Source organism: Arvicanthis niloticus, chromosome 1, assembly GCF_011762505.2.
Source record: "Arvicanthis niloticus isolate mArvNil1 chromosome 1, mArvNil1.pat.X, whole genome shotgun sequence".
NCBI classification, from domain to species: Eukaryota; Metazoa; Chordata; class Mammalia; order Rodentia; family Muridae; genus Arvicanthis; species Arvicanthis niloticus.
In genome coordinates, this window is record NC_047658.1 from 144,835,002 (window position 1) to 144,891,640 (window position 56,639).

The window sequence follows — 56,639 nt, forward strand, 5'->3', positions numbered from 1 at the left end:
TAACAAAACTTAGTAGCTCTGTGTCCTCTGCTCGCTTGCAGCCCCTGAGACGGCAAGGATCCTAGCAACAGGAGACACAGCTCATGGCCTGTAGAATTAATAAGCTGCCTCAGAGGGGGAAAAAAGCATGATGCCCAGCTACTATTACTGAAAACAAATCCGTCCTAATATGCTTAGTGGTAGAAAAGCCAGTTAGGGACAACATGGGTCACTTCTGTAGTCATGTCCTTGACAGGCAATCAAAATCTGTGGTTACTCTGCACTTAGACTACAGCCATATGTTATTTTTAAAACTATATATCTTTAACTCTCTTAGTAATAAACCTCAGTTTTGTTCCTTGAAAGGGGTTCCAGGAACAAACTTTTAACACGAAGGCCATCGAGAAGGATTTTTTTAGAGAAAGAGTAGACAGAGCAGCCCAGGGGATCAAAGGGCTTTTGAGAAGCAGGAAGAGTTAGTATTGTGGATTTTTGTTGTTGTTGTTTGTTTTGGTTGTTGTTGTTGCATGGAAACTAAAACCTGTCTCCCTGGCCCATGCTCACTGAAATGGTTAAAGCTGCGACATGCACAGAAACAAAACCCTAAGCACTTCTGAGGTCTGTATACCAACCATCTTGCTAGCTGTCACACAAGAACAATTTAAAGGGCCTGTCTATGCAATTGTAAGGTAACCAGTGAAGAGGTGGTGATTCTTCTTGGCTGTGGACAACAGCAGTTGAGTTATTCTTCTGGGATAGACATTGTCACCTGACTCTTGCCCGGCTGTTCAAAGATTCTCTGAGGACTTAGAGGCTAATAAAGCTGAGGATTTTGTGACTTAAAGCACTCCTTAATCCACTGCTTCGTTTCTACCATAAGCCAAGGTCTTGTGTTACATACAGGCAGCTTGAAAGAACTGCTAAGCGAGACTTCCTGCTTCCCTTTTGGGAGTTTAATTGAGCGACCACCTGAGGCTTCTTTGGTGATTTTGACCAGGATGTATTTCTTTGCTATGCTGCTCAGGGTATCACTCTGAGGAACCCTCTGCTCTGGATAACAGCATCAACACAAGCCACAACATGGGTGAGATTAGCCAAGATGCCGTGGAGCGCTACCTGGAGGGGAACCCTTGTTTTGCCAAGGAGTACTTTGACAAGAAGCTGCGAGTGGAGACACTGGGGGTGATCTTCAAAAATAGCCATCCGGGGGTCCAGGCAGCCATGTCTCTCCCTGAGATGACACAGGTGGAGGAGTCTGGCGTGTGCCTGGAGCTACTGCAGTATATGCAGGATGAGGCAGGAAGTGCTGAGCAGGTGGCTCACAGGGCCCTGCAGAGGCTGGCTCAGCTTCTACAGGCTGATTGCTGCAGTATGTTCACGTGCCGAGCAAGAAACGGCGTACCGGAGGTGGCCTCCAGGCTGCTGAATGTCACCCCAACTTCTAAGTTTGAGGACAACCTCGTGGCCCCTGACAAAGAAATTGTTTTTCCGTTGGACATTGGGATAGTTGGCTGGGTCGCTCATTCGAAGAAAGCCCTTAATGTCTCAGATGTCAAAAAGGTAGGTGGCCCTTCCTGTAGTGGGGCAGACGTCTTGTCAGGGACAAGGGAACTGAAGAGAAGGAGATGGCAGACCTAGCCAGGCTGGAGTTAAATCAAAGTATAAGGTGCCCAGTGGAGCTGGGATTTCAGAGGAGAGGTGAATACACCTTTTTTGGTGCAAGTGAGTCTTGATGTGAAATTTTAAGTCAGGCTTTCCTAGCTATGCCTAGTGTGTTCCTCCATTGCTTTGGGGAGTACTATTCAGACAAGCCCACCAGTAGAGTAGTCAGCACACTGAAGGCTAGCCTAGCATAGGGACCCTTTCCCATGCCTCTCGCCCCTGGAGGTTTCTCTGGAGCAAACTGGCTCACAAACTGATTCTTTCATCCACAGGTCCATATTGGGGGGGGGGGGGGGGAGCATTTCTACTATTCAAATGTTAGAATATTTTATTTGAATCATCACAAATGCGTATTTAAGTGATTCCGTGTAATTGGCCCCTCCCCCACAACTGGGACCATCAATCACAAATTCCAGTTGTCACAGATTCCAATCGTATAAGGAGGCATTTGCACTCTGCTAAAGACCAAGACTGCACAGTGCTAACACAAGGCATTGGTAACTGTGCTCCTTGTGAAAACAGAAAATCAACTCTTTCTTCTGGCCGCTGCCTCACATGGTTCTTTTAGAAGAACATTTTGAAATCTAACCGTTCACAGTCCCTCCTTGGGCAGCACTCAGCGCACAAGCCTCAGTTTCTGCCTGCACTGCCCTCCTACCCACGCCCCCGTACTGTGATTTACTATTAACACAAGAGGACAGCATCGTATGGATGGAGATGAGTCAGACGGCAGCCCCTGAAGTGCTGTCTGTGCAGAGTCCATAACCTGACTCGTGACTAAGGGCAGCTGAGAGGTCGGAGCTAATCTCCAAATACCTCCGGAAGCTGATTACAGAAGGCTTGCACAGACAGGGGGGATCAGTGTGTCAAACATTAGCAGCACCGTTCCGCAAACAACTGCAGGGCGCTCCTCAGGTACAAGGGTTGATGTGTGCTCTGAAGACAGCTTCTCTTGACCCTAGCTAACAGGCTATGTCTCAACACCTGGAATTTTCTAATGAGAACATACTTTCCCCCATCTTCACAGTTGCAAAGACATCAAACTTCAGAATTTGACATGCACATTTTTTAAAAGACTTTTTCCCCCCTAAGGAGAATTGGGTAAAATCATTTCAGGTAGGGAAGATGATGGTGTGCTCCTGGGCTGTCTTGTCTGTCCCTGGAGCTTTTCTATAAGGATGATGAGCGCAAGGGCATAGCATCCCCCCCGCCCTTCCCTCGGCACTCCTGATGTTCAGAACAGGGAGGGTGGAGAGGCATGAATGTTGAGGCCAGACATGCTGAGCTCAGTGGGAGACAGAAGTCTCATTTGCTGTTCTTGTAGATTATAAGCTCTTTGTCCATTGCTGCTTTTCAACTCCAGCTACACATTAAATCCAATTAATAATACTGATACTTGCAACTCCCAACACAACAGCCATAGCAGACTCTGTTTGGAAAGGGGTCTCCCCAGAGTGGTATAAATATGCAACCGATGCTGAGAACCACAGGTCTATTGGGTGAGCAGATGCAGGAGGTATGGGATGGCAAGGCCTGGTGAATCTGTAGCCCAACCCTCTCCTGTGTCACACTGAAAGTCCGAGGTCACAGAACAGTGTCTTCCCCCAGATTGCATGACAGATGGCTGTGATAGAGACAAGTCAGGACAGAACCAAAGCCTCCTAGCTCTGACCAGTGCCCTTCCTCCACTCAGTATTGCTGCAGCTTTTCACCACTTTTGGCCACTGCAGTAAAATCTGCAGCAGCCAAAGGTTAGAGCCAAAGTTTAAAGTGGTGTTGGGAAACATTCTTTATCTTTCCATCTCATTTGCCAACTAATAAAGGATTTTCACATCTTAGCCAGATGCCATGGCCCATGACTGACATCTGCACCTCTATAGTAAGAGTCTGTTCCGGGTCAGAAAGATAGCACATCAGGTCTGGACTATGGGATGGGAAGACTTGGTGAATCTGTACCCCCACCCTCTTCTGTGTCAGATGGGAAGTTTGAGGTCATAGAATGGTGTCTCGCCCAGACCAAGGTTCCCAAGGCCTTCCCTTTTCAACATATCACTGTCCACGCACATCTGTGTCTACCCTGCTACCCAGAGAAGAGGTGTGTGTGGTCATAAATACAGAGTTGGCTGCTCCTGACCATGAAGACCCTGAAAGTAGGTAACAGGGAAGCCATGACAGTGCTCTGATAGGCCTGGGTGCAGATCCACATCTGAGGTCCCTGTAATGGACTGAGTTCCCACCCCAGAGAACGGAGACCACCAAATAAAATGATTGACTCATAGTTGCTCAGTTAACCACAGAGAACATATGATTATCTTGACATAAGCAGGGGTTTGGAGACCCGGTATACAAGGTCGAATAAAAGGATCAATGATTATTGATGGTTGGAACGAGGTTGAAAGGAGGAAACCTTTAAATAACAGGAAGCTGAGAGATTCCCTTACATTGCTTCTTTTCCTGCTGGGGAAGCTGGTTAACTGCTTGGGTGCTGCTCCATCACACTGGTCGGAAAGAAGGCCGCATGAGGCTGCTGTTTTCAATAATTAACTGGATGTTTATAGATCCATTTCCTCCCTTCTCTCTTCTCCTTCCTATCTCCCCTCTCCTGCCTCCCGACCTCTAGAGTTAGCAGTGTTTAAGTAGGTTTTAGCTTTTAGACCCACTGAGTTAGCAGAAATGCTGTCTTACTGCTCCTGAGTCCTCCAGTTGCTTCCGGGATCTCCTTGGAAAAACACCTTTGGAAGAATTTGGAAGTCCACAGAACAAAATATACTTAAAAAAATATATATATAGAAAGCGTCTTCTCCCTACATCGATGAACGGTTTAACCTGGGGTTTTCAGATGTGCTAACAAGTCAGCACTGACTTTAGAAAGCTAAAAGTCATCTTCTCAAATGGCCCAAGAGCACGTAAGAGTACATGCTTGACTTCCTAACCTAGATTAGAGTGACGTCAAGCACGAAATGTGTCTGAAAGACACACCATCTACTTCCAATTGCTGGGACACGTTTCTGGGATTCCTTTCAGTGTGTGCACGTGACAGCCCAGGTAATAGGAAGCTGGCACAGGTGGTCATGGGTAGCAGGGTTGAAGGAAATAGCATCCGAGCAGCGAGTCAAGGGAAAGAACTTACAGGAGCATAGAGATGCTCTCACCAAGGTTGAGCGTGGTACAGGAAGCAGAGGTAATAGATAGAGGGGCCAGCAGAGGAACTGTGGCACCCGGCAAAGCACTGGCCCCCGAAGGAAGGGCATCTGGGACACAGGACGCCTCTACCCTGCTGAGCACCCAACTCCTTCTGTGACTAGAACTGGTGAGAAGAGTGAGGACTAGAAACAAAAAAGTGGACACTGCAGAGAGAAAACTGTTTTTCCTCCAGGTGAAGGGGCGGGGCGTGGGCAGGCTTCTCTTTCCAGTGTTTAGCCAGTGTATGCTGGGAGGCGGGGCATTCTTTTCTTTTCTGTATTTATCTGGTGTCTGCTGTGCACAAGAGCTTTCTGCCCATTGTGTGTCTCTCCATTTTTACGCTGTGAACTCTGGCCTTTATGTGGCACCACTTTTCTGCATTAGATTAGAGAACACGGAACCAGGCAACAGTGGTGTGCACGCCTTTAATTCCAGCTCTTGGAGGCAGAGGCAGGTGGATCTCTGAGTTCAAGGCCTGCCTAGTCTACAGAGTGAGTTCCAGGACAGCCAGGGTTGCACAGAGAAACCCTGTCTTTAAAAGAAAAACAAAACAAAACAAAACAAAAACAAAAGATAAGAAAGGAAAGGAAAAGAAAGACAAGACATAACAGACACAGAGGGTAGAGGAGGATAACAGTTAGGAAATCAGGGGAGTCCAAAAGCTCACTCCAGAACCTTCTCTCTTATGCCTGCATCCTGCAAAAGAAATGATGTTCCCTCTTAGGGAAAGAATACACCATATATTGGTGAGGAGAGGCACCCAGTTGCCCAGAACCCCCATTTTTTTTTTGCTAGTAGGCCCATTTAAAGCATCACCGGAAGCAGTCCTGTACCCCACTAGGTTGAGCATCAGAATTACACAGCACCCCTAAAAGCCTAGATCAGGTGCAGAACATAGATATTTGGGTTTTACAGGTTACAGCAATCTGATTTACCTGATGGGGTCCCTGTGGCACAGCTGGGAACTGATTCTCTGACTTAAGCTGTGATACACAGCTTATTGATCATTGGTCAAGTGGTCTTTGTTTGGGTGTGAATTCTGGCCTGTAAATCACACTCCAAGTGGACTCTCACATTTTCACTTTAGGAAACTAGACAGATTCCAGCCTCCATGGTCTGTGCTGCTTTCAGAAGTAGAATTAACAAAAAGAAAATGGAAATAATTCCATTTAAAAAAAAAAAAAAAAAAAAAAAACATTAACAACAACAACAAAACCCCACATATTTTGGGCCATTGAGTCCCATCCCTCTAGAGAGAGTGTTCTCTGAAATGACAGAGCACACAAATGCCTCCACAACCCATTTCTTTTGACTTTGGGCACTTACATTCCCCACATTGACCAATCAACTCTTGCCATGTGAGGCACCAACATTATCTTTGCAGCTGCTATAAGAGTTATATCCAAGAAGATCCGTTTTTTCCCCTTCTCTGACAAAAATGAATAAATAAATTAATAAAAAGTTATGAAAGGAAAGACTTTAGCTTGAGAGAGCCTTTGAGGAACCTATACATACTGACAGTGGCAAGGTGACCTTTTCACACAATTGAAGGGGGCAAGAATTATTAATGTGCAAGACAAGATATGCCTGTAATCCCAGTATTCAAGAGGCCAAGGCAAGTGGATCTCAGAGTTCAAGGCCAGCGTGGGCTTTATAGCAAGTTCCACCAGCCAGGGCTACATAGTGAGATCCTGTCTTAAAAAAATCAATCACTGGGTGGTGATGGGGCCAGCCTGTAATTCTAGCACTCAGGGAGGTAGAGGCAGGCATATCTCCGTGAGTTCAAGGCCATCCTGGCCTATAGAGCTTCCTTCCAGGACAGCCAGGGCTACACAGAGAAACCCTGTCTCAAACAAACGAACAAACAAACACACACACACACACACACACAACATACCCAAACTTTTGGGACACAAGTTGACTCTAAGAGGCAAGTTCATAGCACTAAGTGCCTACATTTAAAAAAAATTATAGTAATTTAACAGCACACCTGGAAGCTCTAGATTCTAGCTTCCAGATCAATGGTTCTCAACCTTCCTAATGCTCAGACTCTTTAATACAGGTCCTTGTGTTACTGTGACACCCCCCCCCCCACCATAAAATCACTTCATTACTACTTTGTAACTATAATTTTGCTACTGTTATAAATCTGTTATAAATACTGTTATATATAATGTAAATATCTGATATACAGGATATCTGATCTGTGACTCCAAAGGGGTGGAAACTCATAGGTTGAGAACCGTTGCTCTAGAACAAAAGAAATATATCGAAAAAGGAAGTATATAGAAAAAAGAATATATATACACCCAAAAGGAATAGATGACAAGAAATAATAGAACTATTCATTGAAATCAAAACAAAATAGAAACAAACAAAAATAGAGATGACAATGAAAGAGTTGGTTCTTTGGGAAAAATCAATAAGATCAAAACCTTATCCAAATTAGTTAAAAGGCAGAGAGAGAAGATCCAACCTAACAAATCTAGAAATGAAAATGAGGAGACAACAGACACCAGGGAATCATAAGGACATACTTTTAAAAACCTGTACTCCACCAAATTGGAAAACCTGTTTTAAAAAATCAAAGTTAATCAAGGTCAGATGAGTAATTTAAACAGACCTATAACCCCCACCTCCTCATCCCAGTGAAATAGAAGTTTCTAGTGAATTAAAAGTCTCCCAACCAAAAAAACACTCAGGGCCAGATGGTTATAGTGAAGAATTCTACCAGACTTTCACAGAAGAGCTAATGCCAATACTCCTCACATTATTTCACAAAACAGAAACAGAAGGAACACTGCCCAGTTAATTTTCTGGCCACAACTACCCTGACACCGAACTGCATAAAAACCCAGCAAAGAGAGAGAATTACAGAACAATCTCAAAGTAGCAGGCTACAAAAGGAGAAAAGACTTTCACCAACTATACATCTAATAGAGGGCTAGTATTCAACATATAAAAAAAAAGAACCTAGAAAAGAGCTAGAAATCAAGAAAACTCAATTTTAAAAAATGTGTCAAACTGATTTTTTAAAAGAGGAAATGCCAGTGGCTGATCAGCACATCAAGAAATGTTGAACATCCTTAGTTATCAGAGAAAATGGAAACCAATAAGATTTTTTTTTATTCTAGTTAGAATGATCAACAAAGCAAGTGACAGCTCCTGCTGGTGAGGAGGTAGAGTAAGGTGAGCACTCCTCCATTGCTGGTGGGAGTACAAACTTGTGTGGCCACTATGGAAATCAGTGTGGTAGTTCCTAAAGAAGATGGGACTAGATCTACCTCAAGGTCCAGCTATTCCTCTCTTGGATATATAACCCAAAGATGCTTCATCCTACCATAAATACACATGCTCAACCATGTCCATTGCTGCCCTATTCATAATAGCCAGAAACTGAAAACAACCTACATATCCCGCAGCAGATGAGTGGATAAAGAAAACGTGGTACATTTATACATTAGAAGATTACTCAGCCAGTTTAAAAAAAAAAAACCTGAAATCATGAAATTCCCAGTTAAATGGATTTAACTAGAAAATAAATTATTCAGAATGAGGAATCTCAGACCAGAAAAACAAATATGCTATATATTCACTTATATGTAGATATTAGTTGTTAATTCAATGATAACCAAGCTACAGTAACAGAAACATGGAGGCTAGAGATAAAGGACTGGGAAGTGGACAGATAGATCATAGGAAATGAAAATAGGATAGTAGTCTGGGTGTATTGAGGGTAGGGGCTGGAACAGGAGGATCAAATGGAGAGAGGAAGAGAAAAGGGGGAGAAGGGAGGGAATCTGGGGAGGGACAGCTAAAATTAAGGGCCATTTGAGGGGCAGTATGGAAACCTAATACAATAAAAACTTCTTAAAATATATACACATATTAAGGTGATCTAAATGAAATAGCCTAATAATGGTGAGGACAGAGCCCCAAATGGCCATTTCTTGTCACCAAATGAAGCTTCTAGTACTGGAACTGGGTTATCTCTAATTGAGTTCTTGGCTACAGAGATTCCCATGGGAAATCCCAAAACAATCAGGCTGTTGCCAAGTCTGTAAGTTGCTCTCCACAAACTGACTCCAAGGTCCTGTTGTTTAAGACAACACCCACACACCTTATTGAACATGGAGGTGTCAAGCTGGTGTCTACGTAAAGCCTTCACTCCTATGTTCTAGTATCTTTGACACAGGAAGGTACTCTGCATGCTACCAAAGGAGAAATGTAAACACCAACCCAGCCACAAATCTATTGATCTACAATGGTGTTCTCCCTGCAAAATATACTAGGGCAATGATGGCACAAAACTTGTGGGCGTAACCAACCAATGGCTGATTTGACTTAAGACCCACTCCATGAGATGAAACCCATACTCAACACTGATTGGGCAACCAAGAACCTGCAAGTAGATGTCTCAGGGGCCTGAGATAAAACCAAATACTACCATACTAAAAACAAAACAAAATCCTAGGACTAAAATGACTCCCAGTGACATTCTGCTATACTCATAGATCAGTGCCTTGCTCAGCCTTCATCAGAGAAGTATCCTCTTGTAGCAGATGAGAACCAATACAGAGATCCATAGCCAGACATTATCCAGAAAATGAGAGACCCTGGAACATTCAGTCCTAAAAAATGAATGTCTCTATCAAATCCCTCCTCTCAGAGCTCAAGGGTGGCAGCAGAAGAGGAGACAGAAAAAGTGCAAGAGCCAGAGGGGATAGAGGACACTAAGAAAGCAAGGCCCTCTAAATTAACAGGATGAACATATATGAACTCACAGACTGGGGCAGCATGCACAGGGCCTGCATGGGTCTGCGCCAAATGGAGTTCTAGAGCTGAGAGGAGAAATGGACACAGGCCCCTACCCCTCAGAAGCTATCTCCTATTGATAGCCACTTGCAAATGAAAGGTTATTTTCCTTCAAAAGAATCTCACTGGGGAAACGAGCTACTGTAAACGGTAGGCTGCATGCCCAGCAGGGGATGGCCAGTGAAATGAACTCGGTGGTGGTCCTTTGTGTATACATTTTGGTTTCCAGTTTAATGTTTTTATATGATTCGTGAGTATATGAACAAGTGGTCTCTGTTTCTTACACTTTCTGGATTTTTTGTTTGTTTTGTCCTATTCCAATGTGTTAGATTTTGTTGTATCTCATTATATTATATTTTATTATTCTCCCTTAGTCTCCTGTTTGTTTTCTAATGAGAGACAGAAAGGGGGTGGATCTGGACTGGAGACGAGGTGGGGGGGACTGAAGCAATAGAGAAAGAGGATCCATATTCAGGAAGTATTATATGAGGGGAAAAATCTATTTTCAATAAAAAATAAAAACAGATTGTCTTTAAAAATAAAAAGAAATTTTTAACATTTCAAAAACAAATGTGCATAAATAAAAATTTCATGAGACTTGTTCCTCCAGCCAAAGGGGCCTTCACTCTGAAAAATCTCATGAAAACAAAAGCCTGCATGCTTGGGGCAGCATTGTTCGCAGAGAGGAGAACTCTAGATGGACTTCATTAGAGGACAGCTGCTCAGCCACACAGATACAAGGATGGTGTGTCACTGAGCATCCAGAAGTGCAGTCCACAGCTGACATGCCTCTCTGTGGAGGGAAGTGCCTAAGACAACGTTAAGTGATAAAAATGTCACTTAGAGCTATACAAAATAGACATCTTTGTCTAACTACGGAAAAAAGTCTGGAAGAAGATCATCAAGCAGTTACCACGAGATTCTTCAAGTGGGGGAGGCTGGAACACTCTTGAGCAGTGGTTCGCAGCTGAGACCCTTTAATAAAGTTTCTCATGTTGGGGTGACTCCCCCAAATCATAAAATTATTTTTGTTGCTATTTTGTTGCTTCATAGCTGGACTTTGACTAACATTATGAATCATAATGTAAATAGTTTTGGAAACAGAGGTTTGTCACAGGTTGAGAACCAGTCCTCTTGAAAGACTATTGATTTTGTGGTTCCAACTGTACATTTTGCATCTGCAGTTAATGATGTCCCCGTGTCCAGTGAGCTTTCCTTCCCTGCTCCACTGTAGCCCTGCTCTCCCGTTACATCTTCTTAGCACCCCACTTTCCACCAGGCTGTGATTATACCTCTTTCCTCCTGCTCCAACCTTCTTCTGATCTAGATAAGCTTCTTCCTGAGTGGGAGATGAGCATTCTGGAATGGTGGAACCACTGAACTGGAGCCATTTGTGGGTAGGATTTTAATTAGAGAGTGTCTTAGACTGTATGATTCCATTCTATTTTGCAAACACATGAACTTTTTTTTTCTTCAGAACAGTCATTTTTCTGACTTTATGGACAAGCAAACTGGATATGTCACCAGGAACCTACTGGCAGTCCCAATCATGACGGGCAAGGAGGTTCTTGCTGTCATCATGGCAGTGAACAAAATCAACGCTCCCGAGTTTTCCACACAGGATGAGGAGGTACTGCTAACCCAGTGTCTGGCCAGACACACAGGAAGTGATTTGTACAACCAAAGGAAGGGATCCCAGCGGTAACTTGTTCCTCTCTGTGGCCTGTAGGTCTTTTCCAAGTACCTCAGCTTTGTTGCTGTCGCCCTAAGGCAGCAGCATACCAGTTACCTGTACAATGTGGAGTCCCGGAGAAGCCAGGTAATGGGATAGTAACAGTAGTCATTCCTTGCTCATGTACTCTGACAGAGGGACAAAACAGCAGCAAGCCAGAACCCTCTTATCCCTCACTGGGGCTTAAACCATCTGGAGCAGATCCTCAAACCTTAGACCCAGGTATCCTCACACAGTCATCCCCATCCGGGGGTCCTCCCAACCTTCGGTCTTCCATCTGTATGTACAACCTGCTGGGTTTGTTCAGTCTGTGTTCTGGGTGCCTGTGGGCTCTTCACCTATGATATGATGATTATAGTACCCACCTCATATGGTTGGCATAATTATTATTAAATGGTCATTAGTTCTCACTTAAAGCTCCTAGTTTCTGGGTCACCATCGGAAAAGAATCACTCATCTGTGGCTTATTGTTTCCATGGGATAGAGGGGGAAAAGAGGCATATTGGCAGCCATGATCCTCAGGTCCCTCATTCATATAGTACAGGAGTGGGCCTTGGGATGAATGCATCTAGGTCCCTCCCCATTCCAACCTTCCAGGTTAGGTTAACTCGACTATCTAAGGATGCATGGATGAATCATGTGACTTTTTCCCCACGAGGTCCAGTGACAGCCCTCTGATTCTGGAGCCTTTGAAAAGAGACTTTGTTTGCACTGGATCAATCATGTATCCTCCCCTTTCATAAACACATGATTTGGGAAAGGTCTATCCACCATCCCACTTAGAGAACCCATGATGCTTGTTGATGGTTCAAACTACAACTGCAGTTTCTTGTGAGTTGTGTTCATGTTTTGATACACCTCATGTTTTCTTTGAACTAATATTTACTTTCTGTCTTTATCTCTCTTCCTCTCATTTTTGTTGTTCTCCTCTCTCCGTTTCTTCCTCTCCCTCTCCCTCCTCCTCCCCCTCCTCCCCTTCTTCTTCCTCTCATTTTCCTCCCCTCCTCCTCTTCCTCTTCCTCCTCCTCTTCCTCCCCCCTCCTCCTCCCCCTCATCTTCCTCCCTTCCTCCTCCTCCCCTTCTCCTCCTCCCCCTCCTCCTTCACTTTCTCCTCCTCCTCTTTCTATGTCTTCCAGATCCTTATGTGGTCAGCCAATAAAGTATTTGAAGAGCTCACTGATGTTGAGCGACAGTTTCACAAGGCCTTGTACACCATCAGGACATACCTGAACTGCGAGCGCTATTCCGTTGGTCTTCTGGACATGACCAAGGAGAAGGTTTTCGTGTTCCATATGCCTCATCTCCCCTCCGTCACCTAGAAAATACATACCCAAATGAAACATGGTCCATTGACAAACAGATATGCTATGTAAATAACCAGGTAGCAAGAACTAGCTCTGTGAAGGCACAGAGCTGATGGGATCAGTAAGGAGCAAAGTGACACAGGCTTGAAGTTTGGCTTTTCTATTCTATACCTGTATCCATCACCAGCAAGTCTCCTGTTTTGATTAGTTAATACCTTTAATTTTAGACTAGCTTTATGGTTATAACAAATGGAACAGAAAGTATAGAATGCCAATATCATCCACCACTCTCGCCTCCAGTTTTCCTATTGCTAAAATGTTGGGTTGGTGTGGTATGCATAGAGTAGCTCGGCTCTAAGAACCATTGGGATAAAGGAAGGCTACTGGTATCTTTGTGGCCTGACACTTTGATGAACATCCTGTCAGCTCTAAGGGTTTCCTGGTGGTCTTTGGGGTCATTCATGTATAGGGTTACGTCATCTGTAAAGTCATGTATGCTGACTTCTCCCTTTCCATTTGTGTTCCCTTTTGTTCATTCTTTTGTCTGAGTGTCTTTCAAATATCATATTGAATGGGAGTAGAAAGAGTGGACATTCTTGTCTTGTTCTTGAGCTTAGAGGAAATGCTTCTAGATTTTTTTTTTCCCCGTTTAACACAATGTTAGCTGTAGCTTATCCTACATGTCCCTTGTTATGTTGAGATATGTTTTTTTATTCCTAGTTCTGTCAGGGTTTTTATTATGAAAGGATGTTACATGTTGTCAAAGGCATTTTCTGCTTCTATTAAATGGCTATGCGATTTCTGTACTTCAGCCCATGTACGAGATAGATGCATTACAATTACTGATCAGCATGCTGTGAGCCGTCTCTACCCCTCAAGCTGACTCAATCACGGTGATTGATCATCTGGATGTGCTCTTGAATTCAGCTTGCAAACATTTCATTGAGAATTTTTGCACCCATGTTTATCAGGAAAACTGACCAGTAATATGAGACACAGAGACACAGAGACACAGAATACCTTATTAGGAGATCAGGGTAATACGGTAATATTGATTTTGTAAAATGAGTTCAGAAGCATTCCTTCCCTTTCTGTTTTATGGAATTATTTGAAAGGATTGGTGTTAGTTCTTTGCAGAGGTCTGCTAGAGGGCTGCAGTGAATCCTCCTGGACCCTTACCTTTTTATTTTTTAAGTTGAGAGTTTTTTTTTTTTTTTTCTTTACTACTGCTTGAATCTTGTTGCTTGCTATAGAACTGTTTAAATTACTGGTCTCTCTTGGTTTAACTTTGATAGGTAGATCATACTTATCTAGAAAGTCACCTGTTTCTTTAGGGCTTTTTATTGTTTTTTGTTTTTGTGGGGTTTTTGTTAGTTTTTGCAGTTTAGTGGAATATAAGTTGTTAAAGTATGTTCTTATAATTCTCTGAATTTCCTTGGTATCTGTTTTATCTTTCTCCATTTCTTTTCTAGTTTTATTAACATGCTCTCCTCTCTCTCTCTCTCTCTCTCTCTCTCTCTCTCTCTCTCTCACACACACACACACACACACACACACACATCTGGTTGGATTACCTAGCAGTTTGTCACTTTTATCTTTTGAAAGAACCAACTCTTTGTTTCATTGACTATTTGTATTTTAAATTATTTCTTTCACTAATTTCTTTCATGATCTTTATTATTTCTTTTTGTGTGCCGCTTTTGGATTTGTCTTGTTCTTGTTTTCTCAAGGCCCTAAGGTGAATCCTTAAGTCTTCTGTACAAGAAATCTCTGACTTACAACTGTGATTTTCCTCTTAGAACTGCTTCCCCCACCCCCCATAGGTCTGAATGTGTCTTATCTTCATTTTCTTTCAATTCTAGGAAGTTTCTAATTTACTCCTTGATTTCTTTAGTGACCTGTCTGCCATTCAGTTGTAATCTCCGTAAGTCTGTGAGTTTTCTGTGTTTTCTCTGGCTGTTGATTTCCAGCTGTACTCCATATGGTCAGATATGACACAGAAGCCATTTCTATTTCCATGTATTTGTTGAGACTTATTGTGGTGGTTTGAATGAAAAATGTCCCTTATAGGATCATGTATTTTAACACTTGGTTTCTGATTTGTAGTAATGAACCTTTAGGAGGTGGAGCCTTCCTGGAGGAAGTACATCACTGGTGGTGTGGGGACGGTCGAGGTTTGTAGTCTGGTCCACCTCCTCTTCTCTCCTTTTGCTTCCTGTTTGTGATTGCATCTTAGTTAGGGTTTCTATTGCTGTGAGGAGACATGGCAGCTCCTATAAAGGCAACATTTAATTCGGGCTGGCTTATAGTTCAGAGGTTCAGTTCATTATCATCACGAGGAGGCATGGGGGAGGGCACACAGGTAGCCGTGGTGCTGGAGAGGTACCTGGAAGTTCTACATCTGTATCTGCAGGCAGTGGGAAGAGAGAGTGAGACACTGGGCCTGGCTTGAGCATCTATGCTCTCATGCTTTTAAATAAATTTATTACTGTTTTCAACTGAATGTACCAATTCCTATATTTTGTCTTCAAGGCCTAATTAATTTTCTGCCCTTCCTGCGAGCCACTCTATTAATGAGGCTGTCTGTTGAGCTTTTTATTTGAGATAGTGAAATTTTTATTTGCAGTATCGTTTCAGCTTGTCTTTTCTTCAGTACATGTGTCTCTTTATCAACCTTATTTTTACATCTGACCTTGGCTTCCTTCCTTTTTTATGCAGCCATTTAAATGTCCTCGTGGATTTCATTCAGGCATTTATTTTTTGTCTTCTTTCATTTCTTTAAACATTTTTATCTTTACTCCTGGAAATTTCTTGTCTGCAATTTCATCTAAGTCACTGTCGTTGGGGGCATTTACTGTGAGATTTGTTAGATTTAGGAAAGGGACCTGTGGTCTTGGGTTTTCATGCTGTGTTTTTGTATTGAGTTTCTGTGTATCAGGAGTTAGATTGTTGATGGCATTTGAAAAAACTACTTTGAATTTAAGTCACCTTTTCCCCTTCAGATGAAGGCATGTGCAGTGTTCAGAAGAGAACTGGTCATAGTAGGTAGAGGCATTGCTTTCATTTGTAAAACCCTTGGACACCAGACTGGATTCCCAGCCCTGCCTGTGCCAGTAATCAATACCCAGAGGAAATATTGAGGGAATATCTAGGGAAATAAAGTGAAACTTGATTGTGCAACAATTGCCCCTTAACTACTAATTATTTTAGGGAGTAAAGGGGTATTGATAACACTGTATGTGTAACGGATCAGTTATCATGGGTGTAAATGGTGGCAGGGAGAATAAAAAAAATCCCAGTAAGACAGTAATATTGAGATAATAGAGGAAAGCAGAAGAGAAAATACATCAGGCTTGGAAGACAAGATAAAGGAAAGGTACATTCAGTTTGAAACAATAATAAATTTATTATTTATAATAAATTAAATTAATTTTTATAAAATATAAAATGTTTATATTTTCTAAAATATAAATTTAAAAATAAAATATAAATGTTTATATTTTATGAAATATATATTTTACATTTTTATAAAATATATTTAAGATATTTTTATAGAATAAATTTTTATATTTTATAAAGTTTTTATATAAAAAGTTATTTTTAATAAATTTATTTTAAAATCCCTCATGGCGATGAGGGAATTTAGGCGAGAGGTAGACTGAAAAGAGAGAGACATGCTCTAAGACAGTGGAGAGTAGCCTTGTCTCTCCGATGATGGTTGAGGCACACGGACCCTATGAGCTATGCAGATAATGTTCTTTGGGAAGAGAAAAAAGCAAAAGAATCAGAAGAGGCAAATTTAAAAGGAGAAGGAAAACCGGCAAACAACAAGCAAGCAATATAAGGCAAGGACAGAGCCAAGATGGCCTGATAAGATGGTCTTGGGTACTAAGAAGGAGGGACAGATGAAGAGGGAGAGGCACAGGTTACAAGACTATTGTCTGAGGCCAGCTCTCCCTCATGCTTCTTCTGTACTGCGCCTTTTGTCATCTTTCTGAGACAGCTTCTTAATATGAATCCCCAACTGGCCTAGCACTCACTATATTTCGCCCAGGGTAGCCTCAAACTCAAGCAATGCTCCTGCCTCAGTTTTCTGAGTTCTAGAATTACAAGTATGTGCCACCATGTTTAAGTTTTTGATAACTCATTTACAATTTTTATTTCTTAATTAAGAAAGTGACAGATGTACATATTTATGGGATACAACGTGATTTCATATATGCATATGCATACATTATGAAATGGTTACAGTAAAGTAATTAACATGTTGATCGCTTTACATAGCGATACCATTTTCATCTAGTCTCATAACAGCTTTGAAATATATTGTACATATTCACTTTAGTTGCATGTTTCTGTAATAAGTCCTGTGAATTTACTGCCTGGCTGGAACACTGTGGTATTTGGACAGCTCCTCCCTGTCCTGTTGAAGGTTCAACCCATAGCCCCTGGTAACATTTTGCCCTCTGCTCCAGTGTTGGACGTTTTCAGATTCCACACTACATTGAATCATATGTTTGTCTTTTAGTGCCTAGACCATTTCTCTTACCACAGTCTCAGGTTTGCTAACACTGTCACAGTGACACATGGCTGCATCTTCTTTCTTTCCTTCTTTCTTTCTCTTTCATTCTTTCTTTCCATCTGTCCTTCTTTCTTTCCTTCTTTCTGTCCATTTGTATTTCTTGCCTTCTTTTCTTCCTTTCTTCTTCCTTTCTTCTTTCTTTTCTTCCTTTCTTCTTTCTTTCCTTCCTTCTGTGCATTCATATTTCTTTCCTTCCTTCATTTTTTCTTTCTTTCTTTCTTTCTTTCTTTCTTTCTTTTTCTCTTTCTTTCCTTCTCTCATTCTTTCCTTCCTTCTGTCCATCTGTATTTCTTTCCTTCTTTCATTTCTTTTTTTTTTTTTGAGGCTAGATATTTTATTGATAGCCTTTACATTGTCTTTGTCTAGTCACTCATTGATAGGTCAATTCCATATCTTTGCTAAAGCTCATATATTTTCATTAGAGAATAATAATCTACCCTAAGGCATTCTGTTTCTCAGCCAGTGAAGGACATTGTGGTTGCTTCTAGTTTGGGATGATTATGAATAAGACTGCTGTAGACACCATGCACAGGTTTTTGTGCACACATACTTTCAACTTACTTGAGTAAAAAGCAAAAAAGACCAGTTATTGCATCATCCAGGGAGACTGTGTCTATAAAGCACTGTCAACCCATCTTCCCAAGCGACTATCATTTTTGCATATCTGCATTCTCACCATGAGTTAGTGATCCCTCTGTTTGGGGTTCATCCATTTCAAGATATGTGGTAGTGCATCATCATTTGAATTTGCAGTCCCCAGACACAGATGGTGTTGAACAGTTTTTATGTGCTTAGTTGCCATGGTGTTTCTTGTCTGGTGAAATGTCTGCTCAGATCTACTGCTGGTTTTTAGGTGGAGGTCTCTGCTTTCTGATGGCTAGATTTCAAAAGATCTTTGCAACCAGAAGTGATAGCACGTATTTACAATCCCAGCACTCTGAAGGCTGAGGCAGGAGGGTAACTTGAACTTAAGACCAGCTTGAGCAAATTGGAGACTTTAAGTACTCTGGATACTGGTGCTGCAATCGCAAATATTTTTCTCCCAGTCTCTTCATTCTTTTCTGAGAAAGATTTCTAGAGCAGATATAAGTTGTAACAATCTCCAATACTTTTCTCTTTATACATTATGCCCTTGTGCTGTGTCTAAAACACCAAACAAACAAAAACGAACAACAACAAATAACAAACTCAAGCTCATCTAGATTTTCTCCTGTATCATCTTCCAGAAATCTTATAGCTCTATGCTTCTTATTTAAGCCTATAAGTCATTCTGAGTTTTTTTTTTTTTTTTTAATGAAAGAAATAAGATTTCTTTTCTTACTGGATGTTGTGGTTCCAATACAATTTGTTGAATAGACTAGTTTGTCTCTGTGGCTATCTGCCAAAGATCAGTCGTGTGTGTGTGTGTGTGTGTGTGTGTGTGTGTGTGTGTGTGCGAGCGCACACGGGTGCTCACTTCTCTCCAGTCTCTTCCTCTTGCTGATTTCTCTCCCCACTAACACCACACTGCCATGGTTGCTACAGCTCTGACGTAAGGATTGAAGTCAGGCACTGTCAGTTCTCTGTCTCAATTTCAGCAAGGTTTTCTATCTCCCTTGTTCTTGGCTCTCTTGTCAGCAAAGTAGAGACATCTCTTTTATCAGCTTTGAAAATCTGAGATACATAAGGTATTGAGTACATTGTAGGTGTATAATATTAGTAATTATTTAATATTTTGTATCTGAAAAATAAGATCTTAAGTAGAAAGGAAAAAAATATTATTATTTATAGTATGATGTCCACTCCCACCTTTAATTCTGTTGGAAAGTTGGGATTTCAATACAACTGATACAAACCATTTATATTTCTTGCTATGCATGTGATTGGCTGTTGTTTTTCACAGTCACTGTTCCAAGTGGGAACCATAGGATGACGCAGCAGAAGAGCAGGGTTCTAACACCCACTGTGGGACTGCAGGTGCTGCTTAGGATGCTTGTGGCTACACGGGAAACATCACGTTTATCATTTTTCATCTGAGAGACAGCTTTATCCAGGAGCCCCTCAGCCAACTCCCCCAACCCCATTCACTGGTCTAAACAGAACCACATACCTGCCCTTAAATTAGCAGGGTGCTTCATGTAGACTTCCTATGGGCTGGGCGGGACCCATCTTTCCTGAACAAATTACCACCTAATAATGAGGTTCAATTTGCAAGAAGGGCGAGAGAAGGTGTTAATCAAGGTGGCTGACACTGTTGGCTGCTGTGAGCGACCTTAACCCACCTGTCTTTAGTGCAGTTGTCTACAAAACAGATGCTGCACACTGCAGACATTCTACATGGAGTACTTTGAACCATGCAAGTGTGAGGCATATATTGTTCATTTAATATTCACAACACGCTGAAGTTGTGCTGTTCCCATTTAACGGATGAATAAAAGATAAGCAACTTGTATATAGTCACAGGTTCATAAGCAATATTGCTGAGAATTACAGAGAATTTTTCTTAAGTCTAAAATTGCAAAACTATGTAGATTAACATAAAGTATGTGAGTGTCTATAATTCAGATAAGGCCTGGTGACTTGTGAGACAGTTTGTTTAATAATGTTTAAATATAATTGCCTCCAGGAATTTTACGATGAGTGGCCAATCAAGCTTGGAGAAGTCGAGCCTTATAAAGGACCAAAGACTCCAGATGGAAGGGTAAAGGCAAACATGTTCTATGCTGTCTGTGTATGATGTCAAGAGACTGATGTGCCCAGAGGAGAGACATTTAAGAGGGACCCTGCCTGTCCCTCTCTGTCCTGTACAGCTGGATGGGTCTGTAGTTCTCTGCATGGATGGCTGCATCGGAGCCACTGGGACAACACTGTGAGATGTGCTTGGGTCCCTTTCAGCTGTGCAGGATGACCTCCTGGGGGCTGGGTTATTTACAGCCCCACTCAACTGCAAGCTTCATGGGGTATCAGAGCGGGGAGGGAATGTGTTTGTTTCTGTTCCACCATATTCTTGGATCATAAAAACCAGAAGTTGGCAAGTTTGTCGGAGTCCTGGATTCTTCATCTGTCCCATTGCCTTCCACCGACAAGGGGTCCATTAATCTCTATTGTGGAGGTGCCTGCTGAGATTAGCCAGTGAGGAAAGACCTGTGTGCTTACCACATGATAAATGTCTGTTTGCAGTTGATAAAGTATGTGGTTTCTTTTTCCCTAATGAAGTCATTAATGTCAGCTCCATCTGGACAACACAAAGCAATCAGTTAAAAGTAAAGACAGATTTCCTGGTGGTTTGGTAATCAGACTCCCCCAAAAGCTATTTGGGTAAATTCATCTTTTTAAAAATGACAGTGAACCCACTCTTTGTCTGTGTGTGTAAGTGTGGGCAGTCAATAATGTCTCTTATCTGATTACAAGCCTGTAACAAATATATGAAGAGTTTAGTAATTTACATTATACAGAAAGCCGTGGCTAGGAAACTAAGTGCTATTTATAAGAATTGTAAAGTGCATGTTCCTCAGTGAAGATTATTTTCTTTGGGAAATAATGTTGTGCCCACAATCTCCTTTTTCTCTCCTAGGAAATCATCTTTTATAAAATCATCGATTACATTTTACATGGAAAAGAAGAGATCAACGTGATTCCGTGCGTGTTTCCCTGAAGTAGCCATGGGAGTTGCCACTGGGGTTTGGTACCCAATAATTTCTATATGTGCCAATGACTTTTCTAATCTTCTCCAAGGTCACCTCCAGTAGACCACTGGACCCTTGTTAGTGGATTGCCAACATACGTCGCTGAAAATGGATTTGTAAGTCACCAGACAAACTTACATGCTAAATAACAGTGTGTGAAAAACCCTTACTGGTTACAAGATAAATACAACCGTTGAACCAAGAATAAATGAGACAAGGGCAAACAGCCACTTTCTTGGCATAGGAGAAAGGAAAGAGGGATCTAGGGAGGGGAATGTGAGTTAATCGGGATGCTGAAATTATAATGAAATATTCAGTTAACTTGAGAAAGATTCATCCATTTCTCCACTTTTTATTCTAAAGCCACACACTCTTCAAACATCTGCTTTAAAGCCAGGGATGTTTAAAGTCAGTGTCTGTGACTTGTGATGGGTTCAATTCCATTTCAAATGTTCAGTGGTCTTAATACAATCATGAATGTTTTCTTGAGGCCTCAAAATTAAGGCTGGAAAACAAGTCCATGATGGAAAGGCTAAGGGGAAAAAAAAAAAGAATCAATTGGTTTGCAGCTTTAAACCACATTTGGGAGCTCCACAGTCCAAGAAATAATGTCAGACACTCAAGTTAGATAATGAAATTAAGGATGGCACCAAAGAGTCCTCAAGCTCTTAAATTATGAATACTCATAGAAACACCGAGATTCTATAATCCCAACAGTGCCAATCTGAGCAAGAAGCTTGCTAATGCTATGTCGTGCAAAACTAGATAGGGAAACCCAGAATCAAAGAAAGAGAGAAGCAAGCAAGCAAGCAAGCAAGCAAGCAAGCAAGCAAGCAAAAAACAAAACAAAACAAAACAAAACAAAACAAAAAAACAAAACAAAAAAACCAAACAAGTAAACATAAGCAAAAGCTTCAGAAGAAGAGTTTCACATTTTCTTTGTAAGGCTAGTGGGGAAAGAGTAGATGTGTTTCGTCCTCTCTTAGAAGGCACTTAACAGCCAGGCGGTGGTGGTGCATGCCTTTAATCCCAGCACTTGGGAGGCAGAGGCAGGCAGATTTCTGAGTTCTGGTCTGGTCTACAGAGTGAGTTCCAGGACAGCCCGGGCCACACAGAGAAACCCTGTCTCGAAAAAAAAAAAAAAAAAAAAAAAAAAAAAGGCACTTAACAACGGCAGGCCCCGTGGTTCACAGAACTTGGAGAGCTGGTTAAGATACCCCTTGACCTCAACACAAACTGTCAGGGTTCCCCCCCCCCAAAAATTTTGTGAGTGTTAGGTAAGTGCTGGTAGAAGTAGTTACACCAAAAGTATTCTACGTGGTAGGAGTATTTATACCAGGATTTACCCCAACCCTTGGCCAGGAGAGCCTATCCCATCACCCTTCCTTGGAGTTTCGAATTCAAGTTTCACCCAGTGAATCTTAACAAAGCACTAAACCTTTTTGGACTTCAATGTCCTCATCTTTCAATGGAGAAGATGACTCAACCACGACCACCCAGGCTTGAAATGCTATCATTTTAAGTGAAACTCTGGTAGAAGGGAAACTAGAGTCTTGTATTAAGACCAACTTGCACATACAGCTCAGGTACAGACAATTCAGAACAACTAAAAATGGGTATAAGAAACTGTCTACAAATTCTGTCAGTGAGCACAGCATTTCATAAGAAATTCTTACTTTGGAGCAAGTGAAATGTTGCCTGACTTTTTCCTCTTGCCCCTCAAGCCACCTTACTTTGTAAAAGAGTGAGGCAAGATCAGCTCCACACTCAGACCCGCCTCAGCAGCGTGGTCTTTCTCTTTTGCTTGGGCTGAGGGGTTGTTGGGAAGTTGAAGGACATCACTTAGTACTGGGAGAGTTAGGAGGAGCAAAGATAGCAGAAAATGTCCGTCAATGGCACAGCAGAAGAGAAGGTAACTTCAGTGAGCCATTAGCAAACATGGCCTAATGTAAAGTGTTTACCGAGCAGCCAATAGCGGTGTGGGAAACTCACTCCCAACATACCCTCTCTCACCCTCCTCCATGGGCTTACATGGTCCTAACCTCACCACGTTTTCCAATGACCCTGTCTCTTGCTTCACAGATCTGTAACATGCTGAATGCCCCTGCAGATGAGTACTTCACATTTCAGGTAAGGATGGCCATGGCCTTGCCTCATCCCTCAGGACTGGGAGCAGAGTGGGTGCTCACTCTTTCTTGTTATCCATGGTGTCTAGTTTATGCGTGCCTTAGGTGTAGTCAGCAGCCACACATGGGGTCCAAGTTCCAAAACTCTAGCTTGGCCAATGACCATCAAGAAGATTCAAAGAAGGGGCCTGAGAGAAGAAAGAGAAAGGTGGGAGGGGTGTGTGTGTGTGTAACTGTGTGTGTATGTGTGTCTGTATGAGTGTCTGTATGTGTATGTGTGTGTATATCTGTGCCTGTGTATCTGTGTGTCTGTGTATGTGTTTTTGTCTTTGTATGTATGTGTGTGTGTATGTGCTTCTGTGTCTGAGTGTGTGTCTCTGTATATATATGTATGTGTGTGTGCGTGTGTGTATGTGTGTCTGTGTCTGAGTGTGTGTTTGTGTGTGTAACTGTGTGTATATGTGTCTGTATGTGTATGTGTCTGTATCTGTGTTTGTATATGTGTGTCTGTCTCTGTGTTTGTATGTGTGTGTGTGTCTGTCTCTGTATATATGTGTGTGTGTCTGTTTCTGTGTAAATGTGTCTGTGTCTGAATGTGTGTCTGTATGTGTGTCTGTGTCTGTGTGTCTGTGTGTGAGTGAACACATGCATGCATACTGCCATACTTCCATTCCCTCCCACTCTTGGTTCTCTAGGGACAACAACTGAGCCTGTTGCATGGCTGGTGCTCTAGAACCCTTGTTTGCATGACTGATTGGCTGGAGACATTGTGTGACCCAAATCCAGCCCTGTGGAGCCTTTCTCAGCAGCCCTTCCTGCAGTATATTTTAACCGTGATCTAAAACAGGAAAAAAAATTCTTAGCAGGACCCTGGATTTTATCTCCTTTTCATTACCATCCAGAAGCCCACTTCCTGGGGAGGGGATCCCCCAGCCAGCCCCTCTGTACTTACTGCTCAGCTAACCCACTGCTGCCTACTGTCGCAGCTGTGGCTTGAGTGTGACCTTAGAGTTCGTGTGTTGAAAGCTCAATCCCCAAGTTTTTGTACTTATTACTTCTTGGTGGCTATATTGAGACACAACAGAACAGATGAGGATGGAGCCAGAGGCACAGGACATCGCTAGCTTCATGAGAAAAGGAAGAGAGACTCAAGTTGGCACCTCCAGTCCCTCTTGTCCAGGGATGCTCTCTGCCATGTTATGATGCAAGGGGCAGCCTCTCTGAGACTATGGAGTCATACCCTTACACCTCTCAGTCTCTCAAATTCATACTCTTACACCTCTCAGTCTCTCAAACTGTAAGAAATTTAAATTCACCTTTTTTTCTTAATGAATCACCCAGCCCATGCTATTCTATGATAGCAACAGTAAAGAGATTATAACAACAGTAGGACTTTGGAGTTCATCTTCTTGATAGCATCATCTAATTCTCTACAAGAGCCTGCCCATCATCTCTGCTTCCTGGTCCCTTTGAGAACAGTATGAAGTTGCTGTACCTGTGTGCTGCAGTCTCTCCTCTCTGCATGCTGGGCACTCCGTGTTCTGCATTTCATAAACATTAAATCCCTGATCTGGGTCAGGAGTAGAGCCTGCCCTCCCGAGGGGCCGCCACTAATGTCTGTCTTTCTCTATGCTGTTTAGACACACAGGATCCCATCCCCAGTGCTTAAGTGGAAGAGATAGCATCCTCAGGGTGTGGGGGATCCCTCCCCAGCAGCAACTAAATCCTGCCTTGGGGAAACCCAGACACAGCTGTTTAGATAAATGGAGGCTTCCCCTGGCTCTGCCTGCCCATCCCTTTGCTTACTGATGTGGAAACACACAAACACCATATGGTCCTGTTGTTTCTTGTACCTCCCTTCCTGCAACCAGAGCTTGCTTGTGATTATGTTGTACCCAGCAGTGGCCTCAAAATCTATAGCAATTGTGTGCCAGGATAGATTGCACTGATAAGAAAGGTGAACACTGAAGGTTTAAGTATCTGAACCTGGAGCGGCTGCTGTGGAAGCAGAGAGTGAGGATGGAATTCATTTAGCACAAGCAGGGTTCCACTGAGGCTTGAGGAAGCCTGGAGCCGCACTGTGAAGAGGATGGAGGGCTCTCGCTGTGGCTTCAGGAGTCCCTGAAATGGGACAAATCTCCAGTCTACAGTGATCCCCCAGAATCCCAGCATACTTCAGTGTGGTACCAGTGGAAGCATGCTTATCAGAACAGGACGACTGTGCACTGCAGCCATGTTTGCTCCAAGGCCTGCCTCCCAGATAGTGACTGAATATGGTGTGTCCATCTCAGGAGGCAACCAGACTCCCCTGAGAGGCAACATTGGCCTAGGAAAACCCAGCAGCCCTACAGATCTTTCCAGATCTGGACTGAGGTGACTTTCCCCATGCAGTGTCCCTCCTTTCTCCATAGTCTGGAGATGTATCCAGATGCATCCCCGAGATTACATATGCTTAATTGTGGAGGCTAGAGAGACAGCTCAGGGTTTGTTCTTCTCTTCCAGAGGACTGGAATTGGATTCCCTGAACCCATGTTGGGCAGTTTACAACTACCTGTAACTTCAGTGAATCTGGAGTCCCTTTCTGGCACCTGTGTGCACTTACACACATAAACTCACACACAGACATATACAGATGTGCACATCCACCCACTCACCACCCCACATATATAAACGTAATTTTAAAATTTTAAGTATGTATAAAAATAAAGCATTTAAAAAAAGAATCTGTTGCCTTTGTCCACACTTTGAGAAACACTTCTGAAGGAATTTGTCAACATCTCTTACTCTGGCTTATAACACTAACAACCTGGCTTGGTTCTTGGCTCATCAGCAGGTCTCACAAGTTTTACTTATCACAACGTACCATAAACTGAAAGATTATCTTGCTGGATTAGACAAAAAAAAAATTAGACTAAGTACTCGAATAGAGAGATCCTAACATAAGAAATTAACTACGTTGGCATTGCAAGATGGTGACAGGGCAAAGGGAACAAAGGGGCAATGTAAGGATAAGAAGCTCTTTCCAGACCCAGAGCTGGGGGTCAAAGGGGAAATTTAGAGTGTCAGAGTACAGCTGCCCTCATTCAGGGACGTCTGAATGGATGGCTTAGAAAGTTGTCCTAACTCTGTTCTGACTCTGAGATTTACTTTAAAATAAACTAAACAGTGGGTGGACGGGGTGGTTGTAGGTGTGGTAGAAGGGCACCTTGTGCTGGTGGGGTAGTTCAGTTGATTCTAATAGCAGTTGAAGTTTTCTATAAGAGATAAACATATACATAAGCACATATAGACGTAGTGAGACCTGATTAAGGGTGTATATTGTTTGTTTCCTGGTTTTGGTATTATACTGAAGTTACATGAAATATTTCACTATTGATGAGACCTGAATGAAGGGTTCATGGACTTCTCTGTACATTTCTTTCTAATTTTTAAGATTTATTTATTTATTTTATATATATAAGTGCACTGTAGCTGTCTTCAGACATATCAGAAGAGGGCATTGGATCCCATTACAAATGGTTGTGAGCTGGGAATTGAACTCAGGACCTGTGGAAGAGCAGTCAGTGTTCTTAACCAATGAGCCATCTCTCCAGCCCTATACATTTCTTTTGGAAGATCTTGTAAATCTATACTTGTTTCAAAAATAAAAAGTGAAAATATTAAAGTAACAATCTCCCATATTATTTTATAGAAAGGACCGGTAGATGAGACTGGCTGGGTCATTAGAAATGTCTTGTCCCTGCCTATTGTCAACAAGAAAGAAGACATCGTGGGTGTGGCTACGTTTTACAACCGGAAGGATGGGAAACCCTTTGATGAACATGATGAACATATCACTGAGGTAAACATGGGAAAGAATGGTAGATGGATTTGAGCTATCGCGGAATGATGGCAGCTGCTTAGCTACTCCTGAGTCTGCAGGGATATTGTGAGGAACACTTAAGACTTCGGAGTCTCATAGTTGCAATCAGGATATTACTGTGTCATTTCTGTTTCTGGATTGCTATACACTGCAACATTTTCTGTTCAAATATAAAGTTTGATTTCACCCAAATTCTTTCTACTCCTATTAAAACGTTGAAGAGTATTTTTATTCCTCTTTTTCTTTTTTAAAATCTCTCTTGTTCCCAGCCTCAAACTTCTGTCTAACTTTTAGCTCCTACTTTCTTTTAGTCTGTTCGTAGTTCCTTTCCTGCAGTAGAATGTTCTTGAGGCTCAGCACTTTGAAAACCAAAGCTTAGTTAATTTTACAGTCTGGGCAATAAATTCCGATTTTATTTTATTTTCCTTAGGTTGATACAAAGAACTGGGTTGGCAGCATGGTGGGGCGGGGGAAGGGGGCAGTCGGGAAGTTCAAGCCCTTAGCTGAGGAGCCATTGTTGATTTGTGGCTGCTGGAGAAGAGTTGGTTTTCCTCAGGAAAGAGCCCCTGAGAAGCTACTCATGCTCCTGTAGCTGGTCCCACACCCACGCACATACAGGCAGCCCTGAGCCGATCCGGTGGGTTTGAACACAGAGGACATGAAGTCCGGAAGTAGGAGCGACAGGGGAGGAACAAGAAAGAAGAGAACAGAAGTGAATTTGATTACAGAGATATGCACACATGATTTCTCAAGCAATAATAATTTTTTTAAAGGAAAGGACTGGGTTAGTGGTGGTAGGAGATTAGTATAAGAAGGTATGTGGGTTGTTGTCCACAAAGCAATTTTTATTTAATGTTAGAGGATCTGAGTCGCTGTTATTGCACTTCAGACTTTAACCCAGTTTCTTGGATGGTCTCTTTTAAACACCGATACCTATGATCGAGTGAACAAGCTGGAGAGCAGAAAGGACATGGCTCAGGAAATGATCATGAACCTCACAAAAGCCACTCCTGAGGAAATCAGCTCTATTTTGGTAAGTGGGGAATCCAGTCCTGTGGGCAGTGTGTGGCATTTAACCCCAGCTTCTGCAAATCACTTACTGTGTGGGAAGTCAGACGGATGAGCAGAGGTTTGTTTCTGGGGTCAAGAGATGAAGATGCAGGAGAGGTCAGGGAGGAAGGGGCCCTGCCCTGGGTGAGCTCTTCTTCCTGGAATTCCAGACCACAGTGTTACATTAGCACCTTTTGAAATATAACTCCTGGGCGTGTAGGAGCAGAAACAATGTATCTGGATTCATGTGTATATCAATGAGGAAAAGAATGTTGTGAAGAAGAGCAATGTATCAGTGAGTTATTCTCCTCACACACTGTGAACAACCTCTGTTTAATCTCAGTGACCTTCATTAACAAGCATCTGTCCTCTCCTTACTAGCTGTGGGTTCAGCAGGCTCTAACTGACCTTGGTGACCGAGCTGTGAGTCTAGTTTGCCCTGTGGCCTCTTATCTTTTGTGGACCAGCAACAACCTGGTGATTTTTAAAGTCTTTGCTCACATGACAGTCTCTAAAATTCTCACTGACTGAGCTAATCAGGTGAATGAGTCTGATATCATATTCTGATGAGAGAGGCAGTGGATTTTTGCTGAAAGTGATCTAATTACCACAAAAGTTAGGGGAAACTAGCCCACAATCACTTTTATTTCTCGCTATTTTTTCCTAGTTTTTAGAATGTGTATATAGCTAGAGTCTGGTGTGGGGTGTCTGGTTTGGGGCCATTAAGAATTAAAAAGATAGTTAACTAAAGTATTTGAGGTGATAAAATTGAGAGCATGGACAGGCATCATGTGAAGCTGCTTTTAGCAATCAAAAACAGCAGCAACAATAACAACAACAACAACAATAAACCCTTTTTTCCTTCTTGCCTACCTGTAGCCCATGGCTTGGCTTTAAGATACCTACTGCTACATTTTGGAGCCAGACAGAACTCGATTGTTTTAGGTTATTTCTTTGAAACAATTCTTCCTGATCATTTGCTATTGGTCTCTTCTCATGTATAATGTCTATTTGTAACAGATATGTAGCCTATTTTAGATGTAGCTCAACTGGTTTTAGCAGTAGACAGAAATCTTTGTAGGAATTCCACACCTCTATTGCTTTCCCATTTTAGAAATTTAAAGAGAAGTTAAATGTAGATGTAATCGAAGAGTGTGAAGAGAGGCAGCTCCTGGCCATATTGGTAAGTGTTTCTTTCTGATCCTGGATCCTTTTAATAAAGCCTATTTGGACACACACCCTCTTTTTTCAAGTAAATGTTGAGTTTCGTCTTCTTCAACATTATCCAAGGCAGAAAAGAAAGAGTTCTTCCATAGACTGGCTGTCTTACTCAGGGTTTCTACTCCTGCACAAAACATCATGACCAAGAAGCAAGTTGGAGAGAAGAGGGTTTATTCAGCTTACACTTCCACATTGCTGTTTATCACCAAAGGAAATCAGGACAGGAACTTGCACAGGATAGGAACCTGGAGACAAGAGCTGATGCAGAGGCCATGGAGGGATGCTGCTTACTGGCTTGCCTCTCCTGGCTTGCTCAGCTTGCTTTCTTATACAACCCAAGACTACCAGCCTAGGGATGGCACCACCCACAATGGACCCGCCCACCCTTAATCACTAATTGAGAAAATGCCTTACAGCTGGATCTCATGGAGGCATTTCCTCAAGGGAGGTTCCTTTCCCTGATAACTCTAGCTTGTGTCAAGGTGACACACAAAACCAGCCAGTACACTGGCCTTTTGGTTTCCTGCTTTTCTCCATCATTGTTCCACAGAGATCCCTTACAACCTTAGTTAAGCTAAACAGCTACAAGAGGGACCTCAGGATCTAGGCAGACTGTGGCTAGGTTTATCATCTTAGTAGCTTTGGGTTGCAGCATTACCATCCCAGAGGACATACCTGCCAGGGCGGCAGAGCTCAGCCTTTCTCAGGGCAATGGCTATGATGGGAGAGAAAGCACCAAGAAAAACGAGGCAGCAGCAGCTCTGTGATCTATCCCAGACCTACGGGGGAGCTCATCTCAATGACTGTTAGCCAGGTGCACATTGTGCCCTCAATACTGTGCTGAAGAGAAACAAACGGACTACAGAAAAGCGGGTCACTTCCCTCCACGAGCTGAAGTTTCCCCTGAGATCAGTTTTTGTATATTTGAACACCAACTGGCACGTGCTTGCTTTAAGTAAAACTGGTTTCCAGTGCCTGGGCTAGCTCCTTGTACTCTGCTCCCCCCTGATATTCCCAGTGACCTTCCGTGTCCCCTCCTCACCACTATTTCCTCTATGACTTGTCTCCCACCTTGACAAGTCCTATTTCCTTCTCCCTCCATCCGTCCTCTGTTCCTTCTCCTCCTCCTCCTAGTAGCTCAGCCTTGGAGAAGCCTCTTCAGCATCTCCCTCATTTGATTGCTGGGATCCTGTTCCCAACCATTGTCTCTCCCATACCACTGAGAGCATGGTGCTGCATTCTCTAATGATCCCCAAATCCCAGCCTTCCTTGGCCTGAGTTTTATAAGCATCACACTAAACTAAATTCCTTATAAGACATAACCATATGTCTAGAGGTTTTGCTTGGTGGCATATGATGCCTTACTGGGCCATTGTCTCCCCCATTATATTGTGACTTTATTTAAATTCCTTTTCTGTATGTATATTTTATTGGAAGATTCTACTTTCTATTGGTAGGTTTCCGTATGTTTTCCCCAAAAATCATTGAGGCTAGTTGTCCCTCCACATATTCCCTCTTTATGTCTTTATACTCTATTTCCCTTCCTTGAATAATTTCCTCTTCCTCTCTCATTCTTTAAGTGCTACCTCACCTTTCTGGTTATTTTTATTAAAGCACATATATCTAAAGTTTAAAAGCTAATGTACATATAAGAGAAAACATGCAATGTTTGTCTTTGGGGTCTGGGATGCCTCATTTAGAATGGTTGTTTCTAACTCTACTCACTTACATGAAAATTTCATAACCAGAATTCCAGTTTTCTTCATAATTCCATTGTCTCAACATACCACATTTGCATGTTTGAACCCACAATCTCTGATTCATTAGTGTTTTAGGTTTTATTTTTTTTCCAATTTAATGGTTACAATATATTCAAAGGTATGTAATAATCCAATAAGTTTTGGAAAGTTTCTCATCAGTGTAAAAATAAACTATGTACTAAATAGAAAAAAAAAGATGCAATTTTTTTTCTCCCAAGTCACAGTCATGACTATGTGCCTCATTTACCTCCCCACCCTCACATATTCCTAAGCCCTTTGAGGTGGGTTTAAATCCAAAAATTTTCACTGTAGAAAGAAAAGAGCCCCTGGGATTAGCTTGAACTCAAACCCACTTACAAAATTTTAAATGTGGCTCTAACTTGAGGTTTTACTGGTTATCAGGTACTGGTATACACTGAGTAAGAAGAGGAGTACAGACAGAAGAGGGGACAGAGGAGGGAGAAAGAGGGGCCCATGACATTGTGGGAGAGAAGGCACAGAGAGGCAGATTTGGCTGTGTGGCTCAGGGACTTGTTTGTGGGTTTCTTTTATCATTGTTTCTCTTTTTAATTAATTGATTGATTAATTAGTGTGTGTGTGTGTGATATAGGTGTGGATCATGTGTCATGGTACACATGTGGAGGTCAGAGAATAATTTGAGGAGACAAGGATTGAACTCAAGTCACCAGGCCTGGGGGCAAATACCTCGAGCTGCAGAGCCGCCTCCACAGCCCCTTCTATCAACGCTTTATCATTGATAATGGGTGTACAGCATGACTGGCTATAGGCTGAATGTATTGTGAAACAATCTGTCCTTTCAACAGAAGGAGGACTTGCCGGACCCGAGAGCAGCAGACCTGTACGAGTTCCGTTTCAGCGACTTCCCCATTACAGAGCACGAGTTGGTTAAATGCGGGTTGCGGCTGTTCTTGGAGATAAATGTGGTGGAGAAATTCAAAGTACCTGTAGAGGTCAGGTGGCGTTTCCCCCAAAAAGCTGACTCTGTTGCTGGGCTTCAGTGATGTTTTCTGTGGTTCCAAAGATTAGCTCAAGTTAGGGTTTCAAACTATCATTAACTTTGTGAATGCACCTGCTTAAATGTCAATAGCACCAGCATACCATATTAGATAAGCGTGCCCCAGGCCACCTACCCTTTAGAGTCCTGTTCTAAAGTCTGAATGGTGTTGTTGCCTTTGGTAACAGGTTCTTACAAGGTGGATGTACACAGTTCGGAAAGGGTACCGCCCTGTCACCTACCACAACTGGCGGCACGGATTCAACGTGGGACAGACCATGTTCACTTTGTTAATGGTAGGTACTGATGCTGCAAGCCACTGAAAGTCCTTGCAACTCTGAATATTCCCCTCTTGAGGAATGGCCAGAAATGGATATGTCCTGTTGGGTCATGATCCCACAGACTCCAACCCTTCTTTGGTCAATGCCAGAGATGTGGGTCTTCCTAGGCACTTGGCTAGATTATCGAGCAGAAATTCATATGCTTCCCAGATATCTGCTTGGTTTTGAGACTGCCAGGGACACCACGAGACTCACTAAATAAAACACTAATCTTTGGTAGAAATGTGGCGACCCCCCTTCCTTGCAGGCACACTGGGCTACACCTGGAGTCAGATGTGTTGGCCTCTATAAATGTGTTCATACATCTTTCTAGACAGGGAGACTAAAGAAATACTACACAGACCTTGAAGCTTTCGCCATGCTCGCTGCTGCTTTCTGCCATGACATTGACCACAGAGGCACCAATAACTTGTACCAAATGAAGTAAGTGTGTGTGTATGTGTGCACTGTGTTGGCCTGTGCTGATGGGTGCTGGAAGATGCTGGGGAGGAACGGAAGATCCCCGCCCCCATCCTCCATGATCTGCAGCTCAGTCACTCCCCACCCCCACCCCCCGCCTGTATAGTCTCAGGACTGTTGCATCCCTCCTGAGTGTGCTACAAGCTTGTGACATCTGCTGTTTTCCCATAGTGTCTGTCTGTCTGTCTGTCTGTCTGTCTGTCTCTCTCTCTCTCTCTCTCTCTCTCTCTCTCTCTCTCTCTTTCTCCTTGCACTTCTGAGGTCTCTCAGCTTTGTTACATAACTTTAATCAGAGTATCACATCCAAATGACCTAGCGGATTAATCACAGGCTTACCCTGTATATCCAGGGAGCTGCTCCCCTGGTCAGGCTAGAGAACATGTCTCCTGGGGCTTGTAATCCTGTAGTTCCTGGTCCTTTGGTTCCTCCACTCCCTCTTTCAGCTGGTCTTCTAGCCTAACGGCCTGCCACCTCCTTCTCTTGTTCCAAGGAAGGAAGGGTAATGATACAGATGCAGACTGTGTCAGGCAGATTTAGATTCACAAGTCATTTACTCTTCAAGCCTTGATTTCCTCATCTGGGCAATAGAGATTATAATAATTGTGTGCATCTGCAAAGATTGGATGGAATCAAGCATATACAATCTCAGCCACACGTCTCCCTCGGTTCTACCACGTGACCATCCTCCAGAGGTAGTGAAGTGTTCCAGAGACCATAGGCTTTGGTTTGTGGGTCTGTGGGCTCCAACTACTTTCTGGTACGAAGACAACTCACTTATTCTGAGACTCAGTTTCTTGACTCGAAAATGGCTCTAACATTGGCCTTTCAGAGACTGTTGTGGGGGTCAAGTGAGATTGCTTCCATGGAACCCATGTATCAGGGACTAGAGATAAAGGCACTCTGTGAATGAAAAGCATATTCTGAACAGTCTCTTCACACTTTGAACAACTGTGCTGTCAGTTTTCATCTTGAAAGCAGTGTCTCCACTGAAGCTTGATCCCAGAACATCAAGCCTGAGCTGGTCATTCTGTCCTTACTAAGGCAAGGGTCCTGGGGGGTCAATGGAGTATGCTTTCATTCTGTGCCAAAAACCCTAAGACTTACTGAGTATCTATTTTTCACTTAATTTTCTTTCTTTTGTTCTTTCTGTCCTTCTCTTTCCAAGATAGTCCTGCCATGTAGAGTAGGCTAGCCTTAACTTTATAATCTCTCCGTCTCAGTTGGGATCACAGTTGAGTCCCACCACGTCTGTGGTGTTGAACACCTTGTGTGAGCCAGAGGCTGACCTAAATTCTTTTAGGCCTCATCTGGTTCCACCTCCCGATGCCTCACGTTGTTCCTCTTTCATGGATGCGTAAATAGACTCAGAAAGATGAAGTCAGAGCTGTGTTACGTTATAGTCAGCAGCAGAGCTAGATGAGGCCCCTTCTTGCTTTTGGGTTTTTGAGGTGGATGGAGCTACATCCCAGCTTCACATTGGCATGGTATTCAAACTGTTGGCATTTTCCAGCCATTTCTTTTCTGCAAATTTAGCAGAAGGAATGTGTGGCCACAGAAGAGTTCCTTGAGAACAGACTGGGGACAAGCCTGTCTTCTTCAGCCTCAGCACAGGTGGCACACTCTGGCAGATTCATTAAGTTCAAAATGCAGTCTTAAGTTTTAAACTAAATATTCATTTAAAAAAAAAAAAGCCACAGAGAGTCCTTTTATGTTATCCTGAAAGGATTACTCAGAATTCATTGGAAAAGCCAGCTAAGACTGGATTGTTCTTCTCACTTTGATGGTAGCAGGAAGACCACCTGCAGAGTGACCAGAAGCTGTTGGGACATAGGGGACCCCTCTGGGCTTGACCCTGCACCTTTGGTCTGATCACCTGCCTCCAGGATGTCTGACTGGCTTATCTCACAGACTCTGCCCTCTGACAACACCCGAAAGCACCCAATTTCACATTTTTATTGCCCCTCTGAGTTCCTGTGGACTCTGCTCACTTCCTTTCCCCAGCCAGTTGGTTTTGTTTCAACCTTTGTACACTTGTAGGTTTCTCATCCCTCTCATCCCCTTTGCTGTCTACTTGTTTGGTTCTCTGGTATTTCCATCTCCTTGGACAAATGCAGTGATAAGAAAAATATTAAGAATTATAGATGTCCCCTGTACACCTCCCCGTATGCTGTAGTCTCCACTTGATTACCTTCCGTAATGGAGAACACATCTGCTCACACGGCACAGCCTTCTCTCTGTTCTTGGATGATTCTGATGATGGCATGTTCTCCATGATATTGAAGTGGAATTGATCTCCTTATATGTAATTTCTATTTCTCCTGGTTTGGGTCTTTGGATCTGCAGGAATAAGCATGGCCTCTCACCCATTGGCCCCTTCTTTATATATTAGAGAGAATTAAAACATCTTCATTCTTTCTTCCCAAAGTATTTTCTTCTCAGGTTGAACACACTAAGGTTTTGAAAACTTTGAGGGGTGTACTTAAGAAGGGTGTGCTATGTAGTGCAAACTGACTCAAACTCATGATCCTCCTGCCTCAGCTTCCTGCATGCTGGGATTACAGGTATGCAACACACCAGCTAGCATGAGCTGCCCTGTGCACAGCAGCTCCCACCACAGAGTTTGCTTACCATGGTTCTCCCCATTCTCTCCAGCGTTTTCACGTCATTTCCAAACTGTGGATGCCAACGTCTGACATGGTAATCTACTTTGTATTTCACCTTTCTGAAATTTCATCTCCTTAAAATTAAAGTCTTCAAAAATGTTTAAAAAAATTACATCTATTGAATGTGTGTGTGTGTGTGTGTGTGTGTGTGTGTGTGTGTGTGTGCCTGCATGAGCAACACAGTACACATGTGGAGATCAGAGGACAGCTTTGGGGAGTCAGTTCTCTCCTACCATGTGGGTCCTATGGTATCAAACTGGGGCTTGGCGACAACCACCTTTACCCAGTGAACCATCTTCCCAGAGCTTAATTCTTTAATGTACTCTTAACTGAAATGTCCATTTAAGCCACACTTGTCAGACTACCACTTACAATTTTTCCCCCAGTTTTTTTTTTTTTTTTTTTCATGTGGAAATCAGATAGTCACGTTTCCACTGATGCTCATTGGAGCCTGGGTAACACTGTGCTTCGAAAAGGAGCAAGGGCGGGGCTCCTGGCACATGACTAGAGAGATGCTTCAGGAAATCAACCACGAGATTGTCAATGAAGCCACACTCTTGGCCACTTCACCCCAACCTTTTGAGTAAAAGCTGGATGAACACAATCCATATCCCAACACTCATGGGAGAGTCCGTGAGGTGCCTTCCCACCTGACTGGCTGAAATCTCCACCCAGCTGTCAGTAGGCCTCCACAGATGGATGTCTCACACTGCCCTGGCCTGGCTCTCTCACCTCAAGTCTTCTCTGAAGTTCTCAGTGACCGTTTGTTTATAGACCATCTGCTTAAACAATTGCAGAACCAATCTCCTCGTTCTTCATGCACAAATCACATCATTTTCTACTTCTTGTATTTTAAGATAAATTTTATTTGGGTCCCACCTTTGGTCACCAAACCATCACCTCAGAATTTCCAGGGAATATTGTAGATGGTCTCCTAAGGGCTCACATGGCCTCAAATACCTGTGGAACGATTGGATGTCAGTCAATCGGGCAGAAGCATCACCTCTGTTGGAATTTTAACCTTCAAAGATTATTCTCTGGAAGATAAGGAAGCCCAGAGGGTTAAATGATCAAACTGCACATTGTCATTCCTGTGGGCCAAACTTCCTCTGGTTATTTTTGTCTGTACAATTAGACAACATCAGTCTGAAATAGGTGGTTTTAACACGTCAAGCTCACTGTGGCCAGACATTCTAAAAATAGAAAGTGGTTACTGAATTGCATATTTTTTCTGAATCCTTAAAATGTCTTCAAAACCTCCAGTAACTTCTCCAAAAATCCCCATTCTGGAAAATTACCATGTCAAATTAGCTTTCCTCTATGAATACACATGTATGAATATGTATACATATATATCAATTCTTTTTCTCAAGTATTTGTGAGCAGCTGCAGAAACCCAGGCATTTTGTTCCTAATTATTTCAGCACGTGCTTCCCAAGCATAAGATGGGTATGTACAGAGAGACAGAGCAGTCCCACCCCTACCCCAAGGAAATTTTCCAGTTGTGCTGTGTGATACTAAGGTGATACAAACTAACTGTTTGGACTTTTTGCAGTTATCTTAATACTGTCCTTCACTGCACACACCCCCATCAATTGATTTGAGATATGATCAAGAGTCCTTTGTTGCATATCATTGTTGAATATTTTTAATCTTCTTTAACCTAGGGTAGCTTCTTTGCTTTTTTTTGTATCCTCAGGATGGTTGTTTTTTAAAGAGTCTAAGCTAGTTATTCCCAGAATCCCTTTCCAACTGACATACTCAATTGCTTTCTGATCACTAAATGTGTTATAAGTATTTTTAAACTTCTTTGTATGTGCTGTGCATCCTGGGTTCATTGGTCTAAGGCTAAGGGCCCAGGTATCAATGTGTCCCATTTTCTGAGCTTTTAAACTGCTTGTCCTTTAGATAAACATGTTGCTGTCTGTTGTTGTCTCTGTGTAGTGGAACATTCCCCAGCTCTGCAGCAGTAATATGTCAAGAGTTATTTTGAGGGCTGGAGAGATAGCTCAGAGGTTAAGTGCACTGACTGCTCTTCCAGAGGTCCTGAGTTCAATTCCCAACAACCACATGGTGGCTCACAACCATCTGTAATGGGATCCAAAGACTTCTTCTGATGTGTCTGAAGATAGCTACAGTGTATTCACATACATAAAATAAATAATTAATAATAATAATAATAATAATAATAATAATAATAATTTAGAATAGAGAGAGAGTCAGGCGGTATTTAAAAAGAGTTATTTAGAGAGTAAGTAAATATTTAACTTCCTCATAACAAATTTGACCAATTAAAAGTTTTACAATTTGTTATTAGTTCGTTGAGAATTTTGCACACATTTTAATCATATTTATTCCTCTTCTTCCAGCTCTTCCCAGATCTACCCCTCTCCCTATCCACCCAACTTTATGTCTCTTTTTTCCCCTACCCAAACCAATTTGTGCCACCCAAATATTCTTCCATGTGGTATTTTACCAGAGCCTGATCAATTTGTCAGGATTTGCACAGTTAGAGAAAACTGACCATTTTTTCCCCAGCAGTTGACAGTTGCCAATAGTTGTAACCTAGAAGTGGGATTTTGTGCTCATCTCTCACTCCATGCTGAGGGTTTGTCTGGCGTGGGCTTGCACAGGTCTTGTGAGTTCAAATGTGCAGTGCAGTGCTGTGTCTAGAAGTCAGTAGTTCCTTGTAGGCATCTACTGCCTCTGGCTCTTAGACTCTTTCTGACCTCTGCCTTTAGATCACTGTTACCTTTTCCATAGTGATCCCTGAGCCATGAAAGGTGAGGGAACAGAATATATATCCTATTTAGAGGTGATCAATCTGCAATCTCTTTAAAAGATTTAAATATTTCATTCTTGTCTAATTGAAACTAAACTTAAAAAGAAGTCTCTGGTGCAGACACCATGTAGATACTGACACATTTGTTTTAAACGGGCGATTATAATATTGGTTTACTGTACCTGTTGGTGATGAGGCAATATGTCCTCCCACACAAAGTTCTCTTCTTTGTGAAGCAAAATGAAAATTCTCTAAGGCGGCTACCTATGTTTCTGACACCTTTCTTTAAAATGCTTATTTGTATTTCCATGGAGAATCTTTCCAAGACCTGCAGGATTTTGGTGTCAGCCTCTTGTCACTCTTTCTTCCTTTTGCCTTTTTATGTTCACTGTGTCTTCCCCTACTAGCACAGAAGGCACTGAAGACAAGTGGTACCAGGAGTGGGGTCCTCACTCCCAAGAAGCTATCCTTAGTTCTTAACAATGGGGATTGTTAAATGCATACTACTGCTCTGGAGAGGAAAGAAAGGACACTTTATACTGATTTGCATTCGTTTCCTGGATCTCATGTATTTATTTTTTGTTTGTTTGTTTTTAATTAATTTATTGTTTTTGAGACAGGGTCCTGTCATGTAGCCTAGGCTGGCCCCAATCCTTCTGTCTCATCCTTCTGGTTACCGATTTAGGTCCCCCACATTGATGCCAGATAAAGCCATCCTCTGCTACATATGCAGCTGGAGCCATGGGTGGCTCCATGTGTACTCTTTGATTGATGGTTTAGTCCCTGGGAGTTGGGGGGGGGGGTCTGGTTAATTGACACTGTTGTTCTTTCTATGGGGTTGCAAACCTTTTCATTTCCTTCAGTCCTTCCCCTAACTCCTCCATTGGGGTCACCATGCTCAGTCTGACAGTTGGCTGCAAGCATCCTCATCTGTATTGGTCAGGTTCTGGCAGAGCCTCTCAGGGAATAGCCATACCAGGCTCCTGTCAGCAAGTGCTTCTTGACATCAGCAATAGTGTCTGGGTTTCTTAATGGAAGCTTTCTATGCAGATAACTCATAGACTTCCACTGTTGCTAGATATTACATAAGTCATAGAACAGCACCACAAGCCCAGAGAACCTAAAGATTTTATATCCATGAGATAGACCATACTTAACCGTTTAAATAATTCAGTAACTTATACATTGGACTCCTCCCACCTTTTTAGGTTTTTTTTTTTTTTTGGTTTTTTTTTTTTTTTTTTTTTTTTTTTTTTTTTTGTTGTTGTTGTTGTTTTTGAGATGGTTTTACTATATAGGTCTGGTTGTCCTGAAACTGATTATATAGACCTGGCTGGCCTTGAACTCACGGAGGTCCAACTGCCTGCTTCCCAAGTGCTAAAATTAAAGGTGTGTGACATCATGTAACACAGTCTTACTTTTTAAGCTAAAACTGTTTTTCCCAATATTTGGCCATTTCACAGACACTGAGTAGGGAAGGAGACAAGACATGAAGACAAATTCCGGAAGAGTAAAGACACTGTATTGTGTAGATTGCTGTGTAATCTCTGAGCTGATGGAGCTCTGCTGTATCCTCTTCTTCCTAGGTCCACATCTCCACTTGCAAGGCTTCATGGGACTTCCATTTTAGAGCGACATCACCTGGAATATAGCAAGACTCTCTTGCAGGATGAGGTATGAGAGTTTTTCTCTGAGGAAGCTTTTGGGCTCTGGATCTAAAACTACCTACCCCAAGTACTTGGGAAGAGAACAGCCTTCCGTTATGACACTGGCAATGTGTATCCTTATACAACAAGGATAGTTCCCATATCCTGTCTCAGCCCATTGACAGAAGTTGCTATACTGCGTGTGGGTTTTGAAATGCCAAGGTGTAAGTAGGAAAAGAAGGAAAGATGCATGGAAAGTCACAGGATCTCTGGGCCCATAGGTAAAGAATGTGACAGGCCTATGTGCACCTTGAAGCATCTATTTATAAATGTAAAGCGGGGGTAGGGGGGAGGATAACAGCTATGCAGCCACTGTTTTTCTTACTCATGGGGCATGCCCTGGCTGTCCTGGAACTCTGCAGACCAGATTGATCTCAAACACAGAGATCTGCCTGCCTCCGCCTCCGCCTCCGCCTCCGCCTCCGCCTCCGCCTCCGCCTCCGCCTCCGCCTCCGCCTCCGCCTCCGCCTTCTGAATGCTGGAACTAAAGGCGTGTACCACCACTGCTCAGCTCACACTGTGTTTCTTAAGGCAAATAATATTAAAAGACTTTCTGCCAGTTATCCCACCACGTAATTTAGAAGGCAGCTTACATGGTTTTCCTTCTGGGGTTTGACAGTTTATAATAGAGGCACACTTTTCTATCTCTGTTTTTTTTTTTTTTTTTTTTTTTTTTTTTTTTTTTTTTTTATGTTATTTATTCTGCAGTCTACCCTGGTGTGATGGCTGCTCTTGGCACATCTTGGGGAAGTGAACTTCAGTTGAGGAATCACCTCCAACAGTGTGGCCTGTGGGACTGTTTATGAGGCATTTTCTTGATTGTTGATTGTTTTAGGAGAGTTCAGCCCACTGCAGGCTGTGCCACCCCCAGGCAGGTGCTCCTGGGTTGTACAAGAAAGTTTGCTGAAAGTGAGTGTGAGGAACAAGCCGGGAAGAAGTGTTTCTCTGTCAGTGCCCACCTCGAGTTCTCTCCATGGGTTCCCCCAGTGATGAACTGTGATCTGCAAGCTAAAACAAACCCTTTCCTCTGCATATTGCTTTGGGTTAAGGTGTCGATCCGCATTGGAGACGCAAACTGGAACACCTGGCTTTGATGGCTACATAAACGATTATTATTCTTTCTAAAAAGGAATATTGCCTTTCAGTAATGTACACTGTCTTTTCAAGGACCTGTCAACAATGCCATTCAACCTCTAATTGCAAATGTTTAAACCTTTGTCAATATGGTTGCTAGACAACACAATCTCACAGCCCATTTATGAGCCGTCAAATTGACCACAAAAAATTGACACTTTAGTTAATAATATATGCCTCTTTTTATTATTCTGTAAAGAAATAAGCCCACTAAAAGTTTTCATATTTTTAACATAAGAAATCCTTGGAATTTATTCAGCAATCTTGGCTCTTGTGGGCATCAGTCAGACATTTTGTTTCTCATATTATAATACACTGAACTGAAATGTCCTTATCTTTCATAGAGCTTGATGAACAGAACTGCCTGTATTCCAAACCAGACAGGAATCAGCTTGTGATCTGAGTGAATAGGTGGAGACATTGTTAGTCGAGTTTGTAGGAAAACACACACCCACACACCCACACACCCACTCACACACATGCACCCCCACTCATACATACATACACAGCATATAAGCAATTGGGGGCTGGTCTGGCTAGACCTGGGCTAGAGATCAGGCCTCCTGGTTTGTTCTGGCCACCTGCCTCTCTCTACCTAATGTTTTCAGAACAATGTGCAGGGATAGAAAGCATAAATATTATGTGTTTATATATTTTAAGAATTAATAGCCTGGGATTAAAGAAAACACCTATGTCCACTATAAAATTTCAAGTAATAGGTAAAATATAGAAGAAAAATATGAACAAAAACGATGGCCTTCAAATTCTACCACCCAGAAATGGCCATTCCATTAACACTGGATGAACTTTGCTGATGTAGTCTGGTGGCATGGTGTTGTGGTGGTGTGCCTGTAATCCGAACACTTAGAAGGTAGAGGCAAGAACATTAGGAATACAAGGCTATTCTTGGCTACATAGCCTGCGCTACACAAAACCATGCCTCAAAAGAAAACGAACAAACAAAAAAGCAGGAAAAAAAAAAACCAAAAAACAAAACTAGGGGCTGGAGAGATGACTCAGTGGGTAAGAGCATTGGCTGTACTTTCAGAAGTCCTGAGTTCAAATCCCAGCAGCCACATGGTGGCTCACAACCATCTGTAATGGGATCTGATGCCCTCTTCTGTCATGCAGGCATACACGTATGGCATTCATATACATAAGTAAATAAATCTTTAAAAAGATAATAACATCTTACTAAAAAAAAAGAAAGAAAACAAAACATAAAGACAAAACCCACATTAGACTGGACTGAAATGTCTCATGGCATCACTGTGAACAGTTCCTAGCAAAAATAGTTTTTCCCCTAAAATCTGGGAGTTTGCTGGCTATTGCTTGATTCAACCCATCTAAAAACACTGACAATGGTTGCAGCAATGAACACAATGTGTTTTTGTTTGTTTGGTTGGTTGGTTGGTTAGTTGGTTGGTTGGTTGGTTGACTTTTCAAGACAGGGTTTCTCTGTGTAGCCCTAGCCGTCCTAAAACTCAGTCCTAAAGGTGTGTGCCACCACTGCCCAGCTTGAACTCAACGTTTTAACAAAACAAATGATAGATTCCTGTCTACCAGTTACATATGCCTTGCGAAATGCCAGTTCTTGTTCCAGATGATATAAAAAGACAGCCTGAAAGAAAACTTGTTATGTCTAAAACTTGAGTTATTGGGCAAAATCTCCAAAGTCTTCCGGACTGACTGACAGCCAGATTTGGATTTTGGTTTAAAGATTTGTTTAATTTTATTTTAACCTAGAGCCGGTCTCAAAAGTATACTACTATTATCATAACAAAGATCCAACAGTGAGTTAGTTGATAGAAATTTTAATTTCTGAGAGATTTCCCAGGTTTGCTTCACTGGAAGTGACCTTCCATAGGTCTTTATTGAGTGCAGACTAAGTGGTAGGCAGTTGGAAGGACAAGTTTACCCAACTGAGAAAACAAAGGCAGATGTTTGGGCTGTGTCCAGGATACACAGCTATCAATAGTGGGGCTGGGACCTGGCCCTGGGCTTCTTGCCAAAAGGCAGTGTGGGGTAAAAAGCTGAGACCACCCACTGTGTGGACAGGTTACATTGGTTCTGATACCAGGTCTGCCCTGTTCTGGCTGTTTAACCCAAAGCTGTTGCTTAATGTCTGCTATGGTTTGACATTGATTAAGAGAATTCATGAAGCACTTAGAAGCTGGGGGGCGGGGTAAGAAATACTCACTTGCTCTTATTGTCCTGGAATTCAGTTCAGTATTCCTGTCTGCAACACATTCCTCCTGTCTCTCCACACAGGCCTACAGACCATTGCCTCTCTCTTTCTAATGGAATAGTCCTGTGATTTGTCACTATAGCCTTCATTGGGCAGTACGTCTGGCCTCTGTCCTGCACAGCTAAAATGGTCCATCCAGAATCCCATGGCTTTTAATACCCAGTCTGTGTAATCTAGAAAATGAAAAAATGAAACTGATTCATATATGAAGAGATTATTAATGAGAAGCTCAGGGGGGGGGGAAAAGCTAATTCTTTGTAAAATATTGCAAGAAAAAAACAATTTAAGGACTGTGGGAGCGGCTCATTATTTTTTCCTGCATACACAAGTACGAGTGTAGTTGGCAGTTTCTGAGAACTGAGTGGGTTCATGGTTACTCTAGAATGAGCTGGTCAACAGTGCCACGTGCCTAACCATTGGGCATCCCCAGAAATCCTTTACTATAGCGCCTCAGTTAAAAAAGTTTTTATTCTATTGTTTTATTTCCAAATGGTCCTGAAGAGAACAATTTATTTATTCTAAAGATGGAGATGTGGAGTTGCTGCGCCTATTTTTAGATTTTTAAATGACCTTACTCAAAAGTAGAATAGAGAAATTTACTTAAATCATGAGATGAAAAACAACAAGAACAACAACAGAACAACAACAACAAAAACCCAGATGTCAGGGGCTGGAGGGATGGCTCAGCAGTTAAAAGCACTGGCTGCTCTTTCAATTCCCAGAACCCATATGGCAGCTCACAGCTGTCTGTAACTTCAGCTCCAGGACATCCAACACCCTCACACAGTCATACATACTTGCAAACACCAATGCACATAAAAATAAAAAGAAATTACATACAAAAACAGACATCAAAAAAAAAAAAGTCGAAGGTAGGCTATTGTCTCACTAAGTGTGGTTTGTTTTGTTTGTTTGTTGAACCAAAGGCCAATTGGTGGCTGTGTTTTATTGTGGATTATTCATCTTACAGAGTTTAAACATCTTCCAGAATCTAAACAAGCGGCAGTTTGAAACAGTGATCCATTTGTTTGAGGTTGCGATAATAGCCACTGACCTGGCGCTTTATTTCAAGTAAGTACAAGACTGGGTGTCAGGATGCCCTTGGGCCCTGTTCTTTCTTCTATGAACTGCACTGTAGTTTACATTTGATATTCTTGCAGAGGGCTGGGGTTGGACGTCCAGGACCCACGCTGGGTGGCTCACAGTGGCCTGTAACTTCAGCCTGAGGGAGTGATGTTCCATCTGACCTCTGTGGCCATCCACGTACATACATAAAATATTTTAGAACAGGCTCACAAATCTGTTTGGTTTTTTTTTTTTTTTTTTTTTTTTTTTTTTTTTTTTTTTTTTTTTTTTTTTTTTTTTTTTCAAAATGCCAGTTTTCCTCAAGACAGTTGACTGACAGTGAACTTACTCCATTTTGGAGCTGTATTTTTGAAAACTCAAGCCTTTCCTGTTAGGTAACCTGTGACCTAAAGAAGCTCAAACAGAAGGAATCAGTGTGCACTGCCTAAAGAATAATGTTACAAAACTGCACACACAGCTTTGTGTCCTGGTGACTCACCACGGTTCAGAATCTAGTATTTAACTGGACTTGTTCAGTGGTAGAGTGCTTGCCCAGAATCTGGTATATGGTATTTTAGGCTCAGAAACTTGATCCTGTGAGAGTTTTGGGTTGAACAATCTTGATGATTCTAACTCACAAAATTTGAGTTTTATGCAGCAGAGGGCCACAGAAGCCAGATGTGCCAAGTGTCTACACAATTTCTCCTAAGTAAAATATAAGGTTTCGTGGTGAACATTGATTAGAAAAAGGTGGGTTATTTATAGGATCTAAATATTAGGCAACATTTTGGCACTGCCAAAATTTGCCTTGCTAATTCTCTTTTTAAAATCTAACTGTTAAGCAGTCCAGTTGTGACAAGTACTTAGAATAAGATGATTTCCAGGCACCCAGGGCTCACATCCTACCAGTGGTAACCCATCGTGTCTCCTGTGCTTCAGAGCTCTGTTTTTAAGGACAGAAATGGAAGTCCTGATGCAGTTGGGGTGCTCCATCCCCGTTTCATCATGAGAAGTCCTCTCACCTTCCAAAGAGAGCCTCTGGTAGTGACACGCCCCATCCTTTCCACTCCTGCTCCTGTGTGGTACTATTGGGTGTGTTGTGATTTTTTTTTTCCCCATGTATGACACCAGACAGTCTGCAGATATCTTTCTGCAACTCGCTTTTCCCACACAGCATTGTGTAAAACTTTGCCTTTGGTGACACGACTCTTCTAGATGGTTTTAAATCTTTCTATTGAGGCACTGCAACTGGATTATAAGGCATTCACTAACTCATCAGAGTCAAGACATGACCCTGATGAAGCCAGGCAACAATGCAATTAAGAACTAATAAAAGGGCTGGCCAGAGGCTCAGGAAATGCCAGGTAAGTATGAAGTTCTGAGTTTGCATTCCCTAGAACCCATATACAAAGCTGAGTGCGGCAGAAAGCACCTGTAAGTCTTGCATGGAGAGGAGATGGTAGAGAAGGTGGCCGGGTAGTGACCCATCAAGCAAAGACATCTGATGTTCAGCTTGGCTTTTACACACAGAAGTGCACTCACCTGCCTCCCATACCTACACACACACACACACACACACACACACACACACACACACACACACAGAGAGAGAGAGAGAGAGAGAGTACACACATAAACTACACACACATAATAGACAGATAAACAAATAATGATAAAAACAGAGTGCCAATTCACTTGCCTTAGTTGTACAGTGTTTAACTGTTAGACAGATAATTCCCTTTTGCTCCTCCACATATATAAATTCAGATTGTGTCTTATTTTCATGATTGCCCATGATGCTACATTGCAGGTCCCTGTGCATCATATATGTGAGTGTCTATACCTGGGAGTGGGAGTATGGGGTGTGTGCATGTGTTTTGTATATGCCACTTTGCAGCATAGGGCTCCGCCACTGAAATCCTACCTGCAGTATGTCAGGATTCTCTGAAGTGCTCTGGATCTGGGCATACTTAGATTTTCATTTGCTAACCTATTGAGTATGAGATGATACCCTCTTGCTTAGATCTGTATTTTCCTAATTACCAGTGAGATCAGCCATTCATGAGTATTGGCTCCTGTGTTTCTGTTGGGTGTGTATGTTATGCTGGTACAGCTTGCAGCCTCTGTGTCTCTTTTACTTTTTTCTTGCTTGAACTTTTGGTTTTTACTGTACTCAAACATTCCTGGGTTCTCCCCACTCTGTGGTTTGTACTTTTTCTGCTTCAAGCCAGGGATAGTCAGAATTGCCTGCTCTCTCTCCTGGCTCTTGGCCCCTGCTGGGCAGACAGCCTGAGACAGAGTGGGAACATAGACTATGAAAGGCAAGCATTTAAGAGCATTTTCTGTGGAAAAGATTGTTGCACAGCTGTATCTTTTCCAGGAAGAGAACCATGTTTCAAAAGATTGTTGATACCTGCGAGCAGATGCAGAGTGAAGAAGAAACCATCAAATATGTAACTTCCGACCCGACCAAAAAGGAAGTCATCATGTGAGCCGCCAGAATGTTTCCTCCTTTTGAGCAAAACAGCACATTTTGTACTTTTTGGTATTTGTATTTATTAGTTTAGTAATTCTTCTTTTCTTCATAAGGGCCATGATGATGACCGCCTGTGACCTGTCTGCCATCACCAAGCCCTGGGAGGTGCAGAGTCAGGCAAGTCCCATAGCATTTTCTTCCCTGTCACACACTTGTGACCTGTCAGTTACACACCTGTGACCTGTCACCTGTCACACATCAATCAGTTACACACCTGTGACCTATCAGTTACACCTCCTGTGACCTGTCACTTACACACCTGTGATCTGTCAGTTATACCCCCTGTGACTTGCCACACACCTGTGACCTATCAGTTACACACCTGTGACCTGTCAGTTACACACCTGTGACCTGTCAGTTACAAACCTGTGACCTGTCAGTTACACACCTGTGACCCATCACACACCTGTGACCTGTCAGTTATACTTCCTGTGACCCATCAGTTACACACCTGTGACCTGTCAGTTACATACCTGTGACCTGTCAGTTACACACCTGTGACCTGTCAGTTACACACCTGTGACCTGTCAGTTACACACCTGTGACCTGTCAGTTACACACCTGTGACCCATCAGTTACACACCTGTGACCTGTCTGTCATCACCAAGCCCTGGGAGGTAGAGTCAGGCAAGTCCTGTGACATTTCTTTTTCTGTCACATGTCAAGCACTGTCTAAATCCTATGAAAGGCCACACAGTGATCTCTGACAGCTCCAGAGTCCTATTCTATATTTACGAACAGCAGCAGGCTAGCAGGTCGCTGGATCATGTCCCAGAACAAGGAAAGAAGACTTTGGGAATAAAATGTGAGGGTGAAAGGGGGCAGAATTCCTTATTATTGGACAAGCTATAAAATTTTTATGTAGAATTCTCCAGACGCAATGGCTCAGTCCTATAATGACCTACGTGTGAGGAGGCTGAGGCAGGATACAGGATTCAGTGATAGCCTGGGCTACATAATACGACCTATTAGATGAATTCAATGTGTGATCTTCTCAGTATAGGAGGTAAGTCAGGACAGGCCCCAGTGGAATGGATGGTTCATTCTACTTAGCTGGCCTTGCTCCCACCCATGGCCTCTTCTACACTGTATTCTCACTTCCTGGAAGGTACTGACTGAGGGTCCACATTCAGGGCTGTTCTTTATCTACTTTGGGGTGAGTGTAATAAGGGGGTGCTTAGCTACCTGTCCTCTCATTAACTGGATGGAAGAGGCTGCCCTTTTGCAGTGACATCGAGGTGAAACCATCAGCAGTAGAGACAGGATTACTTTGGTCCAACTGCCTATCCGGATTACATTTAGAAAGAAAAAGTCATCAGACTACACTGTGGGAGAGGGCAAACACCTTGTTTTCAGCCATCTCTGGCTTGTGGCTATGGGTCCTGAGTAAAAGATAGTTTGTAAAGAGAAAAGTATATACATTTATGTAAGTTTTACCTGGCCCAGGGGCCCACATAAATAAACTCAAGCAAGTTACCTTTGTGTATTTAAAAAACATATAAATTGGGAGGAAGGGGGACAGAACAGACAGACAGACATACACACACACACACACACATGCACAAACACATACACGTGTGGGCATGCATACACACATCTGCACATACATGCACACACATTTGCACAGAGACACACACAGGCTGTGTGTGTGTGTGTGTTGTGTGTGTGTGTGTGTGTAGCTCAGGAAAAGGCATAAGACCTCCTAGAGCTGGAGTTTCAGGGAGCTGTGACCTGATGTGAGTGAGTGCTGGGAACAGAACCCAGGTCCGCTGGAAGAGCAGTGTTCACTCTTAACCAATGAGAGATTTCTCCAGCCCTGTGTCCTCACATACTTTAATGCAAGAATTGATGAAAACGTAGTTCATGCAGAAACACAACTGGAGAATGGTAATAACCCAGGGATCTTAGCAAGGCCACTTGCTCAGGGACCCGGCTTCTCTGCCTCCAGCTCCCTTCACCAAATCAGCTTCAGGGAAAGGTCAAGTTCAAGTTGTCTTTCTCAAGCTACATAGCCTCCTTTGGTGGGGAGGAGTTGGGGAAGGCAAGTGTGACCTGCTCTGAGGTTTTGCCAAATTCCATCAGCGTAAAATATTTTGAGGTTGCTCATTCTGAGCTTCACTGTCAAGTGAAAAATGAAGCATTTAAATTATGCTCTTCCTTCTGTATTCTTAGTGAATGTGTGTGTGTGTGTGTGTGTGTGTGTGTGGTGTGGTTGGTGTGTGTGTGTGCAGAAGTGCACACTCATGCATGGGCCTATGGAAGCCAGAGGCCAAAGTTGGGATATCTTTCTCAAAAGCTCTCTGCTTTATTTTTTTATTTTTATTTTTATTTATTTATTTATTTTTTCGAGACAGGGTTTCTCTGTGTAGTCCTGGCTGTCCTGGAACTGACTGTGTAGACCAGGCTGGCCTCGAACTCAGAAATCCGCCTGCCTCTGCCTCCCAAGTACTAGGATTAAAGGTGTGCGCCACCACTGCCCGGACTTTTTTTTTTTTTTTTTTTTTTTTTTTTTTTTTTGAGTTAAGGTCTCTTTATTGAACCTGGGACTTGCTGTTTGAGCTAGGCTCACTGGTCAGTGAGCTTCAAGGATTCATCTGAATCCTGATATAACCATTATGTGGGAGTTATTCCTAGGGTTTTACATGGATGCTGGGGATTTGAACTCAGCTCCTCAGGGTTGTGTTACAAACACTTTACCCACTATGCCATCACTCCAGCATATATATCTGTGATGATTAAACCAGACATCCAGGATCTCCCTTGAGCTCATCATCATTTCTAATTTCTAAACCCTTTCTGTCTGTCACACCTAATATGACCTCTGTTAAGAATGTATTCAGGACTGAGGGAGATTGCTTGTGTAGAAGGCAGGAAGCCTTGAGTTCAGAATCTAGCAGCACATAAGTTGGACATGTTGGTATATGCCTCTAATCTCAACTCTTTAGTGGTGAAGAGAATCAAAAGTTCAAGGACATCTTTGGCTACCTATTCAATTTGAGGCCAACCTGGGCTACATGAAACCATATCCTAAAATGGAAAGAAAAATTGTATACAGTCTTTGATGGGAAGTGTAGTGTTGGCCTCCTAGCAGATCTTCATCCATGCCTTGCTATCCTCTTCCATCCTCTGACCTGAATTACCTAGAAATCTCTGCTGACTGCTCCATGGCTGGGAAGGATTCTCAGCGACACACTGCAGAAGTTTCCAAATGCACTTATCCATTTGTTTTTAAGAAATGCATTTTTTGAGCTGGACATGATGCTGCACACCTATAATACCAGAACCCGGGACACTGAGACAGGCTGACTGTGAGTTCAAGGCTCTGGGTAGCATAACAAGACACAGTCTCAAAACAAACAAACAAACAAACAAACAAGAAGTCTAATTTCTTCTCATAAAACGTATACAGAAATAACCATTTGATAAAGAAGGAAGCTTTGACCTGGAGAGCTAAGTCCATCCTCCCCAATAAATAAAGTGTACATGCCTGTCATTTATTACCTGTCCCTACCTCACACCCCAAGCTGTCACCACACACTCAGTCTGTTCCTCCTGGGGCATAGCCCTCTCCACCTTTTTAATCTAAAGACCTGCCGCTCAACAGAAGCGCTGCTCCCTCTGGCGTGAAGTGTCGCTTTTCTTCCCCCTCCATCATCTGTAGCGGTGAGCCTGTTAGTGTTGTAGTGCATGCCACACTGAGGGCAAACTGTCCTCACTGCACCACGAGCATCAAAAAGACAATATCTCATTGCATCCTTCTTGGCAAGCCTGGTTTATACCAGTGCTGGTGAGCTAACCAGTGTCCATCAATAGGGGGTATTGGTTTTTCATTATATGAATGAACCTCTCACTGCTGTCAAGATACGTGTGTACCCCCTCTTCTGTGTGTGTGCATGTGTGTGTGTGTGTGTGTGTGTGTGTTCACCATATGCAGACCTATGCAAGATGACTACAGGAGATTAAAACAGGATTGGAAACCATGAGGACCCAAGGCAGTTTGGCTTGAGAAACTCAACATCCTCCCATCCCCCTCTTCACTGAGAAGTGATGAAAACAAACTTCAAGACATCGTCCTCAGAGTTGGTCCAGAACCCTCCTGTAGATGTCTTTTTATAACTCCAGAGCAGATGGTTTGACCTACCCTGGGATACTACTCACGCTAACTCACGCTAATATGACGAGAGTTCTCGGCTAGCAGGGGTATCACAAACCATGCCTCTGTCTTTTGCAGGTAGCACTTCTGGTTGCAAATGAGTTTTGGGAACAAGGAGATCTGGAAAGAACAGTGCTACAGCAGCAACCAATTGTAAAGACCCCTTCATCACTGTGTTACTCATTAGAAACCACTCCTAAACCCCTGGAAAATACCTTAAAAGGATTTACTTCTCTTTCTAGCCTATGATGGACAGAAACAAAAAGGATGAACTCCCAAAACTTCAAGTGGGATTCATTGATTTTGTTTGTACTTTTGTATATAAGGTATGTAAACAAATTATTTGAATGAACTGTATAATCGTTTCGTTGAGAAGTTTTCCTTCAAACTATAATTAAAGGGAGCCAGATGTGGTGGTGCACACCTGCAATCCCAGCACTTAGGGGGCAGGGGGTCAAGATTTCAAAGTCACCTTGGACTACATGCTAAGTTTCAAGCCAGCCTGGGCTATATAGCAAAACCTTATCACATACATACATACATACATACATACATACATGCATACGTAATACATACATACATACTACCCAAAGTAAAAAAGTTACCAATGAAGAAAGCCATTAGGTCATTCCCCCCCCCCCCCAGTAGTCTGAACACTCATGTTTATTTATTCAGAGTGGAATAAAATGTACAAGAACTTACACGTGAGTCATGCACAGACCTACTTGACAGACAGCAAAGAGTATCTACCTTTCCCAAGCCTCAGAAGCAGCCAGGTTCACCCACCCAGCAGCTCCAAACACTGCCTACCTCATAGCTTCTCTTCCACACAGGAACACTACTGAAAGTCAACTATCTGACTAACAAGTCTCCCACCTCAACTTCTGTGCAGGAGTTCTCTCGGTTTCACAGCGAGATCACGCCCATGCTGAACGGCCTTCAGAATAACAGGGTGGAATGGAAATCCCTGGCGGACGAATATGAGGCAAAGGTGAAGATGACTGAAGAGGAGGCAGGAAAGAAGGAAGAAGGAGTCTCGGATGGAAAAGGTTAGCTGGGTTCAGCATTTGCTGTGTGTGAGTGTGGGGGTGAACAGGTGGGTGTCACTTGACAAAAACACAGACCTTAAGTACTAACAGGAAACTGCTTTGCAGATGCAGGCAGGTAAGAGAAGTTTGTGGTTTTCAGGGTTGGTTTGCCCCCCAGACAAGATCTTATGCATAATTCTGGGTGGAGTCAACTGGTCCAGAGTGGTCCATGTACAGCAGGGACTATAACTGGGCACCAGCACCCCTCTTGAAGGTGGCCCTAGGGCTTCTCAATAAAACACAGGGCCAGGAATCAGGAATAGACAAAAACACAGTGCAAGGCTGACGTCCTGCATTTGCTGGGAAACTCTGGACAACGTGTTTGGATGTCTGGAAATTCTCTCTAGGTTATACAAGGAGTTTTATAGATTTATATTTTAAGGAAGTCCTACAGGTAAAGTTAAAGTTGATCAACCACTGGGGGTGACATGAAGGAAACTTCAAATCTTCGCTTATTTCCCAAATATCTTCACATGGTGCTACTTACTCTAGCTTGAAATTCCTACACCTGCAGTCACTTATCGGGTTTACCCTTGCTTTCAGAAAACCTGCTAAAATGCTTACAATGAATTAATTATTAGTTGTTTGACTGAATGTTCATAATCACAATGAGACGCTGGGCTGGGGCTGTAGCTCAATGCTAGAACATTTCCTAGCATGTGCAAAAGTCCTAGTTTTGAATCCCAGCATTTCAGAAAGCAGAATGCTAATTTAATGGTGGTGGTGGGTTGCTTGTGTGCACATGTGTATGTGTGCGCACACGCACGTTCATGCGCGTGTGAACATATTAAGGTTGGGGCCTGAGGAGCTGTGCACCTTGTCATTTGAAACAGGTGTTGTCACTGACCTAGAGCTTACTTATTTGGCAAAGCTGACTGGCTAATCTCATGTATCTACCTGTCTCTACCTTACAACCCCACCACTTGAGTACTGGGGCTAGCGTGTACCACCATGCCCAGCTTTTTTACATGGATTCTGGGACTCAAATTTGGGTCCTTGTGCCTGAGTGGCAAGCTCTTCTACTGAGCTATTTCCTCAGACTGGGATGTTAATGTCCGTCTGCAAAGGTTAGCACCATAAGCTTTGTAAGCAATTCCTATTGGCAAAGAAGCCATCTATGTGTAGAAGGCCCTGAAAGATGCTTTTACACAACTGTACTCCTTGGTCAGATTTTACTGTTCGTTGAGGGTGAGGAAACCAAAGTTATGGATGCCTCTCAACAAAATAAAGGCAGGGCTTTCTGATGCCCTGTGCCCACTCATTAAAGGATTCTTGGGTGTGTTGTCTCACAGTTCTGTGTCAGATAGGCCTTGGGGAATGACAGGGGTCTTCTCTCCAAGATTTATCCTCTGAAGGGAGAGCTGGACATTAAGCAGCCAATACAAAACCCAACAGTGAGCCTTGGAGAGTGTGCATGGGGTGTGTACTAGGAAGGCTCCCCTGAAAAGGGGTGTATGTGCTAAGGTCCCAAGACACTAAGTCTCAACTCACACAAAGGAGCAGAGGTGGATGAAGAAAAACTAGGATATGTAAAATAGTTACTGGGGTGGGAACAAGCTTGGTGTAGCAGTTAGCTCAGGGAGGTCTGTCTTGCACTCCAGGAACACACTAGGCTTTGACAAATTTGTTACACTCTGAAGTTACATTGTCTTTCTCAAGAGAATGAGTCCATGAGGAGGAATTTCTTAGGACTAGGAAATCTGATGATACTGATGCCTTTTTCACGTGACTCCTGACGTTTACTTAGTACGTCTATTGGAGGTTCTTTAATACAATATTTTTATCAGTTCTTTGAGAATTTCATGCATGGACACCATTTACTTTGACTATTTTGATTCCAACCTCTCCTCTAAATCCTCTCAGATTGCACACAGGTCTTCTATACTTCATTTGCATACATCTATTTCTAATTTTGCCTATTACTTAAAGAATTCATTGAGAGTTAAGAACACTGTGCTCACCGCAGGCTTCAGGTTTTGAAGCCTGTGGCTCAGATTCCAGCTTGTTTAATTTCACTGAGACAGACACTGAGATCGTGACTGGGTAACTGCTAATCAAATTTACCTATATTTTGTTTTTGAGACATAGCCTCACTATGAAGCCTTGGCTAGCCAGACAGAACTCAACAGAGATCTGCCTGAATCTGCCTTCTGAGTGCTGGGATTACAGGTGTGTCCACACCTGGTTTGTTTGGTTTGGTTTTTTTGTTTGTTTGTTTGTTTGTTTTTTTGTTTTGTTTTGTTTTGTTTTGAGACAAGGTCTCAGCATGTAGCCTTGACTGTCCTGGAATTCACTATAGCCTCGAACTCTCTGATCCACCTGCCTCTACCTCCCAAGTGCTGTGGTTACTTGGCTCTTGAATTTTATTTTTCAAATTTTCCCCAATTTATGTGTATGAGGAGTATCTTGCCTGCATATATATGTGCACCATGGTTGTGCCTGGTGCACAAAGAGGTCAGAAGAGGGTATCAGATCCCTTGGAACTGGAGTTAGAGATGGTTGTGAGCCATCATGTCGGTGCTGAGAATGAAGCCTGAGCCCTCTGCAAGAGCAAGTGATCTAAACTGCTGGGCCATCTCTCCAGCCCCATGAATTTAATTTTTAAGTGAGCCAATTATGAATAAATAATTGGTTTTAAATAGTAAAGCATTTGGAGTTGTTCTAAGCTACTACTATTATAGATCTGACACAAATACCATGGGAATGTAAGGATACAAGCACTGTATCACACTGACTCCTGATGCTTTTTCTGGTCTTTCACTAGCTGCCACAGATTTAGGAGGCAGCGCCGAAGACAAAAAGTCCAAAACGTGCTTAATGTTATAATCTAATCGGTCTGTATTTCAAGTATCATCTTAGTTCCCACGAAAAAAACCATCCAAAAGAACCTCCTTGAGTTCTGTTCAGTGACCATGACGTGACAGAAGAGAAAGCTCCAGACGCACTGCCATGTGACTATCCACAGAATACTGCTGACCCAGAGACCCTGTGAGCTAAATAAAGTCCGGTCAAAAACCAAAATGTAACAACAACAAAAAAAAGGATTTTATGAGTTTGTTTTAAATTTTTAAAAAATGGTATCTTGAAATGAGTCACAAGTGTTATATATTGTGTGTATACATCAAGATTGATTTATATGTACGTGTCTGAGTCTGTGTGAAGGCCAGAAGAGGGCTGTGGGTTCTGGGATCCCAAGTCCTCTGGGAGAACAGCAAGTGCTGGTGACTGCTGAGCCATCTCTCAGCCTGAGGAACGAGTATAAAATAGATCACTAATGGTTATTCATTTGCTAAAACTGCTGTAACAAGTCCCTCGTGCCAGGTGGCTTCAAGCACAGCAGTTTATTTCCTCATAACCACTGGGCTGGAGCCTGGAAGTTTGAGACAGTGTGCTGGCATGCTTGGTTTTAAGTGAGGCCCCTTGGTCTGTAGGCCTTTACCCGGGGTTGTCACACAGGCATCTCTCTGTCCCTTGCTTGTAAGGACACCAATTCTATTGGATTAGGACTCACTCCTAGGCCTTCATTTCAGCCATGCTTACCTCATCAACGACCTTATCTCCAACATGTTGTACTGAAGATTAGCATTCTACAATAGGATTGGTGAGGGGACGGGTCTCAGCCTGTAACACTCATACTTGTGATCCATACCTCTACTTTCTAAACTAAGGATCATTCATCAGCATGTTCAGAGAAGATACAGGCTAGAATGAGCCATGCATATAAATACAAAGAACAATGTCGGAAGACATCCACAGTCTCTCCTATTTTTCTCCTTTGATAATGGCACGATGTCCAAGATATTTTTAGCAGTTTATAAAAAACTGGTTTTTTTCCCTATGCTTTCTCCCTTTCAAACTCTAAAATAAATTTTATGTACAACTAAGAATACTTTTAACATTATTGAAAGAATTTTGGTAAGACACTACTGGATAATTTTACCGTTAAATCAATTAAAAAATATTCAAAATTAAATATTTAATTGGGCAAGAACTTATTATCAAAAAAGTCTAGAAAGACCAGTTAAGATTACTTTGTGTGTGTTGGGAGGGAAGGGGGGAAGGTTGTGTGCTGGAGAGATGGCTCAGTGGTTAAGAGCACTGGCTGCTCTTCCAGAGGTCCTGCGTTTAATTCCTAGCAACCACATGGTGGCTCACAACCATCTGTAATGGGATCTGATGCCCTCTTCTGGTGTGTGTGAAGACAGAGACAGTGTACTCACATACATAAAATAAATATATTTTTTAGAAAAGATCACTTTTGGGTTTGTGTTTATGGTTGGTCTTTTGAAGGCCATTCACCCCATTGAGGCGGTTGCTATGCAATCATAAGGAGCAGTGTGAACCCCCAGAACCTATGTCAATGTCAGGTAAGTGTAGTCTCTGGAGGTGGAGACAGGGGATCCCCAGAGCAAGCAGGTTTGCCAGCTCTGCACTTGGTGAAGAGACCTTGCCACAGTGAATAAGGCAGAAGAGTGATTGAGAATGATTTCCAGTGTCAACCTTGGGCT

The 56,639-nt window shown here is 42.6% G+C and overlaps 1 protein-coding gene across 1 annotated transcript; it reads left to right on the forward strand.

Annotated features, from left to right (window-relative positions):
* The first annotated feature begins 832 nt into the window (after nucleotides 1-832).
* On the forward strand, nucleotides 833-56,386 carry Pde6c (phosphodiesterase 6C). The gene is made up of 22 exons (XM_034492881.2): nucleotides 833-1,539; nucleotides 11,117-11,269; nucleotides 11,369-11,458; nucleotides 12,508-12,648; nucleotides 19,863-19,937; nucleotides 20,811-20,875; nucleotides 20,972-21,038; nucleotides 23,005-23,052; nucleotides 26,740-26,889; nucleotides 27,800-27,943; nucleotides 29,075-29,143; nucleotides 31,766-31,912; nucleotides 32,145-32,252; nucleotides 32,611-32,720; nucleotides 39,788-39,875; nucleotides 44,260-44,360; nucleotides 46,735-46,842; nucleotides 46,944-47,007; nucleotides 51,122-51,196; nucleotides 51,286-51,369; nucleotides 51,936-52,092; nucleotides 54,896-56,386. Exons 1-22 carry the CDS (start codon nucleotides 1,060-1,062, stop codon nucleotides 54,955-54,957), a joined length of 2,586 nt encoding a protein of 861 aa, XP_034348772.1. The 5' UTR covers nucleotides 833-1,059; the 3' UTR covers nucleotides 54,958-56,386.
* Nucleotides 56,387-56,639: the final 253 nt, after the last annotated feature.

Excerpts from the sequence above, each read along its gene's own strand:
- Pde6c (XM_034492881.2), top strand. The coding sequence starts at position 1,060 with ATGGGTGAGATTAGCCAAGATGCCGTGGAGCGCTACCTGGAGGGGAAC. Across the intron at positions 19,938-20,810 it reads CAAAGACTCCAGATGGAAGG|GAAATCATCTTTTATAAAAT; the intron begins GTAAAGGCAAAC and ends TTTCTCTCCTAG. Across the intron at positions 52,093-54,895 it reads AGGAGTCTCGGATGGAAAAG|CTGCCACAGATTTAGGAGGC; the intron begins GTTAGCTGGGTT and ends GTCTTTCACTAG.